At 42.4% G+C, this 72,089-nt stretch overlaps 2 protein-coding genes across 3 annotated transcripts; one reads left to right on the forward strand and one right to left on the reverse strand.

Annotated features, from left to right (window-relative positions):
- Positions 1-11,773: 11,773 nt before the first annotated feature.
- Caf1-180 (Chromatin assembly factor 1, p180 subunit) lies at positions 11,774-15,618 on the forward strand. Its single transcript, XM_018110188.3, has 3 exons — positions 11,774-13,896; positions 13,960-14,132; positions 14,202-15,618. The coding sequence occupies exons 1-3, from the start codon at positions 11,922-11,924 to the stop codon at positions 15,360-15,362; spliced, it is 3,309 nt and encodes a 1,102-aa protein (XP_017965677.1). The 5' UTR covers positions 11,774-11,921; the 3' UTR covers positions 15,363-15,618.
- A 1,006-nt stretch (positions 15,619-16,624) lies between these two features.
- Positions 16,625-27,961, reverse strand: Crag (DENN domain-containing protein Crag). Of its 2 annotated transcripts, XM_018109996.3 has the most exons (15): positions 27,781-27,961; positions 26,628-26,963; positions 26,017-26,563; positions 25,808-25,958; positions 25,462-25,733; positions 25,192-25,405; positions 24,951-25,106; positions 24,679-24,843; positions 22,377-23,842; positions 22,010-22,303; positions 21,523-21,603; positions 18,916-19,366; positions 18,417-18,857; positions 18,143-18,327; positions 16,625-18,080 (listed from the first exon to the last, which is right to left on the reverse strand). In XM_018109996.3, exons 2-15 carry the CDS (start codon positions 26,926-26,928, stop codon positions 17,762-17,764), a joined length of 5,043 nt encoding a protein of 1,680 aa, XP_017965485.1. In that variant the 5' UTR covers positions 26,929-26,963; positions 27,781-27,961; the 3' UTR covers positions 16,625-17,761. The 2 variants fall into 2 exon arrangements, with proteins under 2 accessions (XP_017965485.1, XP_017965486.1); XM_018109997.3 differs by lacking the exon at positions 21,523-21,603.
- Positions 27,962-72,089: the final 44,128 nt, after the last annotated feature.

Raw genomic sequence — 72,089 nt, forward strand, 5'->3', positions numbered from 1 at the left:
ATCTTTGGCGCAACAGCAGCAGCGACTGCCGGTCAAGCCAAAGGTGGAGCTGCTCGAATTTGACTCCTCGTGTCGCCTGCTTAATGCATTTTCAGCGTTTTGGACGCCCATGCGTGCTCCAGACCCCGAGCCAGACCCCGAACAGGCCCAGACCCCAAACAGCTCCAGTTCCGCAGCGGCAGCAGCTTATGGCCACCAACAATGACAGCTTGCACATGTAGGTGTGTGTGTGTGTGTGTGTTTGTATTCGTATTCGTATTCGTATTCATATTCGTTTATTCATTCATGCATCGCATATGCTCTTTGTCAATTAAGCAATCAGCAGGAAGTTTGCCGCGCACTTTGCCTTATCACACCGAGCGCTGAGCCCCGGCGGCCCTTGGCCCGGTCCCTTGCCCGGTTGGACACCAAATCACATCATCAAAAGCCGACTCTAAGCGATGGAGCAGTCGCCGCGCGCCCCCGTCTCGCCCCGCGCCACGTTTGACACTTGACGTTGTTGGCGGGCGGGCGATTTTCATTTTCGCAGCCTTTTCCATTTACGCTTTTTTTCCCTCTTCTTTTCTTTTTTGGTGAATTCATTTGTAGTTGGCTCGCAAAGAATAAAAGGAAAAAAGTTTTTTGAAACGCAACGAAATGAAAAGAATGTTGAGCCGCATATTAAATACCACCGCCTGAGCTCAAGTGTCAACAGAGCCAGCGAGCGGTACCAGCGGGTACATGTGTATCTGTGTGTGTGTGTGTGTGTGTGTGTGTAGTGTGCCTGTATCAGGCAGGGCGTTACGGGTCTAACGGCAGGCAATAAAGAGCACCAAGAGCCGTACTCAAACCCGTAAACAGCGACCGCCCGCGGCGTAATTGAATATTTGGAGTGTAAAAACCGCACCCGGTTGCACTCGCCTTCTCTGTGTGTGTGTGTGAGGACGAAAATAAGGACATTCAAGTCTGCGCACAATGGGCGCAAATAAACCAAAAAGTGGCCCATCAACTAGGCAGAAAGCGAATGGAGAAAGTCTAAAAGGTATTCAAATTCCAAGTGAATATAATTTGAATATTCAAAACTAATAAAAGGGTATTCAAAAGCGATTTAAATAATTTTTAAATATATTTTTTGAGACAATTTTTGAAAATATTTTATTGAAATATTAATATATTGATGAACAATTAGTTGTAAAAAAAATATATATATTAATTGTTAATATTAATGACCAAAGTTCAATTTAAAATATAATACAAAAAAGAGCTAAAAGTAAAAAATTCTTAAGTGAGCTTAAAATTACATTAAGGCATTTACATTTATTATATAAGTAATTATTTATATATTTTTATTTTTTTTTTCCAATACTTTTGATAGTAATATTTCAGTTTATAAAATAGATTTGAAAAGATATCATAGTTCGGAATCGCCCTTAACAGTTCCAACGCCCAAGCGCTCCCAGCTTCATTTTCCACTTCGCCACGCCCCTAATTGGTATATTTATAGCGCCCTTTACTGGTATATTTATAGTATTTTCTGTGCGAATCCACGATAGTTCAATCATCAAATAGTGAGTCTCTAGCTCCAAAGCTGATGGAAATGCATTTATACCTACATATATGCCACGCCCCCAATAGGAGCACCATATCCTATTAATTTTGGACTGTCAGCACGAGCATATATTTCCTTAGTACTTCTAGTACCTTTTTTTCTGGAATACCGGAAAATTCATTTTTCAATAGCCACGCCTTTAGTGGACGAATCAGGAGATCTGATCGCTATATTAGAGTCTCTGACTTCAACTCATTTACAGACAGACAGTTGGACGTACATTTGATAAAACTAATATACTCATTTGATTTTCGTGAAAGAGAAAAATATTCTGAATTCTAGATATATTCGCTCTTTGCTAATATATTTGGGAAATATATCTGGGAAATTAGTATTAAGTTAAATTTTAATTTAATACAATATTAATATAGAAAATAAATATATAATGTAGATTAGAAAATTGTCTCGGATTTGTAGATTTAGGATTTAAGTTATAAAAATAAAATAAAATTAAAATAAAATCTTTTTTATATTAAGCCTCTAAGCCTTTGTCCCGATTACTTATTTTGCACACTTTATATATAATTAAAATGAATATATATTTGTTGAAAAATATATATGTGCATATATTTATTTATCCTCAAGATTATTTCAACTTTCCAGCTTAATGAAATTTGCCAATTTCAATTAATTATTTTTCATTTTCTACAATCTTCTCTCGTTTTTTATACCCTGAACCCATTGAAAATGGGAAATCAGGGTATAATGGTTTTGTTAAAAGTATGTAACAGGCAGAAGGAGGCGTGGCAGACCCCACAAAGTATATATATTCTTGATCAGGACGACAAGCTGAGTCGATTTGGCCCTGTCCGTCTGTCCGTCCGTCCGTCCGTCCGTATGTATGAACGCGTCGATTTCAGAAGATATAAGAGCTAGAGACTTCAACTTTTTTTTAAAATGTCCGTATATATCACGCGCAGATCGAGTTTATCACTAAAAAACGATAACTCATTCCGATATTTTTTTATCGATAAAAAACCTTATCGAAGATCACTTAAATAATTATATCTCCTACATCTTTCAAGCTAGAGTCTCCAAATTTAAAATGTATATTAAGATGAATTTTATACAATTTCGGTTTTTGTTAAAATTTACCCCCCACCCCTAAAACCACCCCCTCACCCTCATCTTTGTAAAAGTCGTATATCAAATACTAGAGACTTGTGCTTCGGTATACACATACATTTTAACATTGTGAATACGTTCTGAAAGTTTCATTACGATCGTACGTCTAGAAATTAAATTATTCAACAAATAAGTTCTCCTAATATTGCCAACACTGCAGCGCAACCAAAGCGCAATCGCCTGTATATGTGAGTGTGTGTGTATGCGTCTGTTTGTTTGCATGTGTATGTGTGTACGTGTGTTTGTTTGTATGCGTGTGTGTGTGCGTGTGTGTTTGCTAATTATTTTTGAAATATCAGTTGCTTGTAGGGTTCAGGGGATCTCGTAGTCGAGCAGTCTCGACTAGAGCTTTCTTACTTGTTTCGTATTTCATTTATTATTCGAGTCTTATTTTTGCAATCTGTGACAATTTTTGGGTAATATGTGGGCCAACTGCCCCACTGTAATTTTTGCAATGACCTATCATAAATGTGGGCGGCATTATGTAGTTTCAGTGTGTGGCTGGGTGGTTGGGTGGCTGGGTGGTTCGGCGGTTTGTGCTAGAGTGTAAATAATAATGACTGCCTTTTTTTACGCATGTGTGTGAGTGCGAGTGCAAGGAAGAAAAAGTCAAGTCAGTTTATTATTAAAAAATACAAGTACAATAAAAATATATAATAATCATAATAATAATAATAAGCATCATAATGACGAGCTGGCTGGCTGGCAGCGCGTTGCGAGCACAAAGGCAGCGACTGCGACAATAACACGCCCATTCATGGCAGAGGCGAAGAGCCGGGAACGGGCGGGCGTTAAGGATGTGTTGTAGAAACGAGAGCACGCCGAGTGCTGCACATAGAGAAAGAGACGGAGCAAGGCAGCAGGAGCAGGAGAGGGAGAGGGAAAGGGGTGGAGGTAGAGCGAACAGGCTCTCAAGTAGGGTTGCCAACAACATGAATTGCTCATTTAGATTTAGAGAACCACTCGAGGCGCCGTGGAGTGGCGCTCTGTGTATGCACACACTGTATACATAAATGTATATGTATATATATGTATATGTATGTGTGTGTGTGCGTACATGTCGAAAAACAAGGACAATTGCGTCGCGTCGAGTGGCCAACAAGTCGCCGAGTCGATTCGAGTCGAGTCGCTAAAAAACAATGCCAAACAATTGACGACAAACGTTGACTACGCCAGAAGTGGATCTGTCCCCTGATTCCTGCTGCCAATGGAGCAAGTGGCACCTGTGCCACAGCCACAGCAACAGTCACCGCTTCAGCCTCAGCCTAAGTCCCAGTCTCAGTCGCTGTGCAGCCATCTCGTCGTCGCATATTTGTCTTTGGCATTTGCTCGTTCGGTTGTTTGGCCAGCGGCTTAAGGGGCCATCATCTTCAGCCGCATGCTCATCAAATGGGTATCCTCCTTCGGCCTGTTGTCATCCAACCGCCTGTCGACAACTTTCCCATTCCCATTCCCACTTTATCAGCAGCCAGACAGCGGTGGCAGGTCCAAACATGCTAAGATCGCTGCCAAAGCAGGCCGGGATTAGTCCGGGGCTTAATGCGATAAGCGCTAAACACCGATCATCGCAGCCTTAGCGCTAACGCCAAACGGCTTATATCCATTAGATTAGCAAGCGGCGCTGCGGCCGCTGATGATCATCATCTCGAATAGACCCACTGACCCACACTCAGCAGGGCCGATCGGGAAAACAGTTCGATATGAAGAGCAAACCAAGCATCAATTCGTCAATCTAAGCATTAAGCAAGCAATTTGTCTAAAAAGCAAACGAGACTCGATTGAGGGAGTATTGTAAATATCTCCTTGTAAATAGAATTGAAGATGCCCTAATTAATTGAGCCTATTGAAAAAAAATAAAATGATAAATATAATATATATTACATATTTGATTTATATTTTAGGCGTATGTATCAAAAAATAAATGCATAAAATCGCGTTTCTTAGATGGGATTGCTTAGCGCTTTCATAATTTCCCCCAAGATAGGGCCTCACTTCAAAAAGGTAGCCAAGACTAAGCCTTGATTCAGAATTGTTTCACAATCTAAGGCACGACTGAGTATGTTTTATACCCACAACAAGATACAAAAATATAGGCTGGTAAGCCTAGGCGGACCTCAGCTAGGGTTCCTCTGAAAAGCCTTGATATGCTGAGTCTCTCCATCTCAGTCTTAAATGGACTAGCCATACCGAAAGCTCATTTGTTTTTAGTAATACCAATTTCTAAGTGCAAAAGTTCTCTTTTCTTCTATTGTAACCTCAACCAAACTTATGTGAACACCTTCGCTCCCTACACGAACACATCTCTCTTACCAATGCCTTCTCTCACACATTCCACACTCTTAACCTATGCCCAATCTGATTTTTTTTTTATCTTATAACTTTTTGAACTTTTTCTCAGTTTTTCTATTTTATTTTTTTTAATTTTGTTTCATTGCTTAATTTTAATAGTAGTACTGGTCTAGGTAGCATGACAATAACATAAAGAAAATAATAATAACAATATAGATGATACATAATGGGGTAAATCTATCCCAACTTGGGATTCTGGCAAATACACATATGAAAACAAAAATTGAAGAGAGAGATTCGAAATTTGATGAAAATTTGCAGCTTTTCTGTGGAGCCATCACTAAATATTAACTAAATAGAGTTTCATTGATCTAATTTGTGTAAATCTTCAACCGAGTGATAAGATAATGCATTTCATTTTTAAAGTTTTCCCTACTCCAAGTAATCATTATAATAGAGGAATTCCTTAACCATATACACACATCTATATATGCATGTATATGTACATATACATATATCTGTAACTGATCTAAGTTCTCTTGGCCGGAGCATTGGCCCAGGCTAATTGCTCAGCCATTGTCCAAACAATGACGACGTTCAAAAACTTTCAACACTTGATTTAATTAGCGCCCTAATGATCAAACCGATCGCAGGTGATCGTGATCGTCATCGTTATCGATCGAGCCGCTAATTTAAGTCGCGCTTCGGCCAAAAAAAAAAAGAGAAGGAGAAAAAAATAGAAGAAAAAAAAAATATATATATATATATATATTTAACCAAGTCATCGCGTTAATTGCGTAGAACCCGAAAGCGAACGATAGAGCCGGCGATAGAGAGCTGGTCAGCGATCGTGATATGGAGAGAAACTGTCGACATCATGATATTGGCTAATCGAGAATAATTGCCTGATGATGCTCGTCAGAGGTCGGAGTAGAGGTGGAGGTAGAGGCAGAAGCAGAAGCAGAGGTAGAGACGGTACAAAGGTATTAGGCAGGGGGTACAAAATGAATGGAAACTAAATTTGTCAAAGGTATTAACGATAGAAACCTTCGGCCCGCTGGATGTAAACACCGACCCGTCAAACAATAACTGTTGACAGCTCGTAAATTAATAATTTTGCACAGAGCCGAACAACAACAGCAACAGCAACAGCAACAACAATAACAAACAACTATTATTGAAACAGGCAACAGAGACAGCAAGCTGAGCAACCAAAAAAAGGCACAAACACACGGAACAGTAGCTGCGGCAGGAGGAGCAGGAGCAGGAGAAGGAGAAGGAGGCGCTGGAGGAGGGGCGCAAATTAGCCGCATTTCCGCCTCGCACCGATCGACATCGACATCGGCTGACACTTTGACTTCCTGTGGCCTTTCCCATCCCCTTGCAGACATCAGTGCAGCACACAGAGAGTCTCTCTCTCTCTCACACACACACACACACTCTCTCACTCTCTCTCTCCTTTGTCGCTCGACTGCTTCTGTGTAGTATATTAATTTCATGCATAGCAATTGCTCTCCTTCAATTCTCCTGCTATTTGGGTGAAACAATTCACAATTCGAAATCAAAACACATTTCGTTACGCATCTCGGGTATTGTCTCTATATAGAGCAGACTCCATAGTGCAGTTTGTTTTGATAGTTGCCGACCAAAACGGAACAATTCAAAGACTGAGGAAGTCGCCCAACTGCAGAATAGAATATATTAGGCCTAACTAATTGGGATCTAATGCAGTTCAAGTTTCCATGTGCCAAATGTGATGACGATAGAGTTAGGGTAGAGTATTGTAGAGAGATGATCTTTGGTCTGAGTACTAGATGTTAAGTAATCGATGGGGGATTTTATTATGCTATAAAAACGATATTATATGATATGTATTATATATAGAGAACTTGGATTAGGAATTTAAATAAACAGGAATCACTAGGCTTTGAAATGCTGAGAAATCATTTTATATGAAAGATATGTGCGAAAAAATTAATATTAAAAATATAATTGATTGATATATATTATTGTACTATCATTATATAATATTGATCGATGCTGAATTTACTGCCATACATTGGTGTTTCTGCATTTTTCTTTGTCTTCGCTCTGTCTCAGTGCTCTCATCTCCCGATATGCTTACTAAAGACGAAACAACACGGGAAGTACTATATGGTTTATCTTAAAAATGATATTTCAATAAAAAGATAATACTAGACATTTTCGACTGATAAAAACAGAAAATCTATATATGGTGGAAATATCTAGGCTATGCTATGCTTTTCGAACTATCAAAGAATTCGATGATTGAGCTATTGCTGATCTACTCCATCGCCTAAAATTTGGTTTAGTGCATCTTTAGGGGGCGTGGCACATCGAATACTCATACTCTATACAGCTTTTAAGCCTTGGCCCAATTCATCCAATCAATTCCTGACTGTAACACTCAAACTAGTATTAATGCAAAATTCCTTAAAGATCCAAACGAATCTCTCTATGTACAGAAGCTCTTCAATGACTGCGCCCAAAACTGTGCTACAAATATCGATCAGCCAAAATGGGGGGCTTACGCAGTGCGCGCAGTGATCGAGCTTGGCGCTGACGGAACAGACGCTGTGACAAGCAACTTGGAAGCAATTTGTGAGCATGACTTGTGGAACTGCCGGCAGTAGGAGAAGATCGGAAGCTGTGGAAACTGCTTGATCATCAGCTTGAGCATCAAAAGTGGAATCAAGCTAATTTGCTGCAATGGAGCTTACAGAATGAGGCAGACGCTGATGACGATGCCGATGCTGATGCTGATGTTGATGCTGAGGTTGATGCTGCCACTGGCGTAGACGAAGGGAATTGAATTTGACAGCTATTTATGACTGTCGATCGACAGGTCGACAGATCAAAGCGTGGGCAACGACGGACAGCAGCGGCCGGAGAGTGAAAAGTGTGGGAAATGCGTTTTCTACGAAATATCCGGTAAGCCAGACAAAGGTCGCATTGTGCTAAGGACGTTGCGTTCGGTTGCGGCAAGTGTGTCAACCTCTCTCGCTCGGTCTTGGACTCGTTTGTACCTGCAGCCGTGTTGCCTTTGGCATGGCCTTTTATCATACACATTTCCCTGCTACAATTTTAATGCGTATCTCTGTCTCTGGCTCAAACGGCATAATAAAGCAAGTCCATATCCCAACAAAAAGAAAAGGAAACACACAGAGAGATAGAGCTCTGAATGGAACACATTGAATGCATGCGTGCGTGCGTATACCAATATTATATGGTATATATATACATATGCATGTGTGTGTGTGTGTGTGTTTCTAATAGCGCACACCCATCAACAAAAAGTTTACGGCAACTAATGAATTTTCATGGCGATTCCTGCGGGAAATGCCAATACCTTTCAACGTTGTCTCGCTGCTTGCTGACGCAGTGGCCCGCAGACACACCATGGAAGCCACAAATATACAGCGGGACGGACAGACTGGCTGACAGACAGACGGGCAAGTGCGGCGCACCCAACCACCCAACCACCCACAAAATGCGACGGCAAGCGCTCAACAAAAGGAAACACAAACCGCAGCGCACGGCCAGCACTAAGGGGGCTCCCTCTCAAGAGCTATTCAACCAAATGTTGTATAAATGTAATTCAATACTTTTTTCAATCTTCCAGTTGCTGTTGTTACTGAAACTGTTCTTGTTCTTGTTCTTGTTCTTGTTGTTGTTGTTTGACAGTAAGTAAGCCCATGGCAGAGAGAACAACAAAAACGTAGCGAAAATTGTTGCTAGCTCACACACACACACACACACACACACACACATACATATATATGTATATATGTATATATTTGTACTAGCCCACACACGCACAACAAATTGGAAACACATTTTACCCTCCAATTACTTAAATACAATACTCGTTGCGCTTGTCGTCCATCGAGGGGCGGGCTGCGTGGGCGGGGCGGGGCGGGGCGTGTGCTTGGGCTCGGGCTTGGTACGGTAAGCGAACAGGGAACGACGGCCAAGAGACTTGCGGCCCAGCCACAGTGTCGCATTGGATTTTGATGAAATCTTTGAAAATAATTAAGACGCAATTAGCTTCCATAATTCCAATTAATTAGTCATGGATTTATAAAACTTAAAAAGTTATAAATACCAATTTGTTGTCTGTGTGTGCAGAATAGATTTTTACATTTATTGCATTCCTTTGTATTTCATTTTTATCATATTCAGATCGGCAAATGAATTAAATGCAATTGAATTTTATTTCTTGTCCAAGTGATCGCATTTTTGCATAACAACTATCGATACTCAAGCTATGCAAATGAGCAAAAGGAGCGGTCTAACTATCGATAGGCGCAGCACTAATCGCGCACTGTGCCAGCGGCTTATTAATTGCACGCAAACGCACACACACACACACACACACACGTGCACTTTTCTTGCAAGATTGCTTGTGTGTCACATGTCTGTCTCTCTGTCTGTCTGTCAGTCGCTCTTCATGCACGCTTCACGCCAACAGGTCTCTAATTTCAAGCAACAACACAGGCGAACACACACACACGCACACACACTCACGCGCCTATTCGCCTGCTCTATGTGCCTCTCGCTCGCACTTGTGCATTTGCATCGACTGTGCGTGCTATCAAAAGGCTGAACTGAATAAATGAAGGCATGATTGAATGTAAGTGTGTCCGTTTGGCAAACTCCTTCCCTTGGGTATTCTCTAGAGAGTTTAGCGCTTTGTGCGCGCTAATAGATTTTCTATTACCTACATCGAGCAACCCTCCCACTCATCCGCTCAGCCCCCTCGCCCACTCTCTGGCTAGCGCTGTGCCCTGCGCTGCCCTCGTTCACATGCATGACCGAATTTTCATTTAACAACTCCCAGCGGAGTCAGCATCAAGGCAAACTGATTATTATTATTACTATTATCATCGTCATCATCATCTCCATCAACATCATCATTATGAAAGGTTGCCAAATCACAGCCAGCCCAACCGCCAGGCCGCTGGGCCACTGGGCGGACGAGCGGGCGAGCGGTCGACCGCAAACGCAGCGGGCGGCATTTCTCTTACACATGTCAATATTAGATTTACGATTTGGGCGAAAGTTAAATGGGTTAAAGCCAAGCCCGCTAAAGGGGGGGGGGCGCTGACAATGATGAGCCATGATGAAGGATGAGCAGCCGTAGCTAAAGATAATGAGTGGTAGGGGAAGGGCGATGGGGGAAGGGGGGAAGGGCATTTAGGGCACTTGTGCATCGGTTGCAATTCACAACATATTTCGGTTAAACAAATTATTATTATTAATAATGAAACAAAGCCGCTCAGCTCAGCTCAGTTGCCATGTCAACCCAGTGGGCAGTGGGCGTGGCCGTCAGCAGAGCGAACAAGTGAATGAATACAAAAAGAAATTCGAATTTTAAAAATGAAACCAAGTTTGATTAATCCCAAAAAAGTTATTAAAAAAAATATAAATTAAATAAAAAAAAAATACTCGAATAAATTCTGTTGCAGTGCATAAATTGTAATTTAATTAATGCGAAAAGGGCTCAAAGAAACCGTTAGCTCGTGCACGTTTTGTTGACCCAGTTAACAACACGAAATGCCCAAATCCGGCGGGCAGGGGGAAAAAGTGTAAACATTTCGTTCAATTAAATTTGAGTGGCTGAAAATCGCATTGGCACGGGGTGTGCACGACTAGCCAAATACCCTAAGCTGTGAAAGGAAAATAAAAAGCGAATAATTTGAGCTGTGAATTAAGTTTCCGATAAAAAATCATTTTAGACTTCTTATGCACTCACGCACACGACCACACTTATGCACTCACATGCAAAGGCACACACACAGCTATGTATGTACATACGTACACCCACACACTGGCATAAACACAAACACTCATTCACACACACACACACCTACGCATACGCCTACATATGAGCTTACATACATCGACTAGATTCTGATCTATTATTCATTCAAGTTCTAGATGAAACTAACGAAAGATTCCGAAATATCGGAATTTTCGGAAGGTTCCGAATTTTCATCAAATAACTCAAACTGTTTATGTCAAAGCATAAATCTATATTTATTTTATTTTTTATGTGCAATACAGCGAGTTATATAAATTTCATTTTTCTTCAGCACAGGCAAAAAAAAAAAAAAAAACAAAAATAGGAGAGACAGATAAACAATATCAGATCAGGCTCAGCTACTCGTCTAAATACCCTACTTAAACATTTATAATCATTACAGGGTATTCAAAATCAGCATGAACTTAAAATCTTTAAAACAAATAGCAAAAACATGTAAGGTAATAACAATATATTTATATATAGAAAGGTAAGGAGAGAGAGATAGAGATACAGACGGAGAAAGATAGAGAGACAATAATATAAATAGTAAATCATTAATGAACTTTTCATTTGCCTAATAATAAAAAAAAAATGTCAGTACTTAATAACTTAAACAATTTTTCAACTTACAAACCAAATTTTTGTTTTTAAAATAAGAAATAAATAAAAATGCCAAGATATTTAAAAGGTTTAAATATTAGGACGTCTCACACCACTTTATACATTTTATGTTAGAGACTAGAAAATTACCTTTTTATTCAAGTTTCGCACCTTCAACGAAAAATGAAAACTAATTTCGAATTCATGCCAAGGCGCCATCTACATGTCAGCTATGCTTTTAGTTTAGCAGGCGCATTGCCAACCATTGCAAGCTATTGCAGACGCTCAACTATCGATTGGCACTGATCGATGATCGGAGCAACGCTGCTCAAAACATATGTGCGTGTTTTGTTTTTGGCGCGCATTTCTCACACTGTTGTGCGTGCGTTGTGTGTGTGGCGCGCGTAAACGGAGAGGCGAGTGAGTTGGGAGCGGCAACTGCGTTTGCAATTAACACAAAAATACATAAACACTGACAACAAGTGTGTCAGGATGCCAGCCGGCACAGTGAAAACACCAAACTCGACCCGCGCGAAAGATGCAAATGCAACCAAATCCGCGGATCGCAATGGCAGCACCGGGAGCGGCGGCAAGAAATTCGTGCAGACGCGTTTGCCCTTTAAGTTGATAGCGCCGCTGGCGAAGGGCGGCGCAGCAGATGCAGCGGCGACAAAGACAGCGGCGTCCACGTCGTCGGCTGTCGAACTGGACTTGGACCTGGAGGAGGTGGAGCCGCGCGCTGAGCCGCGTAAGCGCAAGTTGTCCTATGGCAGCGACACGCTGCCGGAGACGGAGCAGCTGCGTCGCTCCAACAGCAAAGAGAATCTGCAGCTGTTCGCTGCGGCCTCTGTGACCAGCAAGAAGCCCAAAACAACGGAGGCCAATGCCGACGATGTCATCGAGCTGGATGACGACGACGACGAGGACAACGACAAAGACAAAGACAAAGACAACAAAAACGACGGGGAAAAGGACAACGCCAAGAAAGTCGAAGACAAACAGTCAAAGAGCAACGTTAAGGAGAAGAAGTTGAAGGAAAAGCCAGCAGAGGGCGGCACTCACACGCCCATTCAAATCAAGCTGCCGTTGGGCAACAAGCGAGCCAAGCGTCGCAAGTCCCTAAAGAATCCGGAAGCAGCGCAGCAATCGCCGCAGCCCAAGCTGGGGTCAAGCGCTGAGCGCAGTGACTCCAGCGATGACATCGAGGCCATAGCCGAGAGCCTCAATCCGCAGAAGCGACCCAAGGTGATTGCAGTGGAGTCGAAGGCGTCGCCCAAGGCGAAAATACCCAAGGTGGATGGGGCCAAAGCCGAAGAGAAGGCCAAGGGAAACGCTGAAGTCCAGGTGAAAGCTTCGACAGCGAGTGCAAAGTCCAAGAAGGACGACAAATCCAAGGAGGAAGCGGAGGTAGAGCCGAAAGCAGACGAAGATGAGGATGTGGTGCTGCTGGAAAGCAGCGCTGAGGCTGAAGTGGAAGCTGAAGCAGAAGTTGCCGTTGTGGAGCAGCCCAGTGCCGACATGGACGTGGACGTGGACACAGACACACTGATCACATCGCCAGAGAAGGAGCAGAACACGAAACAGGAGGAGTCATCGGAGACAGAGAAAGAGACGGAAGAGGAGGGCAAGTCGGCTAGCGTTGCGCCCGTCGTGGCGGAGAAGCTGCCAAATCTGACGCCCAAGCAGCAGCGGCTCATGGAGCAGCGACGGAAGGCGCGCGAGGAGAAGGAGCGCAAGCTGCAGGAGGAGCGGCGCCTCAAGCAGCTGGAGAAGGAGCAGCGCGAGCAGCAGCGGAAGGCCGAGCGCGACTTGAAGGAGGAGCAGCGGCGCAAAGAGCGCGAGGACAAGGAGGAGCTGCGCCGCAAGGAGCGCGAGGAGAAGGAGCGCAAGCGTCAGGCCGAGAACGAGGAGAAGGAGCGCAAACGGCAGGCCGAGAATGAGGAGAAGCGCAAGCGCAACGAGGCCAAAGAGGAGATACAGCGCAAGAAGGACGAGGAGCGACGCCGCAAGGAGCAGGAGAAGGAGGAGGCGGAGCTGAAGAAGAAGCGCGCCGCCGCCACATTCAGCAAATTCTTTGTGCCCAAGCAGCCGAGGCAGTCCATCAGCGGCTCGCTGGAGCACGAGCAGAACAGCAGCGACAGCGACCCCAGCCACGCGAGCAACCAGCAGCTCGCCTTCCGGCCATTCCAGGTGAAGGACGACATGATCGTGGCCCCCGTCACTCGCACCACACTCGCCGCCGACACGCGCCAGCTGCTGGACACGCTCTTCCATGTGCCGGACGACGACGACGAGGATGGCGAGGATCTCAACGAGAGCATTGGACGCACCAAGCGTCCCACACGCGCCCATCTCTATCTGAACGAACTGAGCCAGGGCAAGCGCAAGCCGCTGTCCAGCAAGCGGGATGCCCGGCTGCAGCGGTGCGCCAAGGACGAGGAGGATGACGACGACGTCCAGGTGGTTGGTAAGTGCATCGCCTCACAGCCCTTAGACACCTTCACTATTATCATCCCTGCATCGCTTCCAGATGACCTGGTCAATGCCGTGGGCACGCCCATTGTGGTGGAGCGCCCTAAGCAGGTGCCATGGATGCGCGCCAAGTATCTGCACTTTGCGGACAATCGTCGCCCGCCCTACTACGGCACCTGGCGCAAGCGCAGCCAAGTGATCACCGCGCGCCGCCCACTGGGACAGGATAAGGTGTGCTACAATAGATTCTATAACCAAATGTGCTTCCATAGCTTAAATCTTTGCGTTCCCATATTACAGACTTATTTCGACTACGAGGTGGACTCGGACTGCGAGTGGGAGGAGGAGGAGCCCGGGGAGTCGCTGAGCGCCAGCGAAGATGAGAAGGAGCGCGAGTCCGAGGAGGAATCGGAGGAGGAGTACAACGAATGGTTTGTGCCCCACGGCCATCTCAGCGACGAGGAGCTGCAGAACGATGGCGAGCTGGAGGATGGCAATACCCGCGAGGCGCAGAAGGCCAAGCTGCAGGTGCTGCAGCAGGAGTTCGCCCAGGAAATGAAGAAGCAGACCAAGAAGATCAAGCCCCGCCTGCTGGGGCCCGTCTGGCTGGACGAGGACGGCAACAAGTCGCAGCTGTGCCCGGCTGTCTTCATCCAGACCATCGACATGTACGGCTGCTGGCAGCTGCAGCCGCTGACGCTGGAGCCGCCGCAGGAGTCCGGCGAGGAGGAGGAGCCCCTGGAGGAGGCCAAGGCCAAGCCAGCGACACTGCAGCTGGGCGAGCAGCTGCTGCAGCAGCTGGTCCGGCTTATACACGGCAACAGCAACGCCAAAATGTTCCTCATCGCCGAGTACCTGGAGTATCTGAAGACCCAGATTCCGCCGGAGTCCCAAATGACGCTGCCCTCAAAGACGATGCTGCGCGAGAAGTTCGATGAGCTGGCCACCTGGAAGCCCGTCGAGAAGTCCGTTGGCGCCGAGGCAAAAAAGTCGAAGAAGCCCAAAAAGCGCCTCTGCTGGGTGGTCACGGCGGAAACGCTGCACCGATTCCACCTCGACGAGCTGACGCTGCAGAATCAATGGAACTACACGCTCACGCCGAAGGTCAGCAAGGCGGACACCTCCTTGGCAGAGGCTTCGCTTACCGCCGACGCGGCCAATGCGCCTGGCACACCCAAGACAGACGTCGACAAAGCGGGCAAGGCCAAGGACTCGACGGCCAACACGCCAACCACATCCACAGGTCAACCAGCGGCGGCAGCCACAAGAGCCTCGAGCGTGAAGAAACGCGTCAATCTGCTCATGTCCGTGCCGCGCGATCAGCAGTTCCATGCGGCCACCAAGAACGCGCTCATCAGCCAGTATCTGCGCAAGAGCGAGGACCCGCCCGCCAAGCCGAAGCCATCGCCAGCTCCGCCGCCAGGCGACTGCAGCGACGATGTTGTTCTGCTCTCCGACTAGCCGGGGAATCATATACGACCTTGTCGCGCCCCTTGCGCCTAGCATCTAAGTTTGTCTAGCCATAGTGTTCTCTGTAGCAGCCGAGTGTGTCGTACTGTACTTGGATAGTCCGGCGATGCAAGTGACGCAATATCCATTCACTTGCCTTGCTCTGTACTATCGTGATCCAAAATCACGTCACTCCGACGGAATATTTATGAATAAACTTTTTTTTTTGTTTCACTCTTTTTTACTGCAAATAAATATTTATATTTATATTTTATTTATTTATAAATATTTATTTGCAATAAGAAAGAGTGTCGAAAATATTTTAAAATACTAAATTTTAAATGTATCAAAAATACGAAATAAATACTAAGATAAATAAGAATTCAGAATTTTTATATAATCCATCACTATATAGTATCATCATAAATGCACATATGTCTGCATGGATAGAGAATCTATAGTTTCAGCTGCAAAGTTCATATCTTGAAAAATTATTTTTATAGACTTGTATATATACATACGAGTATATATTTGTATACATCATATAGATAGTGATTTCATTTGCATAGCACTTGGTGCTTTATCTAGAGAACATGAGTGGACTCTCGCATGAGTAGAGCCCGTGGAAGGTAATCAATATAATAGATCGATTTCATTATCAATAAAAATAATAGAGAAATTCTACATATAAGATTTTGTTAAAAGGTATTTAACTGACAGAACGAGGCGTGGTAGAGCCGATAAAGCATATATATTCCTGATTAGTACAACGATCAGAGTCGACCTAGACCTATCCATTTGTCTGTCTTGCAACCTATGAAAATTAGACTTGCAATTCTTTTAGTAATTCCCTCTATGGCGCGGGATCAGGTATATCCATTGAAAAAGAATTTGTTTAAAAATGATTTTCAAATATTAAGCAATATCTCGTATTTTCTTTTCTGTCATAATTCGTATAACTGTTCCACATATCACTGATGTTCACTTCTAAATATAGTTGATATGTTGCAGAGCTTTACTAAATAGATATTTAATGGAATATGCAGATAATATACTGAAAATTCCATTGAAAAGTAATCAAACAAAAGGCTATGGATTATATTTCGGAACGCACAGATCCGACTGCTATTCGAGCAGCGTCGACTAAATTTCCATTAGGTATATGGGTTTTAATTTGTTTTTATTTTTGCATTTATTTGTAAATTAATTTAAACATTATTAAATATACATTCTCTTAAGATGACCGACAAAAAAGATTGCTGAAATACAGATACTTGAGTTTGTCATTGTTTTTCGATTTTATTTTTCAAAACTTTACTATCGTTGCGCTGTGAGTGTGTATGGGTATGTGTGTGTGTGTGTGGTTGTATATGTATACCTGTGAGCCTTAATAGATTTTATCTTTAATATATATTTCAGTTAAATAGGCTGATTTCCATTTATTGCAATATTAATCGTTGTCGTCGTCGTCGTCTTCGTCAGTTTCGCATCCCAATTTAAATCAAGCTATCCTAAGTCCAGCCCTGTCCGAGCCACCCGGAACCCTAATCGAATATATGTATGTATGTATGTATATGTGTATACCCCCCCCCAATAGGCTTTTCGAGACATCCCATTTCATGTGCTATCTACATTCGATCGATGAAATTCATATTTTTGAAATAAAAATCACAATTTGAAGGCGATGCTAATTTGAAATGATCAACCACATACATATACCTTGTACAGCTATGCGAATGGTATCGTTATACAAAAAAACAAAAAACTAGCTATAGATGGAACGCACATGTCGTGTATAAAATATGTATATAAATATGCGCAGATGTACCGTTATATTATATATAATAAGGCAAATACGTCGAGGGTCAAGTTGTTGCAGGAGGTTGAATGCAAAACGAACAAAAAATGGATTTATATCTATATATATATAACGATATATATATGATGTGTATATATGTGTGTGTATGAATGTGTATGTATTGTCTTAGAAACCAGTCATTTATGTATGTGTGTGTGTGTGTGTGTGAGTATATGGAAAGGAGTAAGCTCTGCACGGAGAGCAAGAGAGCGAACGAGCGAGAGCGAGAAGGAGTGCGTGCGTGTGTGTGCGTGTGTTGGTGTGAGTGTGTGCTAAGAAACAAACAAAAATTGTCAATTCAAATAAAAATACACAAAATAATAAACATTAAGTACTTAAGATTTAACTTCAAGTCATTTACAAGTCAAATTATGCTTTCGATTTTCTTGCTGCTGTCCATTGATGTGGTTAAGCTAAGCGTTTTCTGGTTGCTCTGTTTTCTTTTTGGTCGTCATGTCTTTTAGGGTGTCGCATTCGTGTCGTCGCATCCGTTGATCCCCAGCCGTTGCTCGCCGTCCGCACCGTCCGCACCGTCCACAGCGTCGGCCGCACGTCAGGGCAGCAGCAGCGGCTTGAAGTACGCCCGACAGAAGATCGTGGAGGCCGATGGCGGCAGATCCTGGTTGCGATAATACATATTGCACTCGCGCTCCGTCAGCTTGTCGAACACGGCCGCATATTCGCGATGGAATGTGGCCATGTCGACGTTGGCCCGGCCGATGGCCGTCAGCGCCAGAAAGAGTATGTCCCGGTAGAACGAATGCGAACGCTCCACGCCGCTGCTCTTCAGCTTGTGCCGTTCGTTGGCCAGGCGCTTCAGCGGCGTTGCCAAGTCGTTGCAGCGAATCGCCGAAAGGATTTGCTGAATGACACTGCAAGCGCAACGCGATAATAATTCAGTTATACATCCATCTCTGTCTATATCACTACTCACTTCATGCTGAGCTGCGCCTGATCGGTCAGCAGCGCCTTTATCAACGGACTGGCCGGCTGCGTCTGCCGATAGAGAATGTACATGGGCGATCCGCTGGTCTCGCTGTGCAAGCTTAGGTTGTCCCATAGGCACTGTATGTGTACGGTCTTGACCTTGGTCAGTGGATCCAGCTGCTCCTCATCGCTCTGTGGCACAGAATAGAAACACAATTGAGGCACTGTCTCTCTCTCTCTCTCTCTCTCTCTCTCTCTCTCTCGCTCTCGCTCTCACTTACCGTTGGGGGCAGACACAGCTCGGGCAGGTGGGTCTTGCCCTCGATGCGCTCCATGAGCCACAGCAGATTCCAGTAGATGATCGGATGCTCCTCGACGAACGTGGGCTTGATGAGCGACAGGTCGCCCTCCTGGGTGAGTATGTTCTCCAGCTCCTTGCGCAGCACCAGCGGATTCAGATATGGCACCGTCAGGCTGCTCTTGTCCGCAGCCACGCGCTCGCCGTTGCTCTCGGCGTCGGCGGCGGATGCGAGCCGCGTGATCTGTACGCTGAGGAAGGGCACGGTCAGCTTGTTGCACGCATGGCACGTGGTGTTCAAGTTGGAGTCCTCCGCCGACCAGCCGCTCATGATCTCCTCGTCGTAGACCAGCACCGAGCAGTTGTGGCACTGCGAGCAGGTCGTCAGCTGTATCAGGACATCGCACTCAGGATCGCCGTTGCTCTGCAATGGATCAAGGTACCGTTAGATTCAGTTTGCACTGCGCTGCCCCAGCTCCTACCTCCGTCGGGGTGCTGTAGAGATTGTCGGGCAGCACGGGCAGCGAGTGCAGATGCAATGCCGCATTGGAGCTGTTCTCGCCCAGGGGCACCAGATTGTTGTAGCTCGACTTGCGCGACTCGCTGAGCCGGCCCCACGGATCCAGGTCGCTCGAGACACGCCTCAACTTGCCCTCGTCGGCACCGCCAGCGGCGTCATGGTCCTCGCCGCCCGCAAACGCCTCCTGCTGATGGGGATGGTGATGGTGATGGTGCTGCAGATGGTGGTGATGGTGGTGGTGGTGATGGTGATGGCCATGCTGGTACCCATTGTTCGTCTTCACCGGCGTCGAGTTGGCCGATATCGCGCCCTTGATCTCATCGAACTTGCGCGTCAGCGAGTTGGCCGCATACTTAATGCTGCTCAGGCTGCCCTGGATGAGCTCGTTGGACTTCTTGCTCGTCAGGCTGGGGCTGTTGGAGAGTGGGCGTTCGATGAGTTACGATTTTCAAGTCAAAACTCCTTTCACAGTACACACGATTAATAACAACAACAACAATAACAACAACAAGAAATGCTAGGACAACAGCAGCAGCAGCAGAGTCTAAGTAACTGTTCCTTGGCCTATCTTTCCTTACATCTTCACATCTTCATAAACGAACTATCATTGGGATGATATTATCAATTATCGAATACTTTAATCTAACAAAGTTTCTTTTGAAAGATCTGTATTTGGACGTTATACTAAACTACCATCATGATATAATCAACTATATAGAGTTTCACATTTAAGATCTAGCAAATAGAATATTGTTCTGGGATTGGAATGAGTTAGCTAATTAGCTGAACGTTTTTCCAAAAACAGCTTGAGCAAGCCAATAAAAGATCTTGAGATTAGGAAAGACCCTCAGTCTTTAGGCCCTTAAAAACTCCATATCCCTTTAATAACTTCTCTGTTAATCAATAGATTGCAATAACGACTTCAGTATATGATCTACATCTTCAATTTAATGTAGTACAATTAGCTAATAATAATTAGGCATAAACTCCCATACATATAGGACAGATTTGCTATCAGATCAGATCAGGCCAGATCGATGGGTTCACACATGCGAACAGACGGACAGAGCTAAATTAACTCAGCTCGTGGGCTTGATTAGTCGTACACATACATCTTATGGAGTTGGCCACACCTTCTTCTGCCTGTTACATACATTTTGACAAAGCCAATGTACACTTTCAATTCCTGTAAATATTTCCCACTTTTCAAGCTTCAAGAAATCACTTGAAACATAAATATGAAACCACTTGGCGAAGAAATACAATAATTTGCTGCTGCTGTTATGAAAAGAACAGACTGTGAGAGAAAGAGAGAGATAGAGGGAATGTTAGAGAGAGAGAGAGTGAGTACAGACACTAGAGTGAGATAGTGATAGAAAGTGAAGTACGCAAGTGAGAGCGAGAGAGAGTGAGTGAGCGAGATAGAGAGCGAGTGTCGGGTGCTGCTGTGGGTTATGAAGAAAACGAGGTTTACCGTGGATGTTGTGGTAATGTACGTAATATGAATAACTGTAAACATTCAGCGTGAGTGAGTGAGTGTGGGTGGGTGGATGGGTGTGAAAGTGGGTGTGGGTGTGGTTGTGTGGCTTGTGTCAAACCTTCAATTGCCCGCCACCAACAACGACAACAACAACAACAACAACGACAACGACACCATCATCAACAACCGACGATCGAATTGCGTTAAAGGACAACCCAAAACCCGAAACGTTTCGTATTGCAGTAACCGATCCCAGGTGAAACTTAAGTGGAATACATAAGAGTGTTCAATAGTTGTGTGTGTGTGTGTGTGTGTAAAAGCAAATGCTGCATGACATACTTGAGAAATATCAATATCAACCATGATTACAGTAAATTATTTGTTATTGTTATTGAACCTAGTTAATTACAACTCGATTAAAGATCTCAATTTGTGTAGTTCAGCAGTGAAATCTATATTGAGTGGAAGCTATGACGAGAGTCAAGTTTCCTGGGAAGTTTACTATTGACTGTACTTTGTGTATATTCGAGTTAATATTTTGCTCAGTGTTATGGGATAATTTGACTATATATAGACTGTAGCTATATAAATTAGAATATAAATGACTAATTCATAGAATAATTCATAGAAATTAGCATACTAGTAAATTCACATAGCCATCTAGAGCTTTATAATACAACTACAATCATGACATTCCCATCTAGAGCTATATAATATAGTTCCTTTTTTATAAAATATTTGAATATTGACAGATTACTGAGATTGCTGAGATATTGATAGACATACATGATAAGAGCCAAGCCCAAATGGATCACAAAATATATGAAAATATAAATGGACTATATGGAACCAGAGATAGCTCCCTACAGTTGAAGGAAATTCCTAATGGAAATTTCACAAATATTTCAAGCTACGAGTCAGAGAGGCTTGAATTAGGTAATCCAAGCCAATTCTGAAGTAAGGTGAGAACAGAATTAGAGTGAAACAGAAACGAATGCCGCAGCAGCGATTGCAACATGTGTGCGTGTGCGTGTGTGTGTGTGTGGGTGTCTAGTGTACAAGTTTTAAGAGCTTTGCTGACTGACTTACCTTATACTTGATATATTTTCTATAATATTGGCGGGCAATTTCAAGTCTTTCTTAAGGGACAATCGTGCGGGTGAATAACGTCTACAGTAAAAAAAAAAAAAAAACAACAACAACAAATACAAAACGTTGCACAGAAACGAATTGGAGCGATTCAGAGAGTTTTCATATATGGGAGATCCAAAAAGGCAAAAAACAGAATCGAAATAAATTCATTAATTCAAATAAATAAGAGTCTCAAGGAGGGAAAAAAGAAGTATAACAGTTTGTATGTGTGTGTGTGAGAGCGGTGTGTGCGTGTGTGTGTGTGAGTGAGGGTGGTTATATGCATGTGATGCGACAGATGAATGACACACAACATATACATATACATATACATATACATATACATATACGTATACATATACATATGCAGTGTAGTTCATATAGGAATTAATCGGGTCTGTTGCTTCGCTCTCGTCTGATTCGTGTTCGGCTGGGACTTAGTTACCCGAATGTGAACTTGAGCGAGGAGCCGATGTTGGCCAGGCTGTGGGTGACGCCGCTGCTGGCCACGGGCATCGTCTCGGACCGGTGCATGCTCTTCCCGATCTGCGTGGACTCGTCGAAGGTGGCGCTGCGCTGGCCCCTGAACAGGATCGGCTTGTCGCTGTACATGTTGCTGTTGGCGGCCGTTGTTGCTGCCAGCTCTGGCTGTGCCTCCGGCTGCTGTGTGGGCGTGGCGTCCTCTTCGTTCAAGGCGCCCAGCGGATCGTTCTGGGTGACGGGGGTACGTGGCGAAATTCTATAAAATAAGGGAGAGTTTAGAATTGAGCAGAAGCAAATAGAGAGAAGCGAACGTCAGGGAGGACTCATACTTGGTGGGGCTCTGCACACGCTGCCTGGCCTGATGTGCGCCCACATGCTCGTCAAGCTCATCCTGCTCCTGCTCCTCGTCCACATCCACATCGACATCCACGTCCACATCCACATCGACATCCACATCCACGTCCAGGTCGTAGTCGCCGCCAGCAAACTCCTTGCCCTTCTGCGGCGTCTGCGGCGCCGACAGCTCCGCGTGCTCGGCCTGTTGGTCCTCGTCCTCGTCGTCGTCCTCGCCATCGCCGATGCTCATGATCTGCTTGCGCGGCTTGTTCAGCAGCTGCGCGTCGCCGCCGTAGGTGGGCGTAAGGGGCGTGCTGCCGTTGGCGCTGTTGGCCGCCGACTCGCCGCTGATGAGCAGCCCGGCGCTGTTGACCACGTCCTCGGTGGGCAGCGCGTCCGCCGTGCCGCCCGCCACCGTCTGGCGCACAATGCTGCCCAGCTTGTTGCGCAGCCTGTCGAAGGCGGCAAAGTCGAGCAGGCCCCCGCCGCCGGCGCCGCCGCCGCCCTCGCCGGAGCTGGCCAGACTGCTGCGCGACTGGCCGTCCACCATCTCCAGGGTGCTCAGGTTGTGGTCGTGCGAGGAGCTGAGGGACTTGCACACCTTGGCGGCGGCTCGACGCTTGCCGGCGCGTCGAAACTGCGCGGCGCCCATGACCACGTTCTTGATGCGGTTCCAGCGGATCTGGCTGAGCGTGGTGCTGTCGCTGGGCCACTGCGACTCGAGCACGCAGCGATTGTAGAAGCCGTAGGTGAGCGCGTTCGGCTGGACGCCCGAGCGCTTCATCAGGTAGTGCAGGCGCACCGCCAGCACCGGCAGATTGTGTATGCCGCAGAGCTGCATCATGATGCGGTAGCAGAACTCGTCGCAGGTGATCTTCAGCTTGCTGGCGCGCACCAGGACGTCGTAGGCGGCCCGCAGGATGTCGTGCTCCTTGCCCGCGTGCCGCGTGTCCATCACCATGGACGGCAGAATCAGAAAGTACAGCGAGTAGCAGGTGGCCAGCAGGTACTTGGACCACGCCTCCGGATGCTGCTGGCAGCGGCTGGCCATCTTCTGCGACAGCTTCACCTCGTGCTTGGTGCGCCGTGCGATCGGCGAGCCGGGCGACAGCGAGGCGTTCAGCTGCAGCTGCAGGAACTGCGACAGCGCCGTCTTCTTGGTGCTTTGCAGCAGCTCCGGCCTCAGCGTGAAGTTCTTGTACACGTAGCTGGAGGCGCCGCCGGACGCCACGGACACATTGTCCGGCGGAAAGATGTACTTGGTGCGCTCGCTGCTCTGGCCCGTGTCCCAGTCAACCAGGCGCAGCTGCCCGGGCGTCTCGTCGTAGCCCGTCACCTTCTCGGCGCACTCGTCGAAGAAGCTCAGGCCGTGATCTCCGTCGGAGACAAAGCTGCGCTCCTCGATGAACCGGATGAACATCTGAGTTTTCATCAGCAGCTCAAAGAATTTCTGGTGCGACTATAAAGAGGAGCGAGCGAGAGGAGAAGAGAGAGAGAGAGAGAGAGATGTAGTGGGAAAAGGCTTTCTATAAATCACGTACTAAAAATACATTTAGCTAAATTAAAGTGAATTACTTATTGAATCGGGTTATTCATCAATGCTAACGGCATATCAATGATTCGACGTTTGCCGCAATGAAGATGAGATCACAAGACGTGACTCAGTGGATGCAGCATCATTTATTGGCTTTTGATTGAATGATTTCATATAAAGCAATTCTCGCCACTGGAAAAACTAATTCAAAAAGCCCCCAGCAAAGGGGGCAAACTTTTGCTTTTGATTGAGAGAGAAGTGCGAATGCCCTCTGCACATACATATGTATATATGTGTGTGTATGTGCGTATGTGATGTAGTTCGATTATACTACATAGTGTCGAGTTGTGGTTGATTGAACCGAGCAGCAATTATAATTAGTTTAATTACGATAATTACTGTGAGCGTAATTGGCCGACTTGGGGCATTTAAATATCGCCGCAGATTATCGGAAGCATTAGGAGATATCGTGGGCGAGCCCGCTAAGCGGACAGTGGTTCAATCCGCTGGCCGATTCTCCCAACGGGTTGCCTCTTGCTGACGCTGACGTCATCTTGGGAATGTGAATATTATTTGGAGATAAAAATAGATTGAATTCCACTTTCTAGATTGCTGCGAGGGAAACGCAAAAGCAATGAGCTTCAAGGCCACAGCGAATGAATCTACTGAAGCAGTTGTCCGCACGCAATTGCCTTGCCCCATTGTCTGGGGCCACGCCCCGGCCCCTGGCGCACCGCCTTGCCTTGCCTTGCCTTGCTTACCTTGTCCCGGGAGCGCAGAAAAGCTTTCAGCTGAAATAAGGCACTCGGATCCGTGGCGCCCACAGAGGGTGCCTTGGAAATTGGCACCAGATAGTCACGATAGCCCCGCAAAATGCACGCCATGAAGAGCAGAAACGCCTCTTGGATGCGCTGCTCCAGCACCAGCTGCAACAAAACGAAAAAGCGAAGCAAACACATTAACACAAATTGAGCTGAATAAAGTGAATTGAAAGGGGGAAGGGGAAGAGCTGTTCGAGGGGGGCCAAACTTGCCTCACGCTTGCGCTTGCGTATGTCCCGATCCAAGCTGTTGGTCGAGTCGTAGCTGATGGGCTTCGCGTTCTCCAGCTCGGTGAGCGTCTGTCGCAGCAGTCGAGCCGCGCGCTTTGGCAGCAGCTTGGGCGTCAAATGGCGCTGGGAGTCACACAGCTGTGGGCGAGAGATTCAAGAATAAACGAATGAACAGAGAGACACAGACAGAGAGAGAGAGAGAGAGAGAGTGGAGAATGCATACGCTGATGTTGTTGGTGTCCAGATCAATGCAGGTCACATCCGTGGGCGGCTCGTACAGATCGAAGAAACGCGAGTCGACGCCAATCAAATAAGGCAAAGGCGCATGCAGCACTTCGGCCAAGCCCAGCGGGCACAACGGTATATAGGGGCATTGCCACTTGAACGGAAAGAGTAGCGAGACAATCGCCTCAGCGACGGCAGTCAGAGTTGCGGGCCTACAAGGGAGAAGAGGGTTAGACAGAGCCAAAGATGGAGTCGATCCCGCACTTACCTGAGCGAGTGTATGAGTATCTTTTGTTCGGTGAGCGCCAGGAGGAGCACGTGCAGGCAGTTGTCGGTGCCCAGATTCTGGAGCAGCATGTGGAAGCCGGCGCCGCTGCGCGGCAGTGGTGAGTCCTCTGGCTGCGTGAGCAGAATTCGATCGTTCGACTCACTCGACAGCTGCAGATGTATGCTGGGCGCCGGGAAGGGCACCTCGTCCAGCAGCTGGATAATGTAACGCTCCACGGGTATCGGTATATTGACACCATACACGACCATGCGCTTGAAGAGAGAGAGAGAGAGGGGGTAATATGAGATCGGTTAGCGGGCGTCTGTTAATTGCTGCAGGCGCTTACGTGTAAATATTTCAGCCACTTGTCAAATGTGTCGCCAAACGGATGGTGCGAGAGCAGGCAGATGGCCTTGATCATGTGGAGCGAGTGCTGCGACGCAAACTCCTCATCCCAGCCGAGCAGCTCGCGCTGCTCCGCGGACAGCAGCGATTCACTGGAAGCGAATGTATCGTAAATTGAATCACGAATAAGTTTTTAAGTGCATTTCTTACTCGTAGTCCTCGTAGAAGGTGAGCGCTGAGCCGTACACCTTGTAGGTGCCATCGCTCACAGTTAGTACAAATGTGCTGAACACAGGGCTGATGGGTTTCCGCTTCTCGGTGCCATTGACGTGGGGCCAGGCCTCCAGGCTGGCACCCATGGGCAGGCAGAAGAGGGGCACGCTCGGACAGAGGTTGAGCGGAAAGTCCGTGTGATCGACGGTGGGATAGCGCAGCAGTATTTCCGGCTTGTAGCTAATGTGCTTGGGACGGTACATGGACTTCTTGTAGCACAGATATACATCGCTGCCCACATAGCCCTTGTTCAGCGTCTTGTAAATGAGACAGAAGGCGTGCGGCGGTCGTTCCCCTTTGCTCTGGACGATCACGCAGAGTTCGGTGACCACCAGCTCGTTGCAGGGCATGTCTGGACGGGCTCGACGATATGTGAGAAATGTTTTCGCCGACGAGTTGTTCACATTGGCCACACGGCCGCCGGGCGTTTCGGCCACTATTTCCGCATCCGACATGATGCGTTCGTGGCCATCATAGAGCACACCTTCAACAGCAGAAAAGAAAACCACTCGATTACGGCTCACATGTGGTGACTTCGATTCACTCACCGATGTCCACTAGCGGCGGTCGATCCTTGCCGCGTCGAAAGTATATGTAGCATTCAGTGGTGCGGACGGAGCCATGATTGAGATTTGCTGGCAGTCCAGTGGGCGTGTGCTCCAACAGCTCATAGCCATCGGGAATCTGTTCGCCCAGGAGCGGAAAGAAGACGCCAATGTCTGTGATGGGCTCAATTGTATTGGCCGCACGCAGACGGCCCGAGTCATTGAATATATTCTCCTGGAGCAGCTGTGGCTGCTCGGGCATTCCCGCAATCACAAAGTAATCCGCTATGCGTTTCTCCTCCATATCTTATGCTGGAATCGCTCGTGTGTTCGTCTCAACTGCAAAGAAATGCCAAAAAGGGGAGCTTTTAGTCGTTGCGATAAGATAAAATGGACGGGCAAAGACACATGCCCAGGCCACCGTACCAAAGTCGATACGGTGGCGGCAGCTGGCGCAAATCTTTGTTTACATTGCCGACGTCGTCGTGCTATCGCCGCAAGCTGATTACAAATGCACACAGCTCGAATGAAAATCAAAGCAATAATATAAATAAGCAACTTTGCTCGAATCTCGATACGAACGACAATGTCGCTGCCGTCAATGCTGATGTCGTGGATTTTGCTGTTGTTGTTGCCGCTGCTGTTGTTATTGTTGTTGTTGTTATCGTTGCTGTTTCATATTATGCTACGACCACAGCCTACAACAAAAACAAGTTCCGCATGATGATTCAACGACGTTTCCGCTGCTGCTGCTGCTACTACTGTTGCTGCTGCTACTACTGTTGCTGCTGCTGCTACTGCTGTTGCTCTTGCTGTTGTTGTTGTTGGCGTTCAATGATAGGCCATTTGTTTTGCTGCTGGTGATTTGGTTTTTGTTTACAGGAATCGAAATCCGCTGCCGTTGCGGTCGCTCCAGTTTCAAATGCAAAACTTACAAATCCGCTGATGTCGCATTTATCGTTGTGGCAGCTGCTTGAACGAAGCGCTGCTGCGTCTTTGATTCAGTTCAATTTTCAATTTTCGTCGTCGTTTTTGCAACTTCTTCACACTACGTTAATTTCTACACAGCGTTGCACAAACACACACTCGCACACCACACACAACACACACAGACCACACACTTGCACACATATGTAAGACACGAAATCATACATACATATCGATATGTAGGCGGCGACATTCGCCCACTTGCACTTTGTCTTGACTTTGTGCCCTTAACTATCGCGCGTCTTCTGTTCAATTTGTTACGTCGTAGATGTTTAATGCATGCCAATTCGTTGTGAATTAAAAGCTAGGGTTGTTTATGTATCGGACTCTGCTCGTGTCAAATTTCGATATAACAATACATGTATCGATTTGGCTTATAAATAAATGATCTTACTGTAGTTAAGGAAACGATTAGCGAAACAGTATTTGTGCTATATATTTGCTTGTAGCATTGTACAGAAATTTATTGCATTTAGATGAATCACCTTATATAGTGTCATTTAATAGTAACAACTAAATACATCTTTGAGATGAACATCTGAATTTGATGAAATATCGCCAAAGCTTTGAGATTGACCGTTTCCGACTATCGATTACAATGAAAAAAATTAAAGTCTTGCTGAGCCCGTATAATTTAAGTGTTTACATTTGGAGGAATAAACGTCAGTCAGTTTCTCTATAAAAGCACAATGCGATATTATATGCCTACGGTGTCCAGTAAACCATTTATTTACACATTACTGTATATGGCAGAAACAACGCCTTGACATTGGCCTTGATATGAATACATATAGTAAATACTCACAATTTTTCATTGTTGACACAAAGGCGTTCATTTCATATTTATAAATACATTATTATATATACAATCAATAGTCAAGGCTCATAGGACTCCCAAGGCTCAAATTTCACTGATAGATTTTCATCATATCCCGATTTCGCCACAAATGACAATTATTAGAAGGATTTGGTCACTTTATGTACAAAATTAAATTTTTTCTTACCTAATGATAAACATACTTTTCTCCTGTGTCTGTGGCTTTTGAATTTATTATTCCAGCGTACACGACATAGCTATCGCTTTCGATAAACATATTTAAATCTAATCGATAGTTACTCATTTTTGTGCTGAGAAAACAGTTGCTTATCAGCTGCTTTGACAAGTCAGTGTGCGCACAGCTGATGAACGAAAGAAACATCGGTTGCCGTTTATCGATAATTCACATCGATACTTCATTGCATTCTTCGACACACAAATTTTCGTTAACATTAAGGCGCGAAAGCAATGTAGAATTTAAAATTGATTCAAATATTATTCTAAAATTGCTGAAATGTTTATTACTTTCTTAGTATATTCAAGTATTGATGGATATATCGGACACTTCTAATCGCAGCCCAATTAGTCATTGTAGCCCTAGTGCATGTGCTTTGCACCACATCGGGCAAGCCAAGTAGACCGTAACTGGCCGAACAATGGCGACACATACATTAGAGCTAATTATGCTCTTTATGACTTAAAGCCAAGCTGCTGTCTATTATTCCTAATTTACAATAGCCCAGTTGGCACCAGCGGCACCACATGTTCATTGAGCGAAATTCTTCGGTCTCATTCATGGGGCGAGTGACTATAGTTTTCGCTCAACTTGAGCGCAACTTATCTTCTGCGCAGCCAGTGGCGCCCCAAGGGGAGCAGCCGCTGCTCAATGCCGAATGTCCCCCTCCTGGAGCAGGGACTATGGTGCGCAGTCTGGCTCGTTTTTGTTTACAAATATTCCGTTGTGCCATCCGCTCGTACCGTAGTCCTTAGAGAATTCCATGCGCGCCTGTTGCGTGCGACCGTTAGATGTGTTGGCTTAATGGATTCTGCCTCGGCCTCGATTGCCTTGGCCATTTGGCTGGCCCGGCTGCTGTTTCTATTTGTGATAATCAAATTAAGCGGTCTTCCCGAGCTGATTATCAGCTATGCCATTGCCATTTAATTTCGTCTTAATCAACTGCCCAGCCAGTCGCTTCCTTGTCTTCCCATGCCCTGGCGGCAGCCCATTACAAAATAATATAACAAAGATTTATCAAGAAAAACCCCAATAAAAATCACAGCAAAACAATTAACTGAGCAATCTGGGCCAACAAATCAGATTAATTAAGAACAATTGCCCAACATTCAAATAGCCGTATGGTCGCTCACATTATGTGATATAAGCTTGATATATGAATTATTTACACACGCTTGTTGCTCGACTGAACGATGCCCTATATTAAGGTAGACCCCTACCATTTAACTGGTGGACTTATTTATACAATATTATTCATATTTTAATCTATGTATATACCCTAATAACTGTTTGATTTTAATAGTAGAGCACAATGCTTCTTCTTATTTATAGGAGCAAGTAAATATGCAAAGTCTCAGCCAGTTAGTTAATCTTCGTCTGTTCTATTTCCTGGAAATGTATTTTCTAATTTTTCAATTCTGAAAATAATTCGTGTTTAATTTTCGTTTCGCAGAATGGGTCGGCGTCTTAATGCATGCACATATTTCTATTCGCATCCTGTTTTGAAGGCAAGACAAACTCACTCAGGGCATTGAGTGGGCGTGCGCTGGCAAAGCGCTCCGAGTACAAGTAAAAACAACAACAACAACAAAAAATAGCTCATACGCCATGTCGGCTGTCGCTTGGTGCGTGCTCAGGTTCGGGTCGCTTCGTTGATTCTTTGGCAACGGCAACGGCAACGGCAACGTCGACGGCGACGGCGACGGCCACGTTCACTTGGATTTCTGATTTGAATTGTTGAAAGCGTTTGCAGTTCGCATGCGAATGTCCTGACCGACGGTTGTGTGGCCGGCGCAGCATCCGAGCAACCGAGCGACAATTTATCAAAACGCTTCGAAAATGGTTTTTGAAAGTGTGAACACAATGTGCCACAAGTACTTCGACAGAGCTAACTCTATGTGCTGATACTCGTATTGCTCGTTTACCAATCTGTGCATATTTTTCTTGACTATTTTTTTATGTGCTGAAAACTAAAGTAAATTCAAAAATTAAATTTAAAAATAAAAAATATTTTTTAAATTAAAAACCAAATAAAACGATTCTCTAGTGAAAAATAAAATAGAAAATACTTAATATTCACCCGCTGTATTTGCTAGCGCTTGCTGACACCTGCGCTAGCCCCTGTCCTCGCATCTAAACAGGTGAGTGCACCACCGCTTAATTACCGGAAATTGAATTATAAGGTGCGGCGACGACTTTCACTAACGGTAATTATATTATTTCGTTACGCGCTTTCACCTCAAAATCGAGCAACACAAACAAGTTGAACAAATTGCAAATTGCATGCAAAAATTTCTGAAATGTTCATTAATGAGTTCAAATTCGAATCCGAATTCGCAATTCTCAATTGAACAAATTTGAACTAATTGTGCTTTATAGAACTTCGAGAGCTTTGTTCCTCACTTTGATCAAGAGAAAGTGTGTGAGAGAGAGAGTGAGAGCGCGGAGTATTCTCTGGTCGCATTGTATTCATCGGTCTTTAGTTCGATTCAAATGAAATTATGCGGTTACCCCAATCAATGGCGATTTGCAGCCAACTCAAAAGGTTGAAGCGAGCTCCCTTTTTTTTATATTTCGTGAAACCTAATTCAATTAGGCGAAATAGGGTTGCCTCAAAAGCTCTCTCTGTGTGTGTGTGTGTGTGCGTCTATCAAAAACAGTATCAAAGGCAGAGGGAACGCGCTATTTAAATACACAGACGGCATAAAGCTCATTAGCATATTGTCGCCAGAACGGTCATCAGGTTGACGGGACAGCTGGTCCCTGTCCTCAGTTCCCTGTTCCCATTTCCCAGCTCTAATTTTTCCACTTGATTGATGAGTCCAGTTACAGTTACAGTTACAGTTAGAGCCACAATTCGAGTCAAGAACGAAAATAAGCTCGGCAACGCATCTCAAAATTTTACCTGCCAGCCGAAATGAAATGCATTTATCAAATAGATGAGTTCACCCATAACCTCCTCTGCCCCGCGGGGCAATCAGCGGCCGCTTAAATGATCCCATCTATATTTATCATATACAATTTTGGAACTAGACTTTTTAGAGTCGTATTCAATACGAATTTGAAGATTGTTTATATACATAAGTAATTATATTTCAAGTTCTGTAGTCTTCACTCTATTATTAACAAATTTTGTGATTAAGTGAAAGCTTGATTAAATTCAAAAATCCTTAATTTACTCATTTAATTACTCCTATTTTTCATCGGAGTTACGCTAAAATATTAAGCTCAGAGAAATTCAGTTCAGTGCGAGCCTTAAGATTCACCGTTACTTCCAGACCTCCATTATCGCTTTTGCATGTTTACGCATTTTACATTCGCGATATTATCTCTTATAATAACAATGTAATTAGTTAATTATACATATTTACATATTTTTATAATTCAATATTTTATTTAATTAAAATTTATTTATTTATCTAATTAAAATCTTATGTGTTTAAATTATATGCATCATTCAATTATTTATATTTTAACTCTTGATATTGTGCCAAGTTTTCCATATTAAATAAATTGTCTAATATTCCTTTATACATATTTGATTATAAAATAACTATTATATATTTTATTAATTTTATTTATTATTATACTTAAAAAATTAAATTAAATTAAATTCTATTTATCATATCAAAACAAGTATAGGCATATATATATAACGGTGATTTGTTGTCTTTATTTAGTTATTATTTTAAAGATAAAGCCAGAATAATATTTCTTATTTCATATTATATTTAGCGACCGAAAATTGTCAAATGTAATGGGTAATTTCAGCTTCAAATAAATTTGATAAGATAACTGTGTATGCTTAAAAAAAATAAATAAAAGTGGAAATAAAATAATGCATATTAATATAAAAATTATTTGATTTTATTTTCTTCATTTATTTTCTTTTATTTTGTTATACTTTATTTTCCTTGAAAATTTCATATTATATTATTTGTATTTTTGACTTGTTTAGTTATAATTATTAAATATAAATATATATATTAAAATATATATTGTAATATAATTTCATGTTCCCTTTCATATAAATATCATAAAATATAAAATTATTTGATTATCTGTAGTTTTCGTTTCAAATAATACTTACTTTTTAATGCAAATAAAAGTATAAATATAATTATTTAATTTTTAGTTTAATTAATATTGCATTTTAAATTAAAATGTCAAAAAATTCTTACTGAACGTTTACAATTTAAATAGCAAAACGAAGAAAAAACTATGTACTACAAAACTTTCGATTTTTTACGCTTCGAGTTTGGCGAACGTCTTGCTGCATTTAAACAATTAAATTTGTTATTGGCTAAGGCCTGCCTTTGGGGCGAGTGGGGGTGAATCGACCTTGAGCACTTTGAGCATATTTCACAGAGTTCTCTTCTTGCTTTCGCGGCACACGCGACCTGGCGCCGGGCAGGTGGGCGTGAAATATGCGACATGCATTTAATGTGAAGTTCCACTTAATTTGCATTTAATGCGCGTACTTTTCGTCTAAATTTAATTGGTCTAATTAGGTGCGACATGGCCGTAAATGTGATGTGAACATTTCGCGCATTAAGTGATTAAGCGCCAAGACTCTGGCAGCGAAACGACGTGAAGTGAAGCGAAACAAATGCGAGATATGAGAATTGTGCATAGAATTAATGAGCCAAATGTCAAATTTGAATGGGTTAAATAATGTCTTACAAACGCGACAACAAAGGCAGCTGCCATCCCCTACACCTACCCCCCCACACCACAGGCAGAGCGGGCTCTTTCACAGTCTACAGTGGCTACATTATTGAGCTGGCCGCCAAGAGCTTAAGGTTCAACCAGATGCAGATGAATGAAAACGAAGTGAAATTCTTACAAACTTTTCCATAATGTTTTCACAAGAATTTAACGCCTCAGGCAGGGCAAAGACAGCGCACTGCCTCACAGCCCCCTCCCTCCCACTCCAACGCAAAAAAAGATGAAAAAAATAGAAAAAAAAAAACGAAGAAAAGAATATGAATACACAACCTACTAGACCAAGGCAAACAGACCAGAGATAAGGCATTAAAAATGAACACGATAGATAGAGGCTGTGCGAGCGACACGTCACGACTTGCTAATGCTCTGCAATTGATAAGCCGGCCCAGTCCATTTCGACGCAGGCTGGCCCCCAGCTAATACACCTGCCCCACTGCAGGGTATGGCACATGACGTTGACTTCTCTTGAGTCTTGCATCACTTTTGAAATGGGAACGGAACCGTAAAAATACCACAACGCACAGTTACAGCTACAGCTGGAGCATGGGCACAGGTGGGCGTGGCATGCGCCTGACCAAAATGTAGAAAAAAAAAACAGCAGCAGCAACAACAAGAAAAACACTTACCTCATCTGCCCGGCAACCCGTTCCAGCTCTTTGTCTAGCGCTTCCGTCGGGGCCTTCCTCCGGCCGTGCGCCCAGGCATTCACAATGTTTTGCTTATTGTCCTTCTGCCGGCTGATGGCAAGTGGTGCCCCAGCAATTGCAGTTAGATAAGCATGTCCTCCCACGCCCACGCTCTCTCTCTTTCTCTCTTTGCTTCCTATTCCCAGTTCCCTGCCACGCACTGCGACCCCTTTGGCTTTGGCCCTTTGTGGGGATTTCTGCTCTCAGCCAGGCAACTAAGAAGCTGCTGCTGCTGCTGCTGCTACTGCTGCATACTTTGTGGCGCCAGTTAAGGCAAATTTATATCTACGTTATGTATCTCAAATGTGCGAGCTCTGAAGTACCCAAGCGTTTGCACTGACATGTGCCTCGGTCAAGCATCTCTCTCCCTTGCCCTGCTCCTTTTCTATTTCCCATTTTCATTTCAAAATATTTTCACATTACGCATAATAAATTAACTGTTTTATTTGGCCAAATTAGCTCGGCCTTAGTCATGCACTTCAGAAGCGCCTTTGGTGTTTGACCCACTTTTTGAGAATCCAAAGTCCTTTGAGACCATCTGCAGTAATATGGGTTAGCCACAGTGAATTATCTCCTGTGCAACCTACTCAAAAGGCCATAAATTCGGTTTATCCATATCAAAGTAAAGATTGTTGTAATATAACAGAAAATTCAGCTTTGGCTCGATGTCACGAACTTTTAACTAGACTTTGGCTTTGAGACGGTCAAATCGGAATCGCATGCTGCCAATATCATGGCTCTCTAGAGCATTTTGAAGGAGATGTACCTTTCTGTACATATAATTTCACGTCTTGTAAACTCGATGGCTAATGTCTGTTTGGCACGTTGTTTTGCAACCTCCTTCGTTCACTCCGACCAAAGGGTGGCTTGAATTCTCGTTAGCGCATTTGGTCAAGTAAACCCTCACGTTTCGGGAATTAACAATTTTGTTCAATTGATAAACTTTTCACTTCGGAAAACAACACATTTGAAAGCTGAGTAACTCCACTACCCTTGTGGACTTGCTCAGCTTAAAATTGAGTTCTTTTAGCTCGTCGTATACTCGTATACTCTGTAGCCATTTGGTGGGCAATTATTCGAACTGTTCATTTCCCATTGAGTAACGATCCAATTTAACTGGTTACGATGTAATTTGCAGATTTGTTAAATATACACATATATTCATTCATATACATACATATATAGTTATACAAGTTGATATATGCATGCATACGATATACAAATATCAAATAACATGACATTCTGTGAAGTTAACAGCAGAGTCTCTCTGCTAAGTTTCCTAACTCGTGATTGGCTCCCGCTGTTGCAGTAGTATTAGTGAGAGGCCGAGAGCTTGTAAAATTATTATCCAAGTGAGTTTGCGCCTTAGCTGCACGCTCCAATTGAGAGTGAGAGAGAAAGAGCGACAGTAATAGCGGTTGCTGAGTATAGGTGCTGCAATCGCTGAGTGAGAACGAGAGGGCTATTGAATCGCACAGAGCCGCCATGTTTGTCAGTGTATGAAGTGAAGGCGATTAAAGGTTGGCATTTTGAGAGAACAAATTATTCCAGACAGAGCACGTTGGGAATATGTTTGAATTATTGTGGAAGCTGACATAAACCCCACATATGAATATATGCATATATATATATGCACATTAATATATGCATATATATACATATATTCGAAAATGATCTTTGTCTGCATTTTAAGCGCTGAAAGCTTGAGCTTTTTAGCTTTAACGGGCTGTGCTGTTTGTTTGTTTGTCGTCAATCAGTCAGTCCAGGGATTATATACATATATGTATATATAAAGTCTAGCAATACCCCAGTGCAGAAGCCCTGCAGACAATGTCGTATAGAATGCAATTTTATTGTTTCTCTTATATGACGTGCACCAAAAATTTTCATTTACTCCGGTTCGCCGGGAGCTCTGCTAAAAAATCACCTGGAGCCTATTTTAAGCTGTGCTAGAAAGGGCATTCCCGACTGCTGGATATTTTCATCACGAATGTAACTCTCTTTGCAGGTGAACCTTTTCCTTTAGCTAAGGGATATACCCATTCCAACTGCCAGCAGAGTATCCGAAAGCGAAAAAAAAAAAAAATAATAATAATAAAACGTAAATGCGTTAAAAAATTTGTATGCGTTACTCTCTATCTCTCTCCCTCTCGCAGGCGCCAACACTCTCACCTGGACCTGAGCTTATGCATATCATGAAAAATTTATAAAATTCTGCCAGCGGGCGGTTTCCATGCCTCCTGCTGTGCTGATGCTGTGTGTGCATGTGTGTGCGTGTGTGTGTGTGTGTGTTAATATAATTGATTGACATTATTTAAGCGTGAAGACAAAAAAATTTGCAAGTAAACAAATGACATTTAAATTGTTTTCCCACACACACAGCGTGTGCTCCCCAAAAACAATGACTCCCAATTGGTTTTGTTGCCTTGACGCGAGACTCGGCCTCAAATGCGATTATAATAATTGACAATTAAAACAATTTTATCACGTTGCGACGTCGAATTGCTTGGACATTCATTTTCCAGCCGCACATCAAAATATTTTCAACCAATTTTCCTTCACCCAATTTCCTGTTGAATTGTAGTATGCGAATCGTTCAGATAAATTGTTGTCCATTGGAATTGGATTCATCTGAAGCATTTTTTGCGCAATTTATATTTGATGAAATGAAGATGATCTCATCGAATGATCACCAATGTTCTTCAGTGAGGTTTTTTAGCTGAGCTATCAATACATATATTTCCTTATCCACAAATTATTCTTGACAGCTTCTAAGTCTTGCAGTCCAACAGTCGATCAGGATTATACGGTTTGCGCTGTGCTGTGAACGTCAATGGATCAGTCAAGCACTCAATCAGTCAATTCTTAGTTAGTCAATCCGACACACGTTACATGTATTCCTCGTAAATCAATCCGTCCATTAGCGAGTCAATCAGTCGTCACTCAATCCTTATGCAGTTGTACTTGGTTTTGATCATCACTAACACGTTTTTTGTATTCCTCATACATTAATCCTCACTTAATGCTTATGCAGTTGCGCTTGGGATAGATCATTACTCGATTAAGTAGGAAATCATCTAATAGGTCAATCACTTTATTATTATTCAGTTAGTCAATCTAACCAGTCAGCCTTCTCAATCAAATATCAATACTAATCAATCAATCAATCACTCAATCATTGACACTGTCAAGATTTAGCATTACTTACTATGTACTTGCAGAAGCAATATCAATACCTAATGAACTAGTTCCGTGGCTTCCATGAGCTAGCTCATTTTCTATATAGATGATTTTGATAGGTCTTTAAAAAGCTTTCTAAAATACTTATAAAATAAGACATGAATTGGCAGAACAATTGAATGTGTTCTAAACATTATTGCTCTACGAACTAGTTCTCTTTCTTCTCTTTCTCTTTCTATACAATTCCCATGGAGTTCTCTTTAGTTTCAAAAGCACTCATCAAGTGATGCATAAATTTTAAAAATATATTAAGTTTAAGCTAAACATTAGAGTTGAGCTCTTGAAGAACTAGTTCATTACCGTTCATTCAGCTTGCCTGCATTGCATTCATTTTTATAGTTTAAGATAAAATATGGCCTCGGGCAGGCATGTGGCATGTGGCATGCATGTTAATGATTATGTTTCTGCTGCTGTTCATTTTTCTGTTTCATTTAATGCTTATTGCAATTGTTTGAACACTTATTGCTCTTCCGATTGTTATTGTTGTTTCTCTTTTATTTTCTGCTGCTGTTGAGTGTGTAAATTAAATATGAGATGTCCTTTGCCAGCTTACAGTTTGCCTCTTCGCTCACAATTAGTTAATTGACTTAAAATTGTTAATTTTGTTGTTGTTGCTCCTGCTCCTGCTATTGCTCCTGCTATTGCTCCTGCTGTTGCTGCTCCTGCTGTTGCTGCTCCTGCTGTTGCTTGTCGAGATGAAAGTAAAGTCTCATTTCTCAGAAGCGACATATACAGATAAACAAGCCAAAGACAGACAGAGAGGGAGAGAGATAGAGAGACAGGCGAAAGCTAAGGTGAGGGAGTGAGGGAGACATGCAGAGAGCAAGGGAGACTCAAACATAAATGTGGTGCAAAGTCACTTTGAAGTTCTCCGCACCCGCACCCGCACCGCCAACCACAAAACGTTGCCAGGTGGGGTTTTAGAGTAAGATAGGGGCGTGTATAGGGAGGCCATACTGTGTCAATAGCTGCTGCTGTTGCTGTTGCTGTTGCATGCTAATCGAGTCAAATTGCGCCCCAGGAGCTATTTCCGTCTGCATTACCAGATGTGAGCTTGTTCTTTTTGTCGCGAAATTCGTAAATAATTTATGAAGAAATTAAACTGTTTTTGCTTCTAATCCCACACACACACACACACAGGCACGCACGCAGAGAATTCTTTTTGTCTGAGTGTAAAAATGGAACCGAAATAACTAATTGAAGTGCAAATGTTGGAAACTTTTGCGTCTGCTGGCTGGAGGCCAATGCGCCTGGCCTCTTGGCCATTTGTTAAATGCTTAAATGAAAACTGTTTCTGGCCAAGCCGACACGCCCACGCCCACGCACACACACACAGCCAGACAGACAGACGGACAGACGAAAACGCAGAGTTATGAGCATCAGAGTGGCTTAATTGTATTGCCAGCGTCTTGGCGGACTGTGAAACGTTCTCAAACGCAGGCATTTTCGGCATTTGTCTTCGCTCCTGAGATCAGTGAGTGGTTGAGAGATGGTGGGCGTGTGGGCGTGGCGTTAGCTTGTTGATTTTGACTGTAGCCCGTCAAGGCCGACAAACGCTCTGTCCGCCAAAATAGTTTGCCCTCTGCGTTTTCGGCTCACCAAATTGCGCACATTCATTTCCGTTCCAGGAACTTGGCGACAGTCAAATGAGCAACGCCTACCGCACTGACAGCGCCCCACCTACCCCAGCCACGCCCAGTGCCATCACCGCCACCCGCAGAGACAGCGAAAGTAGCTCGCCTAGTCTTAAGGGAGTTGGATAATTGTGAATTTATCAACTGTTGGCATTTTTGGGACATGCTTAAAGTCCTCGCGAACAACTAATTTCTGCTTATCATAAACAAGCTCTCTCGCTCTCTCTCTCTCTCTCTCTCTCTCTCTGCACTATCCGACTCTATCTGTAACTGTAGCTGTGCTGTGTGTATAGAAAGTGAATATAATTAAGGAGCTGAGGGAGATAATTTCCAGTATATATCCAAGCTTATCTTAAGCACTTGCACTACTTAGAGAAGCATTCGGACTGAATTCTCTGTATGAAACCTAATTAGCTTTACATTATACAAATAATTTATCATTGTCTTTAGGCAACCGACTAATTTCTCGACTAAGAGTCGAGCTGAAACGAAAAACTATCAAAAATGAGAGATCAAGCCAGCACCAATGCCTCAATCCAATCGGTACTCAAATACTGTAGATGCTCAGGGCTAGACTCTGAAGAAGTTGAGTTATACTACCAATATATAATATTAGGTTACTTGCTATTCCAGACTCATCCTTGTCTATAAAGTATTCTGCTTTCAGCTGATGTTGATGCATTGAACCTGCTTAAAGAGATCTGCTGCATTCATCTCAGTCTTATCAATATATTATTCTAGTAATTATAGCTCAGTATGCTGAGCTAATATTTGATATACCCTCCCATAGCAGCACGACCAAACTTCATACTAACTTTATGAATAGCCCTGCATATTCAAGCTAGTCACACTTACTAAATATTTAAGTATGCCAGTTATTAGTTTTGGCCATTATCTTAAGCTAATTACAAAGTTATTTTATTGGGGTTTCTTAGGCATTTTTCCCACTCCCTATAGCATGCCCCTTCCACAGGCATTTTCTCTTGTATGAGGTCTAAATTACACCTTGAAAATATTTTAAGCTGCCTACAGTTGGCTATCTAAATGAATAGTGCAATCGCACTCCAAATATTTTCAATTGCTTCAATTATCCAGCTAAACCCTCTCTGAATAATCTCAGCCTGAGTTGATTAGTTCAGCAGACTAGCTCTCAGACCCAACTTCAATTGGGAAAGCTGTAGCTGCGCTGCCTTAGTCGTACCGCAGATCTTATCTGGACTCGTGCCCGAGACCCCATCTCACCTCACATGATTAGGCTTAATTCAAGCTAAACATTAACGTGCGACCCGTTTGCTTATTAAAATTTATGCTTTTTACTATGAGCGTGTGTGTGTTTAGCCCCGCTTGTTGTTGTTTTTTTTTTTTTTTTTGTGTCGAGCTTTGTATGATGTGGTGGAAAAGTTTTATAACTTTTGCCAAATTGTAAAGTACGCTCCTCGAGTACTAAAACTTTTACGCCTCCAAAGAGTATGCAATGTTCATGCTACAGTAGTCAATTGTATTCATGATCTGCATGTGTGGGTGTGTGAGCGTGTAGGTGTCCGTGTGTGTGTGTGTGTGCTTGTGTGCCCGCTCCAAGTCGAACGTCACAAAGGAGCGTGTGCTGCTCAAGCAACGGGAACAGCATAAAAAATTCAACAAAAGAAATGTGAAAATATGTCAGCGGGTTAAGCAGCAGCAGCAGCAGCTGAATCCAATTGAGAAGGTTGAATCAGCCGAGCATGACTGGCTGTGTAATACGCGCTCAGGGATAACAAATAATTGAAGCTTTTATAGAACAAAAAATATTTCTTAAGTTTCATTCTACAATGACTTTAAAATCTACGTCATGCGGAATATTAGATTAGTAGATGGAAATCCATTTCCAGGGTTTAGTTTTTAGGAACTTTGATGTCATAGTAGACGCCTTAAGAGTATGAGAAACTTGTATATGTTCCATAAATCAACCTAAATACTCCCATTAGCAAGTCTACTCTACTCAACCAATATACCCGTTCACACTCTGTATAGTCTGTGGAGAGCATGCGGCATGCGGCATGCAGATGTGGCATACGTTGTGGTACGTGGGCGTGGCATTAAATTATGAACTCAAGATTGCAAACTGCGTTTCCTTGGATACGCGTAGGTCATTGCGTGTTAGGGGCGTGGCCAGCGCAGTAACACACAGCACACAGAGAGTGCAGCGCAAGCAGACAGATGTTCTCCAAATCTCCTACAGAATTTCGCCCGGCTTTCGCCACAAAATTGAGTCACTTTGACTATGGTAAATTCTAGTTAAACTCCACTTGGCATGCGTTTCCAGTAAACCTGATATCGTTGCAAGTGCTTGGATGCTTGCTGGAACAGCTGAGCCTTACCAGCATGCTCTTAAATTGTGCTCCAGTTCTATATACCCGAGTCACAACGAACCAATCGTAAAGCTCACCAGTTGGAAAAATTCTTTAGAAAATTTGAGTTTTTAGCCTTTTTGTTTTTTTGGTTTGGTAATACTCTGTGTGGTGTTGCATGTCGGCTAGTCGAAACATAACTTGTGCTTAAATGTTAAGTAGTTCAGCACACTCATACACACACGCACACATACGCAGACATACACGCAGTCAGCCGTAGGGAAAGCGGCCAAAAGCTAATTTGATTTTATTAATGAAATCATTAGTTGAAATGACAAAACGTAGCCCGGCAGGTAGGGTCAGGTGGGGCAGGACTCAGGCATGGAAACTGCTCGGCAGACGGCCAGACGGAATGAATGAATTTAATGTAGCATGTGAGTGGTCGTTACAGCTATTCCCTTTAATACCCTGTGCACATGAAATCAACTTGCTGGGGAGTTGTAGACGTGGGTATATATATGTGACATTTTTTATTACAATTTATGGTTTAAGGATAGCATTATTAGTAGACATGATCTTGAAACCATGATTAAATGTATTTATTTTGTTTGCTAAATTATCTAAACTAGTATTTCCATAATCATTATAAAGTCTTTGCATTATAATTCTTTTATGAATATTTCTAATAATTATTAAATATAATATTTAAATATTTCTATCAAGCAGAGAGTCCCAGTAGAGTGCGTAACTTTAAGTTAGCTTTTGTTGTATATAAACTCAAACTTCTAGAAATTTTTTTTAAAATATTTAAATAAAAAAACATAAATAAATTAATATTTGTATAAGCTTGTGTTCATTTTTCCACCTCCCACTTTAGAACAATTTTTTTTTTTTTTGTGAATGCCAATTTCTTATTGTCTTCTGCATCAGCTGATAAGCATGGCGGCTCTGTGAGACTCTATAGCTCTCTCGCTCTCACTCAGCAACTGCCGGGCCTGTGCTGAGCAACTGGCAACACTGTCGCTCTTTCTCTCTCGCTCTCAATTGGAGCGTGCAGCTAAGGCGCAAACTCACTCGGATAATAATTGTACAAGCTCTCGGCCTCTCACTAATACTACTGCAACAGCGAAAGCCAATCACGAATCAGGAGACTTAGCAGAGAGACTCTGCTGTTAACTTCACATATATGGTATTAATATGGTATTAAATGATATAGTTAACATATATATTATTTTTCCATTATATCTGCAAACATAAAATCTATATAATGTATATATATATATATACTTATATGCACTTCCCTAAAGGAATTCTAGAACTATAGCCGTAGAGCTGTTCTGTTTAGCATATCTATTCGTTTTTTAAGTCTTTTGAGAACATATCTCATACTTTTTATCACCACGTATTTCACTAAACTCCACCCAGGCGAGTGCCAGCTGCGAGGGTATGTGAACTTCGAAACTCCGCACATAACTTTCACTTCTCTCTCACTTTTGTTGCCTTCTGCTTGTTGCGTTTTGCGTGTCCATTGTCATGGGGGTCTCGCAGGTACTGGACACGGGGTACACGGTACTGGGCTGGACGTATCGGGGACACATGGGTCGGACTCTTTGTCATGTCAGTGGCTCATTTCATGCGTTCAGCTTGTGGACAAGTTCTGGCCCCATCCCTGGCGCCTGGCGCCTGCTCCGTTGCAAGCTGTACGGTAAACATGTTGTACGATATTACGGTTACGGATGTGCTCATTCACACAAATTAAATATTTGCTTTTTGCTATTGTAAGCGAATGAATGGTCATGCTCCGATGCGGGAAATTTTATGCATTTCCCAGCGCCATGTTAAATTAATTGAGGCGAATTTTCGTGGCGGGCAAAAAGCCTGGAAACGACAACCGACCAAAACAGCTGTAAACACAAAATACCAATTTGCGCATTTCATTTGAGCTCATTGTTCTAATTTCATTTTGTTCTCTTCGCTCTTAATCGCTGAAAGGCTTTGCTGCTGAACAAGCAGCTTTAAAAATGCCAACGACTGGATTTATTGCCATTTCGATAGCACTTGAAGCTTGTCAATTGACTGAAGCGCTCGGGAAAACTATTTGTCACCCAGATTTATTTATGTACATGTATCTATTATATTATATACCTATACGTGCATATACTATATGCTATATTCTGTTAAAGCTTGCCTCTGTGACTCTTTTAATTCCACGATGAGCTCTATTTATAAATAAACCTTTCATGATTCATGCAATTGCTGAAGGGAGGGAGTATGTAGGGCGTGGCCGAAACCTTTGCGTATATGAGAGAGAGTTTTTAGAGTTGATCCCCCGTATAAGGTGTATAAAGTGCATATCAAATTGTGAATAATATTCCAATATTTTGTAGATATATTTTAATTGCATTCAATAGATATTTATTATAAGCAAAACTCAGAATAGAGTTGAGATGATTGAGAATGCAATAGAGTAATGAGCAGCCGCAGTCGGAAATGGTCCACATTCATTTTATGCCATGAACTAAAAAGTAAATTTCAAAATATAATTTTCACATACAGATGGGTGTGGCAAAGGCTTTAGGCCAATTATGTTTGGAGCTTATCGTCGCAGTTCCCCAAATTCTATTTAATAAAATGTGTCGATGTTGGCTCACGGCTATTGTTGTGATGCCTTGAGCCTGTTTGGAGAACTTTGTTAGCCTTGGCATGGAAGGCCCATTAATATGCCGCCTGCATGCCACCTGGATCCATTCAAATGGATCCGTTTCCCGTGAAGTGCCGCCAGAGATCAGGGAACGGTTGAGCGCTGTCATTTTTATATTCAGCCGGGAAGCTCGTCCATTGTCAGTTTTGGACAGCTTTAATAATCAACCCCCCCTCCCCACCGCACACGGCAGCAATCAACGTCCTGGCCATTGAGATGCTAATGTATCCATGCGCGTGTCTCTGGGCCCAACAATTGTCATTGTGTGGACAGCTCGCGCACCTGTGCATGGTATATGTCCGTCGGTTACTCGGCTCGCTATTCTACTCCTAGTGCTAACCGCTTGACTAGGACTGAGGTTATTCAATGCGGTTATTCAATGGGGCTATTCAAGGCGCAATACCCGCCCTTGGTTTTGCAGACCGAGAAGGCTAGAAGGCTTGCTCGTTGGCCAGGGTATCTCGCAGTCTGGCATTGCCCATTGCGCTATTGTTGCTTTGGGAAAAATGGATTATAGAGCATGTTAATGTAAATAGGTTCGTCTGTGACGTTAGCTTCTGGCGCTGGCGCTGGCTCTGGCTTTGGCCTTGGCTCCGACTCCGTGTCCGCCACCGTCTCCGTCTCCGGCTCAGACTGTGGCTCAGCAGAAAGGTTGATATGTGTACATACCCTCATACAGAAGAGTGAGAGAGAGAGAGAGATGTGTATATATGCGTATATAGACACGCGCCCTAGGTAAGCACACACAGCACAGCGATGTAGACGTGCCCCATTGGAGCGCAGCTAAGCACACTAAACAAATCAAATGTGGCAAGGATGTGCGGCAAGGATGCGTTGCGTGCGCACTGAGGTGCTAAACGTGCTGACTAAATGCTTGACTTGGCTAGATAAAGACTCCGACGCAACCGGGAAACTCTGTCGCAGCGGCAGCGACTCGTCCTCTTATCGGGTCTGCTCTGCGCCCGGCCACGCCTCCTTCCGGTAAGACAATAACCGATGCTAATGTATTATACGTGTCAATTTTGAATCCCGTTTGACTGATATGTGTACCCACATCACTGAGCGTGTATGTGTAGGTGTGTGCGGGTGTGTGCGGGTGTGTGCCGTAGGCGTCCTCATAATACATACATTGCCTGCCCATGCCCATGCCCATGCCCACGACCACGCCCACGCCCACTTGTTTACCCAGAGCAGCTGCACCTCTAGCCTAGTCAATGGGTAGACCAGGTCCCTTGATAAAAATGTCTCTGTCAATTTGTGACAAATACCCAGCACACAAGTAGACAGAAGTCGACAGAAGTAGAATTTGCGCTGTCATCCGATAGTAGGTGCAACATAAAAGGGTTATCGATCATCCGACGATAGACAGGTGTAGAGGTTAATTGGCAGTCCAGCAATTATGGCTTGACATGCGGTCAAGCGAATGGACAAATAAACTGCGCTGGTGATGAGTGTCGATATATATCGATGAAGCAGCAGTTGCAATAAAACTGCTAGATTACGAATAATCGATAGTCTTTGGGATGAATTCTGATTGGATTCTGATTTGATTAGATTCTTAAACCTATATAATTCTTTTGATGTATCGTTAGCGCTACATTCATTTTCTGCGATTAAAATCGATTTTGTAGTAGAAATATGTATTTTTACAATTGAACTCTTTTGTTATCTTGTATATAGTCAACTAAATCATCTATTCTCTTGCTATGAAATTGAATAAATATCGATTTATTAGCCTGAAGCTTTATCAAATATCATTTGATATATATTTATATCGTTGCCTATTAGTTATTTTTACTCTGAGAATGAATTTCGATAAATATCGATTTGTTAATCCGTTAAGCCTAATCTTGTTACAGACCGGGTAGATTAAGAGGCATATTGGGTATTCCTATGGAGTATCCAGTCGTCGTGCTTAACTTTTGTCGCAACTACGTTTTTTGGGCTGTGGGCGTGCGAGTTTTGATGTGTGTTATGCATCGGATGAATTATCATCGAGTTGAAATAAGAGCTAAACACTAGCGCCCACAGAGAGCGTGAGAGAGAGAGATAGAGAGGGGGAAGCGGAAGCTAAAGATAGTGTATCAGATACATTTGGCGCTACGTGAGCTGGCAACATTTACCGCCTACCAAGGCGAATACATACATACATATGTGTATGTATGCATGTATATATGGCCAAGTCTATACATATAAGTTAAGTAGAAACATGTTGCTCTTAGTGCCTCGGAGTGCTCTTTTGCCGAACTAGACATTCGAGTAAACTCTGAGCATTTAAATTGAATCAAGCTCCGGCGCGGCTCGAAAAGGCTTGCGGACGCACGACACGGCTAGGTAATGAAAGAACCCCTTGTGGATTCGCGGCGTTTAGCCAACTTAAGTGACATTTTTGTTCGACTCCGCTTTCGTTGATGTTGCTGTTGCTGCACAACTTTTATGATGTTGGTTGGGCCAAAGTCGTGCGACAATAATTTAACTTGTCTGCTCATTTCCTTTATACGACTGCCTGAGCTGGGATAAAATGCAAAAGTTTAAACAGTTTACGGCTTACAGCTGCCCCAAGCGGCGTCTGGGTTGCCATTGATACGCTACGCAGCGCCCGTCCCGTTGCCATTCACAAATTGAAGTACGCATTGGTCGACGGCTGGGCCGGGAGGCGTCGCCCAGCTACAGGCCAGATGCGGAAGTTTAACGCTTGGCAGCGCCTCATATCAAGCATACGCACTGTTGCATGGCTCTGATGATGGGTGTTGACTGCTGCTGCGGCGACGGCGACGGCGACGACTAACCCTTCAGTCGGTCGCTGGCCCGGGCTCGACAAAAATTAAACGAAGCAATAAATTATGCGTCTGCCAATGGGCGCCAGTCAGCCAGCAGCAAAGCGAAGGCCAAAAATTCGTATATACACGACTTCTGCATGAGAAAAACTCTCTCTCTGTGTGTGTATATGTGTGTGTGTGTGTGTGTGTTTAAATATCCCATTATGTATGCAAATTTGCCTAATCTTTGGGTTTTCCTACCTCCCTCTCACTCTATCTCTCTCCTTCTGGCTCACTCGCTCTCAGTGTGTGTTGGCAGCAGTTTAGCGACTATTATGAGCCGGAAATTTCACCCAAAAACAGCTTCGTGTTCCGGTCGTTGGATCTTTTGGGTCCGTTCAGCACATGACAGAGACAGCAACAGCAACAGCAACAGCAACAGGAGATAGGGACAGGGACAGGGATCGGGCACAAGGCCAAAATGCCATCTTAAATTCATGATTACTTTATTTTGATTTACAAAGATTTCTTGCCAATTCACTGAGTCACAGCAAATTATTGAGGAAAGCCAGCCAACCTGTTGCATCTTCAGTATATTGATTTTCATTTCCAAGGATTTACCCTTGAAAGTTTTAGTGCAGGCCAAGAGGGCGCCTCTCAGAAACTGCTGTTGAGTGTAGGCGTGGTCGGTTTTATCAAGTATGTAGATTCTTGATAGGTCTGTCTGTCTGTTTGAGCCGTTTGCTCTTTCCATTAGTAGAAATCGTTTTGTTCTTCCCTTGACATAGATTAAGAAATTGTATACAATATCGATTTTTGCTTTCAATGTCTTTGGATGAATATAAATATCGGGTGCCTAAAAATTTCCATCGACAAAAAACAAGAGAGGCCCCTTTAAATATAGAAAGTTTTGCTGGGGCGTGTGTAAGCACATATTTTTGGAATATTTGCATTCGCTCGTTTCGAGCTAAATCGCACAATAAATACCAAAGTTATTCAATAACGTATTTTTCATTGGATTCGAAGAAGCTGGCTAAGAGGGTATACAATATATACATGTATGTATATGTATATAAGTTTGTATATATATATCTGTATATAAATATATATATATCTACATATATCTATATATCTATAAGGTTTCTAAGGCACTGTATATATATGTATAAACATATATACATACATATATGTACATACATACATGTATATACAATGCGCGTCATTCAAATAGAGATCCTTCACATTCTGCTCGTAAATCTTGAAAATTTTCTATATCTATCGAATTATAATCGATAATGATTATAAAAGAATTATATTATATATTAAATTTCGGTTCGTTCTTAAAACAAAATCGAATTAGGCTCTGCATCACTTTTAGCAATGATTTATTATAATTTATAGCAATTTATAATTTTAGCAAATACATTTGAAAAGTAAATATGGTATATAATATAATATAGTTATATATATTATTATATATATTAAATATATACACGGTTGTATATTTCCGTCAGCTTACCAGACAGACTTATTTAATTTTATGCGTAGACCATAAAATTGATGAACTTAGAGAAAAAATGGAATGCACAGAGATATATGTACACATACAGTCGACTCTCGATAATTTGTACCCAGCCAAATCAAAAATCGCGATAAATTGAAAAAAAATCCATCACCTGAATAGGAATCGGTCTCGATAACTTTAAAATTCTAAATTTAAATTGTTGTGTAAATCGAAACAAAACTTGACTGTAAATACTCATAGTATAGTTTGACTTTCATAAACAACTTAGCTTCTCAGATCGATCTATATGATCAAAAAGTTTGCAGTCTGCCAAGTATTCCTTACTCTAAGGCTTTTATTCAATTTTTAATGCATTTCATTCAATTTTAAATGCCGCTTTAAGTTCTCTGATAAAACAAAGTAATCCGCTGCGGGCACTTCTCGTCAGTTGGACTCAATTGCAGCAAATTTATCCAATCGGGCTGAGATTAACTGGGCCAACGATAAAAAAAAACGGCTGTGAAATGTCATGCTGAAATCTGTCGGCATATTTTCATAGGACCTTGAACGAACACATAAACACACACGCACACACACACACACATACATACACATACAGGCAGAGCAATTTTTTAAATATATTTATTAATGTTAATATATGCGCACGTTCATTTAGTATATACCTAAAAGGGCTCTGCCGTTAGGCTGGGCCATATTGAAACAACATAAAGGCCTCCCCAGGGGCTAGCCAGGGGAGAGGCAGGGAGATGGATTTGACAAGCGAAAAAGTTTATAAATGTTGTATTTGTATTTGTTTTCGCATTTGTATTTCATACATCTTTGTTGGCTATCCTATCTGTCATCGTGCCACATGCAGCAGCGCACGCCCACCGTGAACTGTGTTTAATTCGCATATATTTATTTTATTTAAATATTTATATACGTACATTTTTGGCACAGTCAGTTCGAGAAGTCTGTTTCTGACTCGAAATTTATGTCATTTTTTTTATTCACTTTTTTTTTTTTTGCCGTGAATTAAGTTAATTAATGCGAGGCATAAGCTGCCGCTTAGGCATTAGCTGACATTCTCGTCCTTGTTGTCCTTCATCAAGTCAATCACAACAACAACAACAACAACGACGACGACGATGCCTGTCGCATAATTTGAAATGTTGCTTTGGCAGGTTTTTGTTTTGTCGCATTTTTAATTAATTTCGCCAAGGATTTTTGCGGCTTATGAACTTTAAATATTTTCAAGCCAACTCTACCGACAGCACCGACTGGAGGGTGTTGCCAAACCCCACCGCCCTCAGTGAGTAAACAATATAAAGGTAGAGATACATACATATATACACTCACACGCACACACATGTGTGTATATGTATGTGTATGTATATATGTTGAGGAAAATAGCAGTACTACTAAGGTGTTATTATTTTTAGTAGTACTAAAAATTTCACAAAAATTGCCGTACTACGAAAGTGGTTATGAAAATACTACTAAAGTGTTCAGAGAAATAGTAGTACTACTAAAAAGTTATTGGAAATAGTGGTAATACTAAAAAGTTCTTTAAAACAGTAGTATTAAAGGTTAGGATAAACGTAGGACTACTAAAGTAATTGATCATAAAAATAGTAGTAGTACAACTGTGGATATAAAAAGAGTAGTATTATAGGTAGTAGTATTATAAAAGTAGTGGTACAAGTAATAAGCTCATTAAACTAGTGCTACTACTAAAATGTTCTGGAAAATAGAAATAGTATTAAGGTGAATGATCATGAAAATGTGGTAGTGGTAGTACGAGTGTGCTTATACAAATAGTAGTAGTACTAAATGTTACTGAAAATAGTACTACTATGTGTTATTGAGTACTATTAAAAATGTACTAAAATAGTATATAAAACTACTAAATATTCATGGAAATAATAATACTACTAATGGAAAGAGTAGTATTACGAGTATGACAATTTTGATGAACACAACTATGTAGCTACACATCTCCAAATACTATATATATATGTTCACAAAAATAGTAGTGATTCCGAGATATAATAGCTTCTTTATAGATATCTAAAGACTTATGTAGTGAGAGAAATCATTTAATTAATGTCTGTGGGAAACGTCTATTTGTCAATAAAAGTATGTCCAGCAACATCTGATAATTTCCAATAAAATAAGAAAACAAATCAAGTCTACCCATGTCAGTTTCTAAGGCGCATATTGGCTCAGCCTGTCAAGAAGCAAAGTCAGCTTTAATCTTAGATGTTTCCTTCACAGATAATGCTACATATCCTCCCATACTTAGTAATTTATCCTTAAAGAATTTAATTTTGCGGTTTGCACGAAAAAGCTGCAGGACGTTAGCTCGTATAATACAGGAAATATTCAACATTAACGGAGAACATGAAGGGTGCGCTCTCCTGATGACGCGTAATGTCTACATCTATACATATGTACAAGCATATATACATATATACATATATGCAGTGTGTTGCTTGTTGCTTGTATGTGTTGTGTTTGGCATGTGTGCAGCAACAACAGCAACAACAAACAAACAACCACGAAACACATGCCACATCACTCATACGCCCCATTATGAGTTCTCTAGCATCTAATCGAAATCAAGCATGCAAATATGGAATAACAAATCAGTCGAGCGCTAATTTTAAACAGTTATTCATTTGATTTATTGAAAAGCCAAAGGCCAGCCGAAGAACTTATAAAGCTGTTTAAATACCAAATACTAATAAAAATATCTAATTATGAAGTTCCTAATTAAACTCTGCTAAAGCAAGTGAAACGATATAGAGAACTGAAAGCTATTATCAACTTGTATATAGTATTTATATACCATATACGTATAACTGTTTGAGCACAACCGAGTCTCGATAACTTACAGCCCGCTAAATCGAAACGGGATAAATCGAAAAAAAAAATTAAAGAATTTGTTTCTCAATAATTCTCGATAAATGGAATTTCTGTGTGAACTTAAAAAAAATTATCACTTTCCCATTTCGAATTATATTATACTGTATATATAACCTAACCTGAATGCTCATCTGGTTTGGCAATGGCTAAAGAATTACACTGGATCGGCTGTAAGAACTCGCGTGAGATGATGAAGGTGTGATAAGCGCTTACTAAAATATTTTACCTCTATTTTCATGTTATTGCCTTGCCAACTGGCAGAGTATTAATAGTCTCCGGCTCTCTTAAAAATATCGAATCGATGCTGAGGATGATAGGTCCAGATTGGTTTTAGAAAGAGTTGCATATAGAAAAAGAGAGAGAGAGAGAGAGGGAGACTGACAGGGGTGTTCTCTACCGTGTATGACAGACTAAAATGCCTTCAGCTGATTTCAGAGTCCTTTGGCAGCTGCTCGTGCAGCTTAGGTTCCGTACTTGGATATTTGCGCAATTGAAAATATTGCATTGCAGGGTGCAAAGGTCAAGAGGGGCGATCTATGAATAGCCCACGGGCAGCCAAGCTAGTCTGAGGTGTCACATCGAGAGACCAAAGCCGACGCCGACGCATGCAAAAGATTAATATTAAAGGCCAGAGCAGCCGGGATGCCCACGCCGGAGTGACTTCGCTTTCAGCTCAGACTGTGCGTCGGCTGCACTGGGGTACTCGTGTTTTGTAATTTATGATGACAGCCTGTGTGAGTACCTCATGTTGCCACGCACGCGCACATATACACACATATGCACGTGTGTCTGAGCGTGTGTGTGGGTAAAGCTTGTCCGCGTGGCAGGGTCGGCGCGAAAGCTTCAATAAAAATTCATAAATTATTGTTTATGCGTATTGAATTAGGCGTTGCAGGCACTGGCATGCCTACAAAAATGACGCATGCCACGCCCACACACTCAGACACCCGCACCCGCACACTCACACACGCTCGCCTGGCAAACTTTGTTGAGATTTGAAATGTATGCAAAAAATGTTTTACCGCTGTCAATAAAATAGAATTTCTCTAGCCACGCCCACAGAGCTGCCAAGCACAGGCCCTCCAAACAATGGGGCGGTCGGCAGTCGACAATATTTGTTATTTATTGAGATTTGTTTACATTATATTGTATGCGGAATTTCAAATGGCAGCCCACGAGCTGGCGCCCCGCTCCCCGCTTTCCGCTTTCGGCTTTCCGCCTCACCAGCCCCACCTCTTCTCGTGCCAGCAGGTCCATGCTTAGATATCCCGTGCTGGCCACCGGAAGGCATTTTCCCTTGGCCTTACACTCTGTTGCTTTACATATTCCCCCGGCCGAATGGAGGCATTTCAATATACATTCACTTCACAGCTTGTGTGTCATTGAGTGGGCGTGGCATGTCAACAGGGCAACTTGAGTCTGGCACTAAGTTTGTTAGCCAAATATGTATATTCAGATACATATATAAATACAGATATGGATATAGATACAAGATACAAGATACAAGATACAAGATACAAGATACAAGATACAAGATACAAGATACAAGATACAAGATACAAGATACAAGATACAAGATACAAGATACAAGATACAAGATACAAGATACAAGATACAAGATACAAGATACAAGATACAAGATACAAGATACAAGATACAAGATACAAGATACAAGATACAAGATACAAGATACAAGATACAAGATACAAGATACAAGATACAAGATACAAGATACAAGATACAAGATACAAGATACAAGATACAAGATACAAGATACAAGATACAAGATACAAGATACAAGATACAAGATACAAGATACAAGATACAAGATACAAGATACAAGATACAAGATACAAGATACAAGATACAAGATACAAGATACAAGATACAAGATACAAGATACAAGATACAAGATACAAGATACAAGATACAAGATACAAGATACAAGATACAAGATACAAGATACAAGATACAAGATACAAGATACAAGATACAAGATACAAGATACAAGATACAAGATACAAGATACAAGATACAAGATACAAGATACAAGATACAAGATACAAGATACAAGATACAAGATACAAGATACAAGATACAAGATACAAGATACAAGATACAAGATACAAGATACAAGATACAAGATACAAGATACAAGATACAAGATACAAGATACAAGATACAAGATACAAGATACAAGATACAAGATACAAGATACAAGATACAAGATACAAGATACAAGATACAAGATACAAGATACAAGATACAAGATACAAGATATAAGATACAAGATACAAGATACAAGATACAAGATACAGAGAAAAATGCAGAGTTTTATGTATATATCATCAAATTTATAGAAAACTAATTTGCTTCTCTGATTTATTAACTCCATCATAAGGGAAGGAAATAAAAAATAAATAAATGTATGTATATGTAAATATGTATATAAAGATATAACTTTATATATAGAGAGAGTTATAGTATTTGAATAGCCCTGCTTTAATGAGCCGAATTCATGGGCAATAAAATTTGATTCAGTTAAATTGTTTTAGTTGGCAAAGTGACTCAAATATGTATGTATATACATATGAATATGTATGAAAAATATACATATATGCTTATGCAGATATCGGTTGCTGAAGGATTATCAAGCTTACAGCATGTGATTGGGGAGGAGTTGGGGCTGCCCTTGCTGGGGTCTGGAAGAGGCAATTCAATCGAAGCCGCAGATGCCATAAAATTAGAGAGCAGGCGACGGGGTCGCACGACCGATGACAATGGGGGTCACGGCCTGGGGTCAGGGGTCAGGAGGAGCTATGGCTGGCACGTAAATCCTTCAGGATTGCCGGCTTCAGGCTGCCAGCTTCAGGCTTCAGGCAGCGGGCGTCGCACAGTTGATTAATTCACCGATTTTATTTGGCGTTTTTATGAGCAACTGCAGCCGTGAGTCGTGAGCCGTGATCCAGGAACCGTGATACCGTTATACCGCGTAGTTGTGCTCGGGCTCGACTCTGGCGGTAAATTTCGTTGCGATTTTGTTTGCTTTGACATCGAGCTGCGCCCAAACTCGCCCAAAAATAACTGCGACACGTGGCTATCAAATAACCATTCCCAAGGCCAAGGCGCTCACATGGCTCCATAACGAGAGCGACAACTGAACCGAATCGAAAACCAGAAGCAGCAACAGACTCAGCAACGGCAACTGCCACAGAACTAGAACCAGAAACCGATACAATGAACCCAAACGTCGAATCCTGGCAAAACTTGTGCGTCAAAGCGTCAAACGGGCCCAAAAATGGAGAAAAAGCGATACTTTATTTTACCATTAATCGTAAAAATTGCTCATTTTATTGCTTTCAAAGTGTTTTCTTCTTTGTGTGTGTTTTTTTTTTTTTATTCGGCGGGTGGCGGATGGCGGATGGCGGGTGGCAGGCGCTGAGAAAGTTTGCATGTGCTCGACGCACGGCGCACGGCGCAAGGACGCGCGGCCCAAGCTGCGAGGTTGCGAGGCGACGCGGCGTGAAGACAACCGAAGCGTAAAGCAGTCGCAAGCGAAAGAACAAAACCAAGACCAAGAAAAAAATAACAAACAAACAAAGCAAAAACAAAACTGAAGCGAAAGAAAAGCAAAGCAAACATCGACAAAGCCTGACATCAACATCAAAAGCCTCGCAGCGAGGCCTGAACAGGTGCCCTTTGGCAATTGCTCAAATATCGATGTTCGCCGTTGTGCATAAATCAGCGTATTGTCTCAGATGTAATATGTATGTATGTATGTATATGTCTGTCGACACATGTAAGTAGTCACTCACAGCTGTGTGTGTGTGTGTGCGTGTGTCGATTAACATATGTGCAGGTAAACATTGATATCGTTTGCATTCCACAAATTGTGTTAGCCATTAAGGTCGCTTTTCAATTAAGAGCAACACACAAATTATGAATCACTGATAAACGATATTCATTCGATGAGAGACAGCCGCTTTTTATCTTGTCTTTATACATATGTAAGTTATCATATATAATATATCATATCATTCATTCGATGAGAGACATCTATTCATCTTCTCTTGGCACGTATATAATATATCATATGATTGGAATAGATTCATTTTAATGCATACTCAGTTGACATCTCAGACAAATTATGAATTACGGATAAATGATAATCATTCCGGGAGAGGCATATACTCATATCCTCTGTATACATATCCAACATGTTGACTTTGATTGATCCTGAACAGGCATGTTAGACAATGGATTGATTCTACCACATCTCAGACTTTGTGAAATATGCTCTTCAATCGAAAGCAAACATAAATTATGAAATATTGAATGGTATTCATACATTTTCTCTTGAAGACATGTATCTAGTATAATCTATAAAACATCTATACATATGTATATAAGTAAAATATGGCAATAACGACGCTCGAAGGACTGTTTATAGCCGGTGTTCATATGAATGTGTCTGGAGAACAGAATTTTTGTCGCAATAACCATACAGACGCTATAAACGGAGTCGCTATAACCGGATTCTATTGTATTTTATTATAATATAACATCGATGGAATTGATTGATTTGGATGCATTCTTAATAGACATCTTAGACCTCACTAAATTAAATCCCATCCGATAAATAGTATTGATTTGACTTTGTTCTGATCAGATACATCTTTCTCTTTTTCTTCTTATATGCACATATATCGAGGAAATGAATAGATTTTGGTGGAAATGTCCACTGTCAGGCATCTTCGACTCTATCTGATGTGCTCATCAATCGAACAGAGCTCACATAGTACGAAATTCTGTTAAATTATATTCTAAGTATATATTTAGGGGGCTTTCTGTTTGTTCATTCTTAAATTGAATTGATGAAATTGTCTTGACACTATTGATATATCTGGTCAACGCAATGTCCGTATATAATTTCACATCATAATCAAGCGCAATAACTCAGATCTATCTTGAAGGTGTTATTGCTAGGTATGCAGCTTGAGGCCAGCTCACTTGGTATGGAATGTTTCACAGGTATTCAGAAGCAGTGCCGAAGCAGAGCTGAATGCCTGCCATATCATCGGCATTGTCTTGGACTTGGCTAAATAGCTTTGCAGTGCTGGTTTATTGTTCATGATTGAAACAATGTCGATGGTATTGTCTTGGCATTGCCTAGCTTCGCGGATTTTATGGTATAGAGCAGCATTTACGTCTCTAGACCCAAAATATCTCTACAATTCTTCTATGGTAGAGACTGAATTCTCATTCGCCGTTGTCTTGCTTTGATTTCCTTGAAGGGGAGCAGCAGCAAGAAAGAAAAAGGCGAATGAATCTAAGCAAAATTCATGGCATGCCTTTCCAAGGAACTGGGCAGCTGTGCCACGCCCCATCCTGCGGCTGGGACTGGGGCTGGGACCGTGAGTTTGCCAGCCGCAGTTATTACTCATTTACAGACATTTACTTAGAGCGTGGAGCCGCCGCGAGGGCGGGTGGCACCTTTTCTTATTTGCATTGGACCACGAAATGAGCGGCGGGACGACGCGACGACGCGGCGGCAGGCAGCGAGCGTCGGAAAAGTTTCAAATCTTTGAATGAATTAAATATGCACAAAGTCCAAAGTCTAAAAAATACCAACGCGTTGCCAAACTTTGCTCAGCCAGAGTTGATGTGAGCGTTAGCTCCACTCTCCATTATCATAATTACCATTCATATCATCCAGATGCCTTTGAGAGCGACATGATATCAGGATTATGTTTAAATGGAATATGTTGGCCAGGGCATGGGCATGGCCATGGGCCCTAGCAGCCCTTCAATTCGTGTGAGTAACGGATTCGTCTTCTTACCTGGCATATCTGGTTGGCCAACTGGAGGTGAGGTGACAGCTGGCGGTTGATGGGATGTCAGACTCCATGCCAACATTTCAACACGAAACGTTTGCGTTTTAATTGCTCTCTGAAGCAGATTGCAGAAAGAGCAACAACAAAAGTCTAAGCGAGGCAAGTAAAAGTGCTCTAGACGGAACGGAACGACTTGCAGATACCCTGAATCTGGCTGATAACGTTTTTATTCCTTTATCGATAGCAATATGAGATGAGTTATCGAAAGAAACTGATGTGCTTGTATATCGTATGCTATACAACAATAGGAATTTAAAGTTTAAACCTTGTAGCTCTAAAGATTTTCGAGATCCTCGCGATTAGACGGACAGCTGGACGGACATACAGATATTAGAGATACATATATATCGGTTCAGTTCATCGTGACGTTATTGGACTGGACTGTTATTTACGTTTTGGTATGACCTATGTACCCCGAAATAGATGCAGGGTATAAGAACAACAGCTGTACTGCTTGCTGGACATCATTAGGATTCGTTGCCTTGGCACAGGTTGGCGAACAAAAAAATAACGTTTAGATGAGATTCGTATGCATTCGAGTCAGAGAGTAAATTAACCATATTTCAATTAATTGCCCACGTTTTCTCATATCCCATGTCTGCGTCATGCTAATTGCATTGGTTTGTGTTGAGCTGAGCTACAAAACTGTTTCCTCCACTTCAACAAGAAATTTCATTCGAAAATTCCAATGCTAGATAAAGTGAAATATGTAGACAAGAAAAACAATTTTGAAATTTCAGAATATATATGTTAGAATTGGGGCAGGAAATGTGAAAGGTAGAATATCTTATATCCAAAATCAATTGACCTTTTATAGACTAGATGCACCTATCATGGTGGAGCCTAGCTGCAAGAGCCCCACTATATCTCAGACACATGGCCCCAGTAAAGTATCTCGCATTCAGTTGTCATACTCTTCCATATCCGGGTCGCATCTATCATAGTGTAACACTATCTGCTAATCCCTAGCAAAGGGCAAACACCAAATGCCTATGCCTTTAAAAGGACGGACGCACTTTGTTCGATCAGGTCGGAGAGCTGTCGACAAACGCAAACTGGAGCTCAAGTTAAAAAGCCATTTGGCAAATGGACTGGCCCGAGTGCCAGGGGCGAGAGGGGAACTAGCGAGCAACTAGCTCTGCTCTGGCTGCTCTGTGCGAGCTGGAGCCAGCTCAAAGGGATTCCGGCAAATGCGCACAGGATCAAATACTGCAGCGAGTGTTGAGCGTTTGAGTAATGGCTTTAATGATGGCCCAAAGCACATCGTCAACTGTTTAACGGAAGCTTGGACCGATACACGCAAAATCACACACACACACACATGGACGAAGCTTGGGCATTAAAAGGGCATTAAAGCATATCAGAATGCCGAACGCATCCGTTCGATCTTATTGCCAAGCACAAATACATATATATATATATACATGTATGTATATATGTATATATGTATGTAGCACGTATATATATGTTTATGAAAGCAGTAAAAGCGAATTGTGAAATGGCAAATTCAATGAAATATTTATTAACCTTTAATCAGCGTGCTCGCACAGCCATCCAGACGGACAGCGGCCGGGTCGCTCTAAGCATATTTTATTACACATTTCATTGGACAACGTGGCGTATGTGTGATGCTGCTCTGCTCTGCTCTGCTCTGCTGTGATATATTTGCTTGATTTATTTTTGCTGCTGCTTACAATAATCTGAATTATTTGATATCAGGTCAGTGCCTGAATCCTAATTGCCCGGCCAGACGAGTGGCGTGGGCCCCCCGATGCCCTGCCATCGATAGGGCATATTGGGGCAGATAGTGCTTTGGCAAACAAAAAGAAAATAAACATGATTTAATTGCCTTTTTCCTGTGTTGCTAATTCGATTATGTTTTATTACCAGCTTGGCATACACACGAAAAAAAGTGAGTTTATATTAGATCATGCATAGCCGAAATTCGATTTAAATTGAAGCGGCACCAGTGAAACCCAATGCCAACGGGCTGCCCTTCAGCTGGCGGCCATTCGAGGCCCTCAGTCAAGCCCTTCAGAGGCTCTGCCATTTGTCTAAGCTTCGACTTCAGCCCGAGCCAATATTTGTTTAGCATTTGGCGCAATTTGTCTCATGTTGCAGCAGCCAAGCGATCTGTACCTTTGACAGACGGCGCCAACAGCGTCTAGAGTGGGTAAACTAAACGATAGCACTTGCGATAGTTCAAGCGAGAGATCGATTGATTTAGATTGATAGGCATATATCGTCTCACAGAGCAGCCCAACTGCTAATGCCATCGCTAACAGCAACGATAGCATCGATTAACATGCACTTTTGCGATAGATCGATGCATTTTGTGCAATTTAGATACGTACATATATCGGCTCACTTAGCGATCAGCGTAAACAACATTAAATATTCCGTTAGGGTACTGAAAGGTGATTTCAAATACTCTACCTAATGGTATACATATATTATTGATGAAATTATTTATATCTAATAAAAATTAATTCAATTATGTCGCTCGTTGTGCAAAATGAAAATGAAATAATGAAAATAAAAAAAAAAATAAATAAATAAATAAAAACTAGAGTAAATAAATTGTGTTTAAATAACATTTAATATTTGTTTCTCATGAGAAGTGGTTCTAACTAATTCGATCTCAATAAATATTAAAAATTCAATTTCTGTTGCGTAAATGAAAAATCAACGAATTTTGTTCCCTAAATTAAAGAGTTACAGTCGAGCCTTGATAATTTTTGCCACTTTAAATAAAAAATCGCAATAAATTTAAAATAATTTTATTTCGTTCTCGATAGTTTGAATTTCAGTGTAAATCGAAGAATTAGCAAGACTCGATTGTATTAAGTCGATCAATGCAACCAGCGATAGTATCAATGACTAAAATAATCGAGTGGCGCCACTGTCCTTGGTTTTGCTGCTCTGCTGGCAGCTTTACTATTCACATTTAGGCATTTTGAATTTTATTTCGAAGACTTTACAGACTCTGCTCAACTACCTTATGGATTTTCAGTTTATTAACGCTAAACAATTACAGCTTAAAGCTCAATTTGCGAGCACGTTTAGCTAATTTGCTGATGTTAACGGGGCCAAGTCAGCTTTAAGCTACTTAGGTCAATCAGCGGCTAAAATGTAGCATCGAAAAGCAATCGAGCGAGATGGCGAGTGTGGGAGTGAGAGAGATGGCGACAAAGTGAAGAGAAGAGATTTGAAAAAGTGTTGAGAATTTGTGAAGGCATTCGACGAATTAAGCCAAACGACTTCGTCTAAGCGTCTCGAGCGTATCGACTCTTGGCTTGTCTCACTATCTCTTTTCGTGTTTTTGTGTGTGTGCGTGCGTGTGTGTGTGTGTGTGTCTGTCTGGCTCTGTGTGTGCTGTATGTTTAGTTCATTTAAGGATGCTCTTTGAATTTTTCGTGTTTGCCCCAAGCTGCTTTGACTTGGGGGCTCGAACTTTGCTTGGCATGCCAAAGCTTTGGCTACTGTAAGTTGTTGTTGTTGTTGTCGTTCTTGTAGTTGTTGTTGTTGTTGTGAGCCTAATGTGCTTGTATTTACTTAAACGCACAAAACGCCGTTTGGTAGCCAACGGACGGCATTGTCCTGGCCGTGGGTCACAGGCCCTCGCCTGTGTCCTGGCCCTGCTCCTGGTCTGGCTCCTTGCACCACATTAGCGCCCACTTTACTTTCGCTCAACCACTGATGAGCAGCAAATTCAATTTTATTGAGTTGATTCGCGCCCCGCCAGCCGCATTTCATTTCGCTTTGCCTCGGCCATTGTTGTTCCTGCTCCTGCTGCTGCTCCTGCTGCTGTTATTTATTTATTTGCCTGACATTTCTGACCATTTGAGTGGCCTCTAAGGCTCTAAGCGAACGAGCATCTTGGCTTGGCTCCTGTATACACAATAAATTGATTTCTGATTATCATTGCATAATAAAATGTCTAAATCCGCTCGCTGTGGGCCAGCGCCAGAGCGAAAGCCCGGGCAACCGCCCCCAAACAGAAGTTTTAATGAAGCGTATTAAAATTTAATTAAATAACAATTTGCACAAATGTAAATAAACACGACGCTGCTTATGCAAAGCGAGGGCGCCACAGCGTAGTGAGCGATTGCCACACAGAGTGGAGAGAGTTAGCGGCCGGGAGAGGGGGGGTAGGGGGGTAGGGGCTGTCAGTGCAGTAGTACGGGAACTGAAGGCGAAGACGACGCCAGCGATGGGATGTCTCCCGGCTGCTATGTCAACGCCCAGCGCGGCGAACTTTGGTCATTAAATTAAGTGCAGAGAGAGCGCGACCACGGGAATGAAGCCGACTCCGACTCCGACTCCGACGACAGCGACTCCGACTCTGACGACAGCGATTCCGACGGCGTGACGAACAAAAGCCAAATCGGCAAATGACACTCGCCACGAACATGGCTCGCCGAGTGGAGCAGGGGAGGGAACGTCTTGCCTCCCAACCGCAGTCAACGTTGGCGTTTATCAAACTCAAATCACAGAATTAACAACATCAACAACACTCGAGCCTTCAGCCTCCAGTCTCCTGCCTTCTGCCTCTTGCCCACCGCATTAGCATAATCATACATTTTAAATATCAACAGAAGTTTAGGCTGAATGAACTTGCTTGCCATCGAATACATTTTTACTTCATATAAAAGTTATATTCACAATTCGCTTATTACCAGCCGCGAAGCCCTTTTGAAACAGTTGAATTTATTATGTGACTCAAGAGTTGTAGAGTCTAAAATGTCGAGTGAATACTTATATGATGTAAGTTATATCTACTTTTCTGCCTTAATCAAGTAGCTTTTTGAGAATTGGCGATATAATTCTGGGTGTGAATAGGAAAGACCTTAAAGGTTTCTTAAGTAACTTTCAATTCATTGGATTTGGATTGGGATAAAATCTAACAATAGGACTCCTTCCCAGGCTTTCAATATGTACCCTTCCAAGTAATGGATATTAATGATAAGGCAAAGTTGTCCAAAGTTTTTTACTTTGAAAGCCACCCAAGCGACAAACGAGGTAATTCCAATCAGATATTAAACACTTGTGCCTAGAGTTACTTTAATACTCGAAGCCTCCATTGAAAATGGAAAATTAGGATATGTTTTTATGAATGTTAGGAAAGAAGTGAAGGAGGCGTGGCAACCAAAGTATATATTATATTATATATAGTACCACTATAGCACCGCCCGTATCTTGCCGGGTATCTCCTATTCGAGCAGTCTCATCTAGTCTTACTTGTTTTCGAATCCGGTTCAGCTTCTCCTTTAAATTGAGAATTCATTGACTCAGTTGTAGTAGATATTTCGCTTAATTTTTAGGAAAAGACAAAAATCAAAGACAAGGAAAATGCATTGAAACAAATGACTATAAAAATTTAACTGAATATGGCTAAATTTCTTTGGTTGATATGAGTCAGAATAGAAAGCAACAAAAATGTTCGGCAATCGAATACACTAGAATATATCATTGCTACACATATACACATATACTACTATTATACTATATAAACATACACACATATACATGCATATAGATAGCTTCAACATTTTCTATACATATGAAAGCAGAGTTTTTCTTATGAATCTTTTATGGAGCAGGGCGTGATCTGATCATCAATCAGTCAATCAATGTGCATATTAACTATGGAATATTGATCAGCAGTCCGCCAATAGGCCAGTTAATCAGTCAATCTATCAATCCAATATTTATTTATGAGTGTTTGTAAATTTATTCATTCTCATATCGATTTCGCATTTTGGCAACATTTTCAGGTACAAGAAGTTCACTTTTCGCCTCGTGAAGCTAATGTGATTTTTAATTTTCTATGCTTACACACACACCCACACCCGCACACACAGACACACCCACACACACACTTATGATTTGAGTTTATATACCCTGAACCCATTGAAAATGGACAAGCTGGGTATAATGGTTTTTTCGAAATGTATGTAACAGGCAGAAGGAGGCGTGGCAGAGTCAATATTGATCAGGTTTTAGAACCTTTCAGAGCTTGAGACCTGTGTAGCTCGCTGTATGGAATGCACATATCGATAACTAATCAATCATCTATAGCCGTCGTAGTGTTATCGATAACAAATTATATAAAATCATGTGAACCTTCTACAAATCAGTTAGAAAAGGCATATCACGTACATCCTTAACATCTTTATGTTGCATATAGCTTAATGTGTACCTTCTACAATTTGGATTTTCGCTATATACTGATATTGGCCTCAAATCTACCCTTTTCCTTCCAAATTCGTAAAATATGTATTTTTAATGCATAATGAATGTCATTATCTCATGATATAGATAGTCCATCTGCAAAAAGATTGAATAGGTTCTTATAGTACGACCCATATTCCGGTCCAAGCGTTTGCAATACCAGTTCTTCGTAGGGTTCAGGTAATCTCGTAGTCGAGCATTCTCCACCAGAGCGCTCTTACTTGTTTAATTTTATATTTTGTTATTTTCGGGTTTCTTTTTTTTTTTTTTTTTGTTGTTAATGTAAAGGTGCGTCTGTGTCTGGGGCGGCGCGTCTTTGTGTTGATTTTTATGGACGCATCGCTCATACGCCGGATGGGCTGTGGCGTAGCAATTTCTCGCGTGCGGCAGGTAAAGTCTTAATTGAATTTGCCTGCCAAGCGTTGGCCTGGTAACGCGATTCGCTGAGCAGAGCTTCCTGCTCAGCAGCAATACCCACCTACGCCCAAATGTATATAAGAGCATCGCGCATACGTCACGTATGCCCAAATGAAATTGTATTCATTTTTATGAAATTTTGATGAGTAGATTTGAGGAAAGTGTGCCACTTTAAGGCTCACAGCGAAATGGAAGAACTTAAAAGCAAGAGCTTAATATTCATTTATTGATAGCTTGCTAAAGATAACTTCCCAGCCCCACTCACTCTCTCTCTCTCCCCCTCGTACTCTGCTGAGGCTGAAACTGTCTACTCAGCCATAAACAAGATTTGTTATAAATGCGAAAGCTCAACGCATCGTAAATGTCGAAGGAAAAGGTATCCTGTCCAGGAGCAGACCCGTCCAACACCTAAGCGGCTTGAGGTTTTGCTTTATGGCCAACTTATCGGACATCTCTGGCCGGATTAGCTGACTGCCTGACTGTCTGGCTATCTCGCATCTCTGCCGAACTTTGTGTTTGCATTTTGAAATTGGCTCAATGATTTCTTTTTTGTGGTTCGGGTTTATGACTGAGGGCAATAAAAAAAGTTTCCATTCGTTTTTAATGCTTATTTGACAAGAGAACATCGCGTGCTCTCTGGCAATTCATCATATCGCCTGGAGCTACTGAACCTTAGCCTTAGCTCTACCCGTTGTCTCAAGAATCAGCTGTCATAGGCCATATAAGAAATAAGAAATTCCCCAACAGTTTTTCTCCACCCACTCAATGCGCGCTTTGATTAATTGTTTCGGCCATGTTTCAGCTTGTCCAAGTAAAGAACCTGTGCTTCGGGGCTTTCCGCATACAAAGTATGCAAAAATGTTGCGCTTCAACTAACTGAGAATTATTAAGTAATAAGATCCATATCGTGGTATACACACATATATATATGTACATATATTTATTGTTATTTATCTATATATGTATACAACGTCGCTCGTTACACCCTGAAGATGCTATGTCCGTATAATTAAGTCTGGGGAACATAATACTCGGAGTAATAACCGCACGGATGCTATAATCGTAGTCGTTTTAGCCAGATTCTACTGTATTTTGCTTGATATAACCTTTAGAAATAAGTATTCCGGCTTCTTCAGCTTCCCAGACCTCTTTAGTCTATACTTATCTCTTTTCTCTTTTCTTACAGAAAAGCATGTTCGATCCTTGCAGCATATAAACGAATCTGGTAAGTACATATTTAACTCCTATTGACAGATTATTAATAAATAAAATATTGAGAATATAACGATTGCATTCAGCTTAAGCTTTAAATAACTTCAATTTCAATGTAACTTCAACTACTGCAATGACATTTATTATCAGACTATCATACTCATCATACCCCAATACTTTTCTCAACTCCTCTTCTCATACTGGCGTTGCCATCCTGTTAAAATGGCCTAACCAGGATGCCAGACACTACGACAAAGCATCACAAGTCGAGGGCCCCAATAGCTTGTGCTTGATTTGAAGTTAGTTTTAACTTTACTCTAATGTCCAATATATAAAGAGATTTGTTTTTACATATCTTTCCTGCTAATCTATATAGAATAAATCTGCTCTAGCCGACAATCAGTGTTGCCAACCCTGTGGGGCTTGCAGAAGCTCAGATCAGTTGATCAAAAGAGTTTTGATTTTAGTCTTGGCAAATAAAGGGCTCTGAGTAAAAGAATGCTGAGCCTACATTACTAAATTTTAGCGATCGAGTGAATAAGATTTCATTAATCATCTCATATAATTCACTTATCCAAGTGCAGCATTCGCCTGGCCCTCTCTGAGAATCTTCTTGGTGAGAGAGTAGCTTAGCAAACAGCTGAGTTTATTACGATGATCTATGGATCTTTCTGTCTGATTCATAATTGCTTGAGTTGAAACGATGTATTTAAACTTATACTGAACTCTAATAATTTTCTGCATAGCTTTCATTCTTCTCTCTCTCTCTCTCTCTATCTCTCTCTCTCTCTCTCTCTTTCTCTCTCTCTCTCTCTCTCTCTCTCTCTCTCTCTCTCTCTCTCTCTCTCTCTCTCTCACTGTGGAGTAGAGAGCACAAGTAATCTACTCATGTTCCTCAATAGAGCTGGGAAACCATCGATGCAACCATCGATTCTATCGATGGACTTTAATTTTTATGATATATCGATGGACTTTTGTCGATCTCGATATATCGCCGCTTTGAGTAACAAATCAAACAAATTTTCTTTTGTAACAAAATAATATTTATTTTTTGCGTGCTTGATCTATTTTTTGGAAATTTAATAAATAGTTGACAAGCATAGCATACGGACATTGTTAAACATTGGTAGTTCCTCTTCAACATGGACAAGAAAAAAATGTCAATCAATTTATTTTTTTGAACAAAAATGAATGGCTGTTCCCTGAAAACAATGAGACTAATTAATATTTTAGTATTATTTTACTTTAGTAAATATTGAATATTTACTATATCTTTATTAATTTGTTATAAAAAAATTTTTTTTTTTTTTAATTTGTTGATAAGAAAGAAAATGGATCTCTTTTATATTTAAGTTATCTTTAAAATCGTTATGTTGAATTTGTGTTATGTTTTGGAAATGAAAATTTAATTAATTAAACTTTTATATTTTCTCTATATTTGTCTATATTCCTTATTCTTATTCTGTAAATATGTGCAAGGAAAGTATTAAATTACAAGTGCATTATTTACATTTATTTCTATTATGAAAAGTACGACTTTTATACAAAAAAAGTTTAAAATTTAAAAGGAAAAATTTTTCGATGGAACCATCGATATAATCGATTATTTTTTCCATCGATGGTAAAACCATCGATGGAGCCGTCCATCGATGGTTTCCCAGCTCTATTCCTCAACTCCATCAATCGTTTTTTCATGTTCCTCTGCTCGTCTCTCTCCTTGGCTACACTGGCCTCAGCCTCAGCTTCAGCTGACCCCAACACCTTGTTCACAATAGTCTAATGCATGCAAAAAACTTGAAAAGCTCGCAAACATACACATTTAATTATGCTCTCATATGGCTTGCTGCTCCACTACTGCAAAATTTAATGTCGAGTTAATTTCTCAATTTACACGCAAAGGGTCGGGCCGAAGTATGACTGCAGGGGCGGGGGGGACAGAAGCCATATGAAATTGTTCATGCGGAGTTAAGAAACATGGTGAAAACAACACACAGGAGAAGAGAGGAGAGAAATTAAAAAATATGTGTGCAAATGAATAAATGAAAAAAGGAACAACAACGGGCAGCTAATTAAGCTCGAGCTGCTGCATAATTTTTCAACCGCAAACCGCAGCAACGACAGAAAGTTGAAGATTTGCGGCAAATGGGAACGCAACCCACAATCAAAATATAACAAATATGTAAAAAATGTGAAAAGAAAAAAGAAACTAAATAAAAACATTAGCGAAATACACGAAAATGTAAATTTATTTTAATGCGCTGCACGCTGCAAGTTAGTGGCTGCCATTTGCATTCATTTCATATGCATTTCGTGGTGCACCAACAAGTTGGCCACAGTTCACCCCTCACCCGTCAGGCACCGGCCACCAGACATCTGCCTCCTGCCACGTGCCGCCAGCTAACGCACGCAAAACTTTGGCTCGAGAGCGTCTAGCTGTGCGTCTGCGACTCCGACTCCGACTCCGACTCCTGCCAGGCCTTGCCACTAGAACGAGGGCTAGAAATTTATACAAATTTATGCTCCAGCTGCGTACTACCAATTGTCGACCAGCAGCTCAGCTCAGCTCATTGCGTGGCAGAGTGCTTGGGTAACGCCAAAGCTTTGCATTTACCGAGCTGAAACAACTATTCGCATGTATTTTCGGTTAACTTTTCATAGGAGAGGTTAATTTCCTCAAAAACATTTTCTTACTAAACACAAAGAGAGACTTTTTGCATCAGCAGAGTCGGGAAAAAGTTTTAAAAAGTTCATTTGAGTTGTCTCTCAGTGAATATTGTAGCCTTGAGAATCGCAAAGAAGGGTGGTTGGATTTCAGAAAGAGGGAAAACTAAACTGAAAATCTGTTAAGCAAACATATATTCTTTTTCTCGCTTGCAATCGATCAGTAAGTGTGCTATAATCGGGAGTGCCCGACTAGAAGACACCCTGAACCCTCTGATGGGCAGATTTTGCAATCAGTTTGCTTTTAAATATTTTTTTGAAATCATAATCAATAGGAATATAATCGTCATGACTTGCATATTTTAAATACGCTTATATGGAGAAGGTATCCAAAATTACACGAAACTACAGAGTAAACCTCTATCCTCTTGCTCTTATTCAAGGTGTATTTAAAATACGAAGCCAAACTATCGATTTTTATCGATAATATGGAAATAAGATGAGCTATAGGAAAAATATACTGCGTAAAATATGCATATACAAAAGCTTAGATTTAAAATTTCGTCTTTACAATATCACTATGAGAATAAGAATGGATAGGTGGACGGACAGACGAATTAATACACGGATGAGCAGACAGAAGAATAAGCAGAAAGTCAGGCAGAGCAATAGACAAAAAGATAGACAGAAGGATGGATAAAAGGATGAATAGGCAGAAGAATGGCCTGATCAAGAATATGTCTCCACGACTGCACCTCTACGGCTCTACCTGCACAGCTCCTTCTCAATGCCTTCTCAACCAAGCCTAAATCTCTTCCACGTCTCCCACCTGACGCCTCCCCCGTCTTTACGCCTTCCCATCCACGCATTCTCCTTGTAGCCTCTTCCTCCACGCCTTCTCCTTTACGCCTTCCCCTCCACGCATCCTCTTTGTAGCCTCTTCCTCAACGCCTTCTCCTCCCACATGCATTTCCATTCAACCAATATACCCTGATTTCCCAATTATCCCCATGCACGCCTCTAGTTGTCGCCAGTTGACGTATTGCCGCCAATGTTGACATTAGACCAAACTATTAGTTAACATCTAGTTAAAACGCTCCGCAATGCAAAAGCCGCTGTCAACAGTCGCTGGCCAAAACGCAAACAGTTTCACTTGGCCAACTGCACTTTACTGGATGTTGCTTGCATATTATTTTAATTAGCAACTGTCGCTCAAAGCAAACGCCAGCAGCAGCAGCAGCAGCGGCAGCGGCAGCAACTGGCGACAGCAACAACACAACATCAATTATAATAACTGCAATAACAACAGCAGCAGCAACAACAACAACAACAACAACAACAACAACTGCAGCAGCTGGCACAAAGTGTCGTCTGGCTGTCTGGCCTGGCCCGAGGGTAGATGTTGGTGGGCGTCTGCCCTCTCGTTAGCTGAGAGCAACAGCAGCTGCAGCGCTGCATAAAAGCTCGCGCTGGACAAGGATATCTCACACTCAGCTCGCTAGCCACTCACACACCTACACACACACACACACACACACACACACACGCGCGAAAATTCACACGCAAGCACTCAGCGCATGACTCGCGAAATGAGCGCTTAACAGGAAACAGTGTGTTTTTTTTTCTGCTCACTCTATACCCTGGAGACTGGTCAAATGCTGGGGTATATTAGCTAGCACACATATTTGGAACACTTGGAGGAATTCGTGCTCTTGTGACCCGCTGACAGGGCATCCCACAGTCGGGTCTGCCGTCCAGTGCAGCTTTCATTTATTACTTTTTGTTTGTGCTCTTGCCGTTACCTAGCGCCTCATTTGGCCAGGCGTTTTTGCATGTCACTTAAGCAGCACTAACCACACCCACCACTCGCACACACGCCCTCACCTGTGCCGCCCCCTTGGCCCGATGAAGCGGCACGTTGGGGCTCAGCGCGTGCAGCAGGAGCTGCCTGAATCCGGTTCTTAATTTAATTTATGGCACAGCCGAGCTGCTCGCCAGCCCATAAGAAATTGGTGTTAAAGGAAGGAAACGAACCGAATCACTCGCCTTTCATTGTTCGCTGCTCGCTGCTCGCAGGGAAATCACTTCAAGTCCCACTCTAGATGCTGATCAAAGGCTCGATTATTCAAATATTGTGCTTGGCATAGCTGAAAGTGCTTTCTGACTGATTGATGTGTCCGACTGCTGACTGGAAAATCCTTCTCCTTCTACGAGCTCTCGGTCTCGGTCTGTCAACTATGAAGCCCAGCTCCTTCTTGGAGCTGTCGGACTGTCGACCATAGAAACCCTGCTCCTTCTTGGAACTTTCGGGGTGTTGCACTGCCGACTAGAAACGTTTCCTTCTGCTTGGACTGAAGCCCAACCGAGAACCTTGACTCATTCCGCATTAACTTTCCAGATGGAGCACTTCTACATACGTTATCCACGTGAGATGATTCAAAGAGGAGCCACTCATGGGATCTACCTAAAAGAATCCTCCAATAACATTTACTGATCAATACAATCTTTATGCTATAGACTCTGAATCATTTCTGCTGAATGAGAACTACCTCGAGTCTCGAGTCTCGAGGGTTTCTCGAGGGAAGGGTCCTCAGCCTGATCTCAGCTCTAGATAAATGCAAAACAGATTGAAGTGGCATTAGTCCAAAGAGCCAACAGAGCAGAGCTCGGGCCTTGACTGAGGAGTTCAGTTTGACCCGAATAATTGGCAAAGTTTTTGGCAAGATCTCTGAACAACTCTCAGGGCTAGACAATTACCGGCCGCTGCCCTGTTGGCCCGCATGGCCATTCCATTGTGGGCCATCAGTGAGTGGGCGCTGCCAAATATCACAAACAATTTGTGGGCCATGACTGGCCACAAGGCAAATTGGCCACACGGCAGCGTTAACCGAGTCTGATTAGATTTTGCTTTTAAACGTTTTAGCAGCAACTGCTGTGGCTGCTGCCGCTGCTGCTGCTGCTGCTGCTGCTTGCGGCCCTAACACCGCCACTTTGTCATGGAAAATCCAATCAGGTGGCTGTTGACAAATGGCTTATGGCACGTGCCTATGCCGCTCTGCAGTGCGCCCAACTGTCCCTGCCTGCACAATAGGTGAAGTGGGCATGGAAGTGTGAGTGGGAGTGGGAGTGGTGGCAGTGGGAGCTGGAGTTGGAAAACCATTTGCCACTTAGCAAAAGTTTCAAATACAATTTTAACTAGAAGAACAACAGACAGCGAGCGAAACTTTCCTGCAGGCCAAATGCTAAAAGTAAGCCGAGCCCGTGCCCAAGCCCAAGCCCAAGCCAGCAGATGGAGGAGCCCTGGAGTTGGGAAGATGCCGCGCAAAAAGCGAATGAAAAATGTGCAACAACAACGAGCAGAAAAGCCAAATGAAAATGTAGCTGTAGCTGTAGCAGTGGAAGAAAAGTCATGAAAAAAACGCTTGAAAATATGAGTTGGTGTGCATGCGAAAAGTATAAATTAAGTTGATAAAGTTCGCCGCGGCCAAGTCGAGAGTTGAGATAGGCGAATCCCCTATCTGGATCTGGACAGCTGGGAGCAACTTGAGAAGCAGCAGCAGCAGCAGCAGAAGAAGTAGCAGCAGGAGGAGCAGGAGCAGCAATCAACAATACTTTGTACAATTGTAATTTTTCACAGAGGGGCAACAAAATGCCAAATGTAAATGAAATAAATAAGAAAACTGTCAGCTGCCCGGGCAGCGGTCAAGGTGTCACGCCCACAGCGCCCACTGCGCAGAGCTGAAAGTTTAAAACAAAATAAAATAAAAACAAAGAGAACAAAATGCCAGCAGAGCACAAAAGCAAAAAATAAAACAAAAAACGTCGCGACGTCTAGTCAAATTGCAAATGATTTGGCTGAAACCCAATCAGCGGGTGTCCAGTTGCTGCTCCTCGACTCCTGGCTAACTTGACTCTCCCGCTCTTCCCCGCCCATCCTCTCACTCCGCAATGGAGGCCATTGACACATGCCAAGAGCCATCACACCAATTGGCAGCAGCAAGCGAACGGCTCATGTTTGCCTTTGTCGCCAAACTCTTTCTTTGGGCCACTCGGGTTGGAGAAGATGTCGCGTTGTCCAACACTGGACAGAGACTTTGTCTAGATGAAGACATATTCGAATCACAGCAGTTCTCATAGGCAGCTCCATATGGAATAGACAAATTTAATGACGAAAAGTCGAGTAATACGTATTGATCAAGGTTTATTGGTGTAAATGAGAGATAAACTTCAAGATATTTGTATATATACAGAGACTTGAGGTTAGTAACTTAAGTAATAAAAGATATTGGCTTTGATGATATTAACATTTACCTCAAGATATTTTTATGATCATATCTGTGACTAAAACTGATGGAATATCCTTCATATCCAATAAGTTCTTGAATGTTCAATAAGCTTACGAATATTTAATAAACATTTATCACCTGATCTTTTGTCAATTTATTCGCTGTAGGAAAAGGTTATGATATAATAATATTATTTTTAGAAATACATACATAAT

The sequence above is a fragment of the Drosophila navojoa genome, chromosome X, assembly GCF_054131105.1.
Source record: "Drosophila navojoa isolate 15081-1374.11 chromosome X, UAZ_NAV_1.0, whole genome shotgun sequence".
Lineage (NCBI taxonomy): Eukaryota > Metazoa > Arthropoda > Insecta > Diptera > Drosophilidae > Drosophila > Drosophila navojoa.

Excerpts from the sequence above, each read along its gene's own strand:
- Caf1-180 (XM_018110188.3), top strand. The coding sequence starts at position 11,922 with ATGCCAGCCGGCACAGTGAAAACACCAAACTCGACCCGCGCGAAAGAT. Across the intron at positions 13,897-13,959 it reads CGACGACGTCCAGGTGGTTG|ATGACCTGGTCAATGCCGTG; the intron begins GTAAGTGCATCG and ends CATCGCTTCCAG. Across the intron at positions 14,133-14,201 it reads GCCCACTGGGACAGGATAAG|ACTTATTTCGACTACGAGGT; the intron begins GTGTGCTACAAT and ends CCCATATTACAG.
- Crag (XM_018109996.3), bottom strand. The coding sequence starts at position 26,928 with ATGGAGGAGAAACGCATAGCGGATTACTTTGTGATTGCGGGAATGCCC. Across the intron at positions 25,959-26,016 it reads ACCTTCTACGAGGACTACGA|TGAATCGCTGCTGTCCGCGG; the intron begins GTAAGAAATGCA and ends ATTCGCTTCCAG. Across the intron at positions 25,107-25,191 it reads TGGACACCAACAACATCAGC|CTGTGTGACTCCCAGCGCCA; the intron begins GTATGCATTCTC and ends TCTCGCCCACAG.